Below are 65538 nucleotides of genomic sequence, written 5' to 3' on the forward strand. Positions count from 1 at the left end.
GAATCCGCGTTATGGTTTCTTATTTTGCAGGCATAAAGCAGTTCTCTGGCGCCAGTGAAGTTGAGTTTTTTTTCCAATTGACAAAACATACTTAGCTGATACTTGAATAGTCAGTCTGGGAATAAAATAAGTTTGTAACAAGCAGATCACGTGATTCTTTACAAAATAAAATTGTATCCACTACTACTAGACAAAGAAGGGATAAAATGATAGTCTTTATTTTGCAGCTTCAGACACTTTTTAGATATTAAAAAAAGGATGAGGGATTTTAAAAAAGATGCAATGGAGACAGAATATATTGTAGATGTCAACTTTTGTGAATAGCACAAATAATTCAGAACTTGACTTTTAAGTTAACTAAGGCATACCCAGAGTAAAAAGACAAGCTTCAGAACACGTGTATGATCAATTTCCCAACTGGGGGGTTTGCAATCATTCCTCAGATTTCTGAGTTTGAAGGATGAATACATTATTGTTAATTACATTTTTATGCAATGGTCATTGTAAAAAACTATTGTTATTTGCTCAAATCTATGATAGAACTGATGTTTCAAAGAAATAAAGTTGGGGAGCAGAGAGGAATACCTAGAAATATCCATATATTCAATACAATATATGTTTGCAGATCTTATTTACTGAACGTTAGGCAGGAAGTCAGGCATGAGCTACAGGAGAATGGGCCTTAGATGTCCTGATGGAGATCCCCAAACAAGGATTGCCCAGGGACCACCTTATCCCATCCTGTTGATTTGTGTTTACAACATCCTGGCAGAGGAAGAGTTAAGTTTGTTGTGCTTGTTGCACTTGTGCAGAAAGCAGCCTCTTGTCCTTATTTAACCTATCTCCAGAATAGAAATAGTGTTGCAGTTTCCTACCCTGCCCAGGCATTTCCAATATATTTTGGGAAAGGACATGTGTAGTTGGCTAGTTATTATATAATCCAGGTCTGTCACTCAAATGTCAGGACCCTAAGACCAGCCCAAAAGAAAAAGTTGAGATAAGCCCACACCCTGGCAGGGGAGGTGCATTGTCTCTGTTGATTGGCTTACTCCTCCCTTGGAGTGTACTTACACAACTTTACTTTCATTTCACTGTCCTGCAATCCTTTCTGTGCCGGTGAAAAGGACTGAGGCTTCTTTTACTTTTCCATCTACCTCTCAATAAAAAACGTGTATTCCTTCCGTTACACACGACACTCTCTTATGAAGTACTTAGTGTATGCTAGGGACTATCCCAAGCACTTTCAATTCTGGGATTCTCTTGTCACAACTTTTTTTAGGTAAATATTATTGTTTCCTTCATTTTACAGTTTAGGAGCCAAAGACAGAGGAAGGTTTAAGTAATTTGTCCATGTTGCTCAATTATCAAGCACTAAAGCCAAGTTTCAACATTTGGCATTTGACAATCAAAGCCTGGGATCCCTGGGTGGCGCAGTGGTTTGGCGCCTGTCTTTGGCCCGGGGCGCAGACCCGGGATCGAATCCCACGTCGGGCTCCCGGTGCATGGAGCCTGCTTCTCCCTCTGCCTGTGTCTCTGCCTCTCTCTCTCTCTCTCTTCTCTCTCTGTGAGTGTCATAAATAAATTTAAAAAAAAAAGACAATCAGAGCCTGAGTGCTAAACTACTCACTAGCCACATCTTGTATTATCTACATGAACAGATATTTCATTTCAATCATTTGATGATGCCAGAGAGATACAGCATGTCATGGAAATTCAGTTATTTTCATCTGTATTTCTATCTGGTGCCCTCAAGAGAAGTTCCAAATACTTTAGCATGTCACACAAACAGGAAACTTCCATGTTTTTTCCTCTTCAAATCCACTTTCTATTCATGTCCAGCCATAGCGAATAACTTGGACTTATTAAAAAAGCTTCTTTGTATCTGCTGTTCATTATATCATACCTAGTTGCTCCATTCACTTCCAGGGTATAGTCTTCATCTACAGCTTAAATATTCCTCGCTCCAGTAAGACTTCTTGTGGATTTTTGTCTTGTACACTAATAAAAAGCAATATGTAGTAACAAATACTACAGACTCGGAATCAGGCTGCTTAGGTTAAAATACTACTCCTGCCAATTATTCTGTGAACTCAGTCCCTTTTTTCTTCACTTGTAAAATGGAGATAACAATCAGATTGATATGAGGAACGTATTGATAAATACCTGTAAGGGCACTGGAAACTCTACCTGACTCTGTAAAAAGTAAATATTTTCCTCAGATGATGAGAAACATCAGTGAGGGATGGTTGGTTTAGTAGCCTTGCTTTAAGATCATTAAAATACTACCAACAATTGTACAGCAATTTTTAAATGCTGTGGGGGAAAAAACTGGCAGATTCTACAACCCATTGAAAGTGAGATAAAGGATTACTAAGGTCTCTGTTATTCCCTTTTATCATTTTTTAAATACATTTAAGGAAAAAAATCCATTTAAGGAATTCTGAGTAAAATCCAACTGACCTCCAGGCCCATGTTGCAGGATGTTGGGCAGCTACACTAACCACAAACATTGAGGAACTTCTGGCAAGTCTCTGGCTGGGTGCAGAGCACACTGTAAAGAATGGGACACACCTGCAGCAATGTAGCATGCACCAAAGGGAGAAACAAATCAAAAATTAAGATTTAGGGGCACCTGGGTGATTCAGTGATTGAGCGTCTGCCTTCAACTCAGGTTGTGATCCCGGGGTCCCAGGATAGGGTCCTGCATCGGGCTCCCCACAGGGAGCCTGCTTCTCCCTCTGCCTATGTCTCTGCTTCTCTCTGTGTCTCTCATGAATAATTAAATAAAATTGTTTTTAAAAACACTAAGATCTAGATGACTATACCAAGTCAAACTCCAAGAAACCAAAGGCATAACTATTCCTCTTCAAAGTTCACTATTTCTATATCTCCTAGCTTATGTAACTACCATCCTCCTAGTTGCCAGGAATGAAAACCCTGAATTAACATTTATTCTCCTTTGCTCTCTCTATACAATCAATTTGTTAATGGATTTTGAACTCTAGTGACTTCATGACTGGGACTTGGTTTAAAATACAGCAGCTCGGAGGCAGGGCAAGATGGTGGAAGAGTAGGGTCCCTAAGTCACATGTCCCCACCAAATTACCTAGATAACTTTCAAATCATCCTGAAAACCTACGAATTCGGCTTGAGATTTAAAGATAGAACAGCTGGAATGCTACAGTGAGGAGAGTTTGTGCTTCTATCAAGGTAGGAAGACGGGGGGGGGAAGTACAGCAGCTCTGGGGCGCCAAGGTGGCTCAGTCAGTTAAGCATCCAACTCTTGATCTCAGCTCAGGTCTCGATCTCAAGGTTGTGAGTTCAATCCCTGCACTGGGATCCACGCTGGGCATGGAGCCTACCTAAAAGAAGTATGTCAGCTCTCCTTCCCCCAACTCCCCAAAAGAGTATTTTGTGTGAGAATGAGAATGGATGAAATAAGATAGGAAAAATGTTGGCAAGGGTTTCAGATGACTGATGTGTGTTTGTGTGTGGAGTGGGGTGCATTACGGTGTTTTCCCTGATTGTGTACATTTGGGATTTTACATAATAAAAATTTAAGGAAGAACTACCATGCACAGTACACCACCAATGCATAAATGCATTACAAATGTTAACAGAGGTTATCTCTAAACCCTGAGATTATGGGTATTCCTTTTTTTTTTTTTGATTATGGGTATTCCTATTCTCTCCTTTTTACATAAATTTTTGTATGTCCTAATCTCTCTATAATGGGAATGTATTCGTTCTGTAATTAGAATATAAAGTATAAAGCCCTAAACCATCTTTCAAATTTGATAGAAAAAGACGTCCTCAAACTATATACAGAATTATTTCCTATACTATTTAAAAAAAACATACAACATCAACATTGATATTAAAAGCAAAGATTTAAGTGTCTAACACCACGGGTTCAAATGGCAGGTCTTCCTCTTACTAGCTCTAAGTTTTGGGCAAATAAGGTAAACTTACCAAGAGTAATCAAAAAGAAAAAAATTTTTCCTTATCCAAAAGATGCATTCTTCCTGCCCTTTTTCTTAGAGCATAGGAAACCATGGAGCTTTCCCACAGGAAGCCAAGTGCTTTTTTGGATCTTTTCTCTGACCTTTAGACACACATGTAAATCTTGTTAGAGGTCAAATAACCTTACCAAGTTTAAAATCCAGAAGTGTTTTTCAAAAGTCTGGCTTTAAATTTAAAAATTTAAAAATAAAAGGTTGAGGCTTTGTCCCCTTTAAATGTAAAGATCCGAGAAAATAATGTGGCGTCCCTATCACTGTGGGAGTTGAACCAAGGTGTTTTTCCCTGAACTGAGTATCTGCTAACAGGGGAGATAAGATATATTATTCCCTCAGGTAAAGTCCATTAAGTAAGACATGATTCCCTATTCCCACAAGGCTGTTGAGGCCTTTTCATGAATTAATTCATATAAAATGATAATGGACCACTACCAATGAATGACACTTGAGAGATGAGGATAGCAAGACTAAGAGAAATTATGTAAATCGCACAACGCTGTTCTGCTTGGAAGTGGCAGAGCTGACCGGCAGGTGAGGAAAGCGGCCTGGAGCGCCAGGAGACGGGCCGGCCCAACCCCAAGGAGCACCAGGCGCTCCTCACGAGAGGAAGCGGAGAGGAACGCAACTCTCTACCAACTCCACCCTCGCCCGCCGGCCGCGGTTCTCGCACCTTCTCCGAGAACTAGGGCTCCGCTGACTCCTCGCCCAGGCCATGGGGAGTTCCAGGCTTGAAAGACTCCCCGGGATGGAAAACACATCTACCTGACAGGAAGATGGGAAGCAGCGCAGCCCTACTTCTACTGAGAGAGTCTCCTTCCTACTAGAGGGAGCTCCTGCACCACTTCCCACAATTCCCTCGTCAGGCCATCCAGAAGCGGAAGTGCTCCAGGCTACAAGAGCCCCGGACTACACCTCCCAGAATGCGGAAGAAAAATGACGCCCTCAGTTCCGCCTCCTGAAGCGTAATTACTTCCGGGTACCCTGAAGCTCTGGGTTTTAACTCCTAGAATGCCAGAGGAATCTGTACGGAATTGAAAGAGAAAAGAAAGAGAAAGAAAGAAAGAAAAGAGAAAGAGAGAAAGAGAAGAGGAGAGGAGAGGAGAGGAGAGGAGAGGAGAGGAGAGGAGAGGAGAGGAGAGGAGAGGAGAGGAGAGGAGAGGAGAGGAGAGGAGAGGAGAGGAGAGGAGAGGAGAGGAGAGGAGAGGAGAGGAGAGGAGAGGAGAGGAGAGGAGAGGAGAGGAGAGGAGAGGAGAGGAGAGGAGAGGAGAGGAGAGGAGAGGAGAGGAGAGGATAGGAGAGGAGAGGAGAGGAGAGGAGAGGAGAGGAGAGGAGAGGAGGAGAGGAGAGGAGAGGAGAGGGAGGAGAGGAGAGGAGAGGAGAGGAGAGAGGAGAGGAGAGGAGAGGAGAGGAGAGGAGAGGAGAGGAGAGGAGAGGAGAGGAGAGGAGAGGAGAGGAGAGGAGAGGAGAGGAGAGGAGAGGAGAGGAGGAGAGGAGAGGAGAGGAGAGGAGAGGAGAGGAGAGGAGAAGACTGAGCAGGACTTTAGCCACTCGGCAGGAGGGGGTCGGGAGGAAGTTGGGGTAGGGAGGTGAGCAATCCCAAAGAGCTGCGCTGTAGGAGTAAAAGTTGAGGGGAAATGGATTGTCTTTGGTAGAGACTGAAGAAAAACTCCAAATCACCTCACTACTTGAAATTGGATTAGAGCAAAACTTTTTTGTTACGCTCTTCAAGCACCTAGCAGAAACTAAGGAAAATCTTTTCTAGAGAAAGAGAGCATCGTCCCGGGCTTCAAATATTTCTATAACTGTAAAATGTATTAATACTAGACAAAATAGTCCATGAAGATAAAAGCATTATGAGATGTGTATAAAGAAACAGTTTGAAGTTTCAAGAATAACAGCTTCAACCTAATAAAAAGCAAACTTTAAAAAGCAAAATTAAGAGGTACCTGGGTAGCTCCGTTGGTTAAGCTACCGACCCTTGATTTTTGGCTTAGGTCAGGATCCATGTGGGATCCAGCCCCAAGCAGGACTCCCTGCTGAGTGTGGAGCCTGCTTGATATTCTCTCTCACCCTCTCCCTCTGCCCAAGGAAAAAAAGACAGAAATGATACATTACCAATTTCAGTGATAAAAATTGAAACATCAGTAAAGATCTTAAGAAAACATTATGGAAAACATTACAATGGCAAATTTGAAAATATATGAATATATATAAAATATATGTGAAATGATTATAAACTTAGAAAAATCCACCTTAAAACTAAAATAAATTTACACAATATACACAATAATTACACATAATACTTAGTGATAAAATATTGAAAATTTTATCTTTGAGGACAGGAATCAGAAGAAAATGCTGAATTACCACCCCTTTAATGAAATTGTACTAGGCCCAGTATCCAGGTAACTGGTCAAGCTTATTTGTCAATTCCAATAACTTAGTTGTAAGTTAGATTTCCTAAATACATAATCGTATCATTCGTAAATAATAAGTTGTATTTCTTCTTTTTCTTTTTTAAGATGTTATCTATTCATTCATGAGAGACACAGAGAGAGATAGAGAGAAAGAGAGAGAGGCAGAGATATAGGGAGAGGGATAAGCAGGCTCCCTGCAGGAAGCCCGATATGGGACTCAATCCAGGGACTCCAGGATCACGCCCTGGGTCGGAAGGCAGGTACTAAATCACTGAGCCACCCAGGAATCCCCATATTTCTTCTTTTTCAATATTTATATTTTTTATGTATTTTTCTTTCTTCTGTGCATTGACAAGAACTCTTGTTCTTTTTAGCCCCTTCACACTTTTCAAAACAATTCCTGCTGGAATATTGCAAATATTGCAAGCAAATTGCAGAATTTGTTTTCGGTATGATTAAATTTAAATCCTAGAAAATGTGGTAAAATATGATAAAATAATTTTGTATTTATTCCTTTTCCCCCCCATGGAACACTTTCATTCACTCCTTTACCCATAGGATATTATTTCATTTGATGTACAATTGACTCTTGGACAACACAGGTTTGAATTGTCAGATCCACTTATACTTGGATTCCTTTTTAGTAAATATCATACAGCACTATAAGTGTATTTTCTCTTCCTTATGATTTTCTTTCTTGTAAAGATTTTATTTATTCATGAGAGACACAGAGAGAGAGAGAGAGGCAGAGACACAGGCAGAGGGAGAAGCAGGCTCCATGCAGGGAGCCCGATATAGCACTTGATCCTGGGACCCTGAGATCATGCTCTGAGAAGAAGGCAGACACTCAACCTCTGAGCCACCCAGGCGTCCTGATTTTTTTAATAACATTTTTTTCTAGCTTACCTTATTGTAAAAATAGAATATATAATACTTGTAACATCCAAAATATGTGCTAATTGTTTCAGTAATGCTTTGGTCCATAGTATGCTATTAAGTTTTGGGAGTTAAAAGTTATACACAGATCTTCAATTGGGTGGGTCCAATTAGTGTTCCTAATCCGGTGTTGTTCTAGGGCCAGCTGTATTTCTTTTTGTGTGTATTCTTGTGCAAAATATGTGTGATGCAGTTTTGCATGAATTTTTACACTCCGCATCCAGTAGTATGTCTTTAAAGTTCATGTTTTTTCAGCATACATCTAATCTATATTATAGAACTCATCTACAACATCTTATCTATTTACTCTTCCATGACAGACACCCAGTTTTCCATTGGCAATTGTAAGGTGATAGGCCTCCATACTCCTATACAAATGTATGAGAATTTATTTAGGACATATATCTGAGGAGTGCATTTGTTGGTTTACAGCATATTCATATACTTACAAATAATAGCTACTTTAACCTTTTGGGAAAATGCTGGACTATTTTCAAAAGCCTTTGCATCATTGTACATTCCCATTCACAGTGTATGATGGCTCTGACTTCTCCACTTCCAATTCTTTTATTATCTAGTTGTTTTGTTTTGGGTATAGCCAATCTGATGAATGTGAAGTGCTATCTCATTGTGGTTCTGATTTACATTTTCCTAACAGCTAATAACACTGACCATCTTTTTTTAAATTTTTTTTATTTATTTATGATAGTCACACACAGAGAGAGAGAGAGGCGCAGAGACATAGGCAGAGGTGACCATCTTTTTATGTGTTTATTGGCCATCTGTATATCTTCTTGAAGAAATGTCTATTCAAATCCTTTGGACCATTGTTTAATTGTCTTTTTATTACTGAATTTTAAGTACTTTATATATTCTACTTACAACTTCCTTATCAGATATACAATTTCATATATGATATGAAAACAAATGTTTTTCCATTCTGTGGATGTCTTTCCACTTTATTGATGGCATTTTTGATACACAAAAGTTTATAATTTTGGTGAAGTCCAATAAACCTATTTTTTATTGTTGTACCTTATGCTTTCATGATACGTTCAAGAAACTATTGCCTGGGGTGCCTGGGTGGTACAGTCAGTTGAGAATCTGACTCTTGGTCTCAGTTCAGGTTGTAATCTTGAGGTTATGAGATTGAGCCCCATATGGAGTTCCATGCTAGGCATGGAGTCTGCTTAAGACTCTCTTTCCTTCTGCCCCTTCCCTTGTGCTCTCTCACTCTCTAAAATAAATAAATAAATTTTTATTTTAAAGAAAGAGAAAACCATTGCCTAATCCAAGGTCATGAAGATTTTGCTTGTTTTCACCTAAAAGTTTTATAATTTTTAGTTCTTACATTCAGATCCTTGATCCATCTTGAGTTAGTTTTTGTATATTGTGTGTGGTAGGACATGCAATTTCTTTTGCATGTGCATATCCAGTTGTCTCAGCACCATTTGTTGAAGAGACTGTTCTTTGGCCACAGAATTATCTTGGCACCTGAACTGGATTTTGTAATTCATTTATTGTGTCCTCATTGAATAAACATCCTTAATTATGAAGAAATTGATTTAACAGAATTTGTCTCAATTTCTGTGTTTTTGAAACTCCCAAGTTTCAATAATATTAACTTGCATTTTTTAAATTTTTAATTTTTTGAGCATTAAGACCAGCTTTATTTTTTTAATTTAAATTCAAGTAGCCAACATATAGTACATACTTAGCTTCAGAAGCAGTGTTCAATAATTTATCAGTTGTGTATAACACTCAGTGCTCATCACATCATGTGCCCTCCTTAATGCCCATCACCAAATTACCCCATCTTCCCACCCACCTCCCCTTATCTTGCATTTTAAAAATTAACTTTCTTGGGGTACCTCATTGGCTCAGTCAGTTAAGCATCTGACTCTTGATTTTGGCTCATATAAAAAACTCAGGGTTGTGAGATAGAGCTCTGCATTGGGCTCCCTGCTGAGTATAGAGCCTGCCTAAGATTCTCTTTTGGGGCAGCTGGATGGCTCAGTCAGTTAAGCAACTGACTGGATTTTGGCTCAGGTTCTGATCTCAGGGTCCTGGGATGAGCCCCACTTCTGGCTCTGCACTCAATGAGGAGTCTGCTTATCCCCCTCCCTCTGCTCCTCCTCACTCTCTCTCTCTCTCTCCAACTCTCTCAAATAAATAAATAAAATTTAAAAAAAAAGATTCTCTCTCTCTCCCTTTATCTCTGTCCCCCAATTTTTTAAAGAAATTTTTAAATTTCTAAAATTTAAATTTCTAAAAATTAACTTTCTAATTTATTCTTTATATTTAGATACTTTAATCCTTTTAGAGTCTACCTATGTATATGATATTAGAAGAGCATCCACTTTATTTTTCTACATATACAAAAGAAACTGAATAGAGGTATTTATGGGTAGAAAATTCCATAATTTAAATGTCAACTACCATAGTGATCTACAAAAGCGGTGCAAACTCAATTAGATACTAGCTTTTTTCCCGGAAGTTTTCTGGATGCAATGGTTATGAAAACTTTGTAAAGAAGTAAAGGGCTAAGAATAGTAAAGATAATGTGAAGAAAGCAAAATAGAGGACTTACTTTATCACATATTAAATCATTGTAAAGCAACAATATTTAAGAAAGTGTGATGTTTGCTTAAAGATAGATAAATAAGGAAGAATAGAGTCCAGATCAAAGCAGACAGTCTTATTTGGTTTGTGAAAAGGAGACACTGCAAGAGAGAGAGAGAAAGAGAGGGAGAGGGAGAGGGGGAGAGAGAGAGAGAGAGAGAGAGAGAGAGAGAGAGAGGTATTTTAGATATATAGATATATTTCTCCATCATTTTGATATCCATATAGGGGAAAAAATATATTTACATCTACTTCATAGAATCTACAAACGTAATTTCCATAAGGACTGCAGATCTAATTTTGAGAAGTAAAACAATGAAGTTTTAAGAATAAAACCTAAGACAGCATGTTTGTTACCATAGAATAGAGGGACAAAAGAGCACCCAAAGAGCACCCACTGCTAAAATAAATAAATAAATAAATAAATAAATAAATAAATAAATAAATAACTACATTGGACTATTTTAAAATTAAGAACCTCTCTGCACCGAGGCACCATTAAGATAATGAAAAAGGTAATCCCTAAATTGGCAGAATTTGTACGTCATATATATTACAAAAGACTTAGATACAGAATATACACATTCTGGAATCATTCAGAAAACACCAGCCAAACAAATAGAAAAAATGTATTTAAAAAAACTGAACAGGAGGTTCAGAAGAGAGGATATCAAAATGTCCAATAATCATGTGAAAAGACATTCAGCTTCATTAGCTATTTTATTTTTTATATTTTTATTTTTTATTTATTTATGATACTCACACACACACACACACACACACACAGTGAGGCAGAGACATAGGCAGAGGGAGAAGCAGGCTCCATGCACTGGGAGCCCGACGTGGGATTCGATCCCGGTTCTCCAGGATCACGCCCTGGGCCAAAGGCAGGCGCTAAACCGCCGCGCCACCCAGGGATCTCTATTAGCTATTTTAAAAACACAACTTAAACTATTTTGAAATTATTTTTAAATATTTTATTTATTTATTCATGAGAAACAGATTGAGAGGCAGAGGCAGAGGCAGAGGCAGAGGGAGAAGCAGGCTCCATGCAGGGATCCTGATGCGGGACTAAATCCCAGGACCGCAGGACCGTGCCCTGAGCCAAAGGCAGATACTCAACCACTGAGCCATCCAGGCATCCCTATTTTGAAATTCTATCACATTCCAACCAGAAGGGCAAAATTAAAAAGAAAGAATAAGAGAAAAGTTGACAAAGATGTAAATACTTGTATCCTGCAGATAGTAATGTAGTCTGATATAACCACTTTGGAATAAGGTTTTGCAATAACTACTAAAGGTGAGTAGCTCTAGTACTACTACTAAAGTAGTTATTAAAATTACCCTATAACCTTTTCATTAGAAATATTCCCAAAAGAAATAAATCCATATATTCAGCAACATACATGTCCTTTTATGCTCATACCAGCACTACTTTTAATAGCCAAGGACAGGACCATCTACAACCAAATGGATAAATAACTGTGGTATATTTATACACTAAAATAATACACAGCAATGACAGTGAATCAATTACATTCACCCCCAACAGTATGGATGAATGTCATGGACATAATGTTGAGCGAGTGAAGCCAACACAAAACTATACATATCTTATGAGTATATATCCAGTATAAAAACAACAAAACAAATCTGTGCTATTATAAATCAAAATAGTGGCTACTTTGTGAAGGTGGAGGGCAATGATTTGAGTGAGGCATGGGGTGATAGGCTAGTGCAGGTCTACAAATGTGCAATAATTTTATTAGGGGAAATGACTGTGAGAGAAAATGGAAAGTGAGCAGAAGAGGCTGGAATAACTGCCAGACTAGGATATGTCTAACATTGAATAAAGGACAGGGAAGGAAGATTGGGTGGAATGACTGTAGATGTCTACCTAGCTAATCTTAGAAAAGTTAGTCAAGTTCATTGGAAGTCCTAGAGACAATGTTATCTGCCTGACAGAGGAGTCCCACATTCTAGGAATGGGCCTATATTAGAATCCTTGCTGCACTTAGTTACTGACCAGCAGTAGTACTTGGGACATTTGGCTTCAGTGCAAATACAGCAGTGCTCTTAAAACACAGCAACTGGAACCCTTTGGTCACTTGCATTAGGATATTTGTGAAGTGCATATTCATGGCTATCACAGGTGTTAGTTTGGTTTATTTAGGTTCTGGTTATTTGACTGTTGAAAATTAACCTATGATGTGCATTTTTTACATGCATTTATACTTCCATGATAAATTTAAAAATATGTAGTCCCATTCATATATTAGAAAACTCAATACTGTAAAAATGCTCCCATGAATGAGCTATATATTTAGCAAAAATCCCAACAGATTGTGTGTGTGTGTGTATGTAAAGTAAAAAGCTGATTTTAATATATATTTTTAATTTTAAAGCAATCTCTAGGGATGCCTGGGTGGCTCAGTGGTTGAGTGTTTGCCTTCGGCTCAGAGTGTGACCCTGGGGTTGCAGGATTGAGTCCCACCTCCGGCTCCCTGCATGGAGCCTGCTTCTCCCTCTGCCTGTGTCTCTGCGCCTCTCTCTCTCTCTCTCTCTCATAAATAAGTAAAATCTTTTTTAAAAAAGTCTCTACACCCAACATGGGGCTCGAATTCATAACCCCAAGGTCAAGAGTCACATGCTCTATCAACTGAGCCAGCCAGATGCACATGATTCTATAATTTATAAGGAAAAGTAACAGTCAATAATAACCAAGACCATCTAAAAGAAAATAGAAAGGGGTGGATTTATACTACAAGATATCAAGACCTTTTATGAGTTTACAATAATAAAACGGTATATTACATATGCAACAATATATGAATAGATGAGAAGTAGACAATACAAGGTTCAGAAGCAGATTCAAACATGTCCAGTTCCTTGATATATGACAAAGATGACAAGACTAATGAGGAAAGTACATTCTTTTCAAGAAGTGAGGCTAGGTCCTTTGTATAGTCATATGGAAAAATAATTAATCTTGATCTGTATACAAACACCAATATGAAATGAAATGTGGATCTTAAAAGATTTTTAAAAGAGCTACTAAAATATCTTCATAAATGGGTGACAGGCACTGAGAGGAGCACTTGATGGGATGAGCACTGGGTGTTATTCTGTATGTTGGCAAATTGAACGCCAATAAAAATAAATTTATTATAAAAAATAAAATATCTTCATAAAAAATAAGGGGTGCCTGGGTAGCTTAGTCAGTTAAGTGTCTGCCTTCGGTTCAGGTCATGATCTCAATGTCCTGAGACCGAGCCCCACATTGGGCTCCCCACTCAGTGTGTGTGGGGGGAGTCTGCTTATTCCTTTCCCTCTTCCCCTCCCCTCTACTCATGCTCTTTCTCACTCTCTCCTCTCTCTCAAGTAAATAAAATTTTTTTAATTTTTTAAAATAATAAACACATTAAATATCTTCATGACTTTGTGATAGGCAAATATTTCTAAAAATCACTAAAAAAAACTATTGTAAAACTTAAAGCATGATTGTTCATTGAAAGGTACCATAAGGAAAGATTTTCAGGACAATATTAAGAAATCCTGTAAATCCAAGAATAAGACTGACAGCCCAAGAGAAAAGTCCACAAATCACTTGAACACATAGTGCATAAAGGAGGATACACAGATATACAATAAGCCTTTAAATAGGTCCTCAGTTTGCTCAACTGCATTAGTTATCAGTAATAACGGGAAACCTCAGTGAGATACCACTCTCCACATACCACCATGACCAAAACAATTTTTTAATTTTAAAATTAAAACATATGACACTACAAAGCATTAACAAGGATATGGAGCAACTATAACTTTTATCACTTTGAGTATAAGTTAGTTCAATCACTTGGAGAGTGTTTGGCAGTTTCTGCTAGAATTAAATATTTGTATCCTCCATGACTTAAGAATTCCATTTCCAGGAAGCAGAAAAATAAGCACACTATATACACACATCCCAAAATACATATATTTGGCCCATAGGATGTAGTTTGCCTATCTCTGCTCTGCAGTAACAAAGTAAGTTAATGATTGCTTATAAAAGCAATATGGCTCAATCTTACAAACAGAATACTGAGCAAAATTAGTGGGTCACAAAAGAATACATACAATAGGGACCCCTGGGTGGCTCAGTGATAGAGCGTCTGCCTTCAGCTCAGGGCGTGATCCTGTATTCCCAGGATAAAAATCCACATCCAGCTCCCCACAGGGAGCTTGCATCTCCCTCTACGTATGTCTCTACCTCTCTGTGTGTGTCTCTGATGAATAAATAAATAATTTTTTAAAAGAATATATACAATATAATTCCATTTATGTAAAGACAAAAGGAAAAGCAGTCAATGGTGATAGAAATTAGGAAAGTGCATTTGAGAGAGGGGTAGTCACTGAAAAGCAGGAGCAGAAATGATTTGTTGGGGGCACCTGGGTGGCTCAGTGGTTGAGCATCTGCCTTTGGCTCAGGTTGTGATCCCAGGGTCTTGGGATCGAGTCCTGCATGGGGCTCCCCACAGGAAGCCTGTTTCTCCCTCTATGTCTCTGCCTGTGTGTGTGTGTGTGTGTGTGTGTGTGATTTTATTTATTTATTCATGAGACACACACATACACACAGAGGCAGAGACACAGGCAGAGGAAGATAAAATCTTTATTTAAAAAAATGGTTTGGGGGATCCCTGGGTGGTTCAACGGTTTGGTGCCTGCCTTTGGCCCAGGGCGCGATCCTGGGGTCCTGAGATTGAGTCCCGTAACAGGCTCCCTGCATGGAGCCTGCTTCTCCCTCTGCCTGTGTCTCTGCCTCTCTTTCTCTCTCATGAATAAATAAATCTTTAAAAAAATAAATAAAAAATTTAAAAAATGGTTTGTTGTGTCCGTCCAAGCCTACTGATGGTAATACGCTTGCCTATGGATGCCTGAGACACTGGCCCAGGCTCTGTATTACTTGTGTAGAGCCCCACAGACATTTCCCCCACTGGGGCCAATGTTGTGCCTGGATCAGCCCTTGTTGGTTCTTACTATCATCACAGAACACACTTCAGCAAAACAAAACAAAACAAAAAATCAACCAACCAACCAACCAAACAAAAAAAAACAGGAATAAAATGTGCAACTCACATGTTCTGGAGGGAACATGGCATAGCCAAGGGCCACACGGTGAGGTCAAAGAGACAGAAAGAACAAGCTCACACCTGAGGCTCTACCTTCAAGGGTGGGATGTCTGGGATTTCACATGGGTCCACTCATTGTTAGCTAATTTCAAACCTACAAGTGGAATTAAAGGCTGGGAAAGTGGAGACCAGGTCACCTAAGTAGTCAGCTATTTAGGTCACCAATGGTTTCTGAAAAGGTAAGTTCATGGAAATAGATGGCCTAGTTCCTTACCTGGTTGTTTTGCTAGAAACTGTGTCATATTGCTGGAAATCTGTCTATTCAAAATGAATCTTTTTAAATGAATGCCTCAGTAATCAATAGCTTAATGTCAGGCACTTACACTACAGGGTTCAATACTAGTCAGTGTCCCATCAGGAAATCTGTGTCACAATGACTTTAGAGATGAGGTAATTTTAAAATAGGACCTTACACCAGTGTGGAAGGAGATATCAGAGTTTGTAGTAATTCTGAGAATCCAGGCACATCCAGCTACTGAAACAGAATGGTTAATAGGGAGCATGGTATAAGACCAGTCAATCCTGCAAACATGAACCCAATTGCTACAATCTTTTTTTTTTTTAATAAAAGCACAAGCAATGGTGGATGGATGCCATGAGGGAGAATAAAACATTTTATAAGGTCCACATACAGTGCTTTTGGCAGAAGCACTGCTGCAGGAAAGGCAACTCCTTATCTAGAGCTACTTTTCTCCCATGAAAGCAATGTGTTGTCCCCTCCATGGTAGAAATGGTCTTGTGTAACCAAATTCCTAGCAGGGAGCTGTGTAGTTCTCTATGGAGAAGAGTACCAAATTTTTCCCTTCTCATTCAACTGATCACAGAAAGCTCCTCATGAGGCCACAGGCATGGCTTGAGATGGGAGTCATGGTAGCAGGAACTAGAGTATGGCAATGAGTCACTTATTCATGCAACTTTTTGTGACTTCTGTCCAAACCCAGTCTTATCAGTCACTTCCACTTGATGTTTAAGTGCTACTGGTATACTCAAATTTATGATATCATTGCATGGTAATTTTCTGGCTCATGGTCAAATATTTAGTTTTAATTAGGGATCAAAAAAGCCAGAGGTTGTTTTTCAGGAGTAACACCATCTACAGAGAATGGCATACCTTTGCTCCCAAACCCCAAATATGTTACGTATGCTGTGATATCCAAGCAGTGTCCATACCTGTCAGACACTTCATACATCATCAGATATATCTGGGGTCATAAAATCATTTCTATAAAGAGCCAGCTAGTAAATATTTTAGGCTTTGCACAGATCTGTCACAACTACTCAACTCTGCCATATTAGCCTGAAAGCACCCCATAGACAGTATGTAACGAGTGGTCATGCCTATGTTTCAGTAAAATTTTACAAACACAAGTGGTGGGATGCATAGGTGGCTCAGCGGTTGGGCGTCTGCCTTTAGCTGGGCGTGTGATCCTGAAATGCCAGTATCGAGTCCCACATTGGCCTCCCTGCCTGCTTCTCACTCTGCCTGTGTCTCTGTCTCTCTCTCATGAATAAATAAATAAAATTAAAAACAAAGCAAAACAAAAACAAGTGGCAGACAGATATGGCTGTTGGACCATAGTTTGCCAATTCCTAGACTAGAGTGTGAGTGAAGATTGGGAAGCTGGAGTAGCTCTGACCTGGGGACATAAAAATTTATCAATAATCCTACCAGATGAAACCAAACTTCCTTGGATGATTTTTACGAACAGGTATAGCAAAAAAAAAAAAAAAAAAAAAAAAAAAGCATGTTAGCCCATGGTTGCCTATCAGGTGCCAGCAGATGTGTTAATTTGCTCCAATAAAACCTCATCTGAAGCTGCATGTGATGTCAAGTCCTAATTAAATTTAAAATAATCCCATATCATTCCCCAAGATTCACCTGTCTCCTGCACAAATCAAATGAGTACACTGAAGAGGGATACGATAGAAAACACGACTCCTATGACTTTCAAGATACTACTAATGGCACTAATCACTAGAACTCCTTAAAGAATATGGTATTGCTTTTGGTTTTCTATTCTTTTTTTAAAAGATTTTTATTTATTCATGAGAGACAGAGAGAGGCAGAGGCAGAGGGAGAGCAGAGCAGGAAGCCCATCCAATACAGGACTCAATCCCAGGACCTGAGCCAAAGGCAGATGCTTAACCAATTGAGCCACTCAGGCACACTTTTGGTTTTCTATTTGGGTACATAAAAGGCAGTTAGTGTTTATTTGTCCTTTCTTATCGAAATAGCCCTTGTTTCATGGGTGAAGAAACCAATGTGAGAATTCTGCCAGTAGTTGGGTATTTCTATTGCCACTCTGCTTTTTGGAACTTGGAAAATAACCATACAATGGGTGCAAGCATCCATTCAGACCACCATATAGGGACCTGAGCAAAAGCATCCCATTAATTATTGTTTGTAAGCCCCACTACTAATTGCTGGGCACAATGCATTTGAGGTTCCAGGAATTAATGTCATCTTGTGTCCAGTCATCCCTTATATTCTGGTTATTTCCATTTACCTAATGTAAAACCTCCATAAAATATAGCTGCAATCACCTCGAGGAAGTCTAGAACAATTTGTGGTATAGTTTTGGCAGTATATCAGACTCTTTCAAGAGGACCCAGCCTGACCTTTAAGATACTCTGGAAATGGTAATGGACTCAGTATGGAATTGGCCACACTCTCATGTTAACTCAGATCAGAATAAGAAAAGCCCACCGGAGGATCTAGTTTCCTGCCAGGAAACCATCTTAACCATCTTGGGGGAAATCTTTACAGGTTCTTCAGGCAAAACTCTGATTGAAGCCCTGCCCACACTCCTCACACTTGTAAGGTTTCTCTATGCTGCTATTTGAATCTCCTAATCATAAATTCTTATTCTATCACCTCCAGATCAAAGGGATTCCACATTCTGCATTTTGATATGTAATAATCAACTTCAAAAAGCAATTAACTGGGGCACCTGGGTGGCTCACTTAAGCATCCAACTCTTGATTTCAGCTAGGTCATGATGTCAGGGTCATAAGATCAAGCCCAGTGTCAGCCTCCGCACTGAGTGTGGAGCCTGCTTGGGACTCTACACAAACCAAAAAGCAACTATTCAATCCAATGCTAGGAAAAAGTGTGAAAGTCAGTCATGCTCAGTAATCAATGTGTTTGATAAAATTACCAAATTCCAACAAATAATTGTTTCCCCTTTCCCAGGCTGGGGAGAGGAAGAAATAAGAGGGTAGAGGGAGCCTGACAACAATAATTTACTTCAGTCTCTCTACCTAAGAAATTTTTATGAAAGTAATGCTAAAATCCTTACTTAAAGCAATCACATCAAAATCTGGATGGAGGGATCCCTGGGTGGCGCAGTGGTTTGGCGCCTGCCTTTGGCTCAGGGCACGATCCTGGAGACCCGGGATCAAATCCCACATCGGGTTCCCGGTGCGTGGAGCCTGCTTCTCCCTCTGCCTGTGTCTCTGCCCCCCCCCCCTCTCTGTGTGTGTGTGACTATCATAAATAAATAAATAATTAAAAAAAAAAAACAAAATCTGGATGGAAAGGTGGAGAATGATCAATGATCAACCAATGGTCAATTCACCATTTACTAAGAAATGTTTGTCATTAGTATAACTTTGACACTTAAACTCCTGCCTTGACATTCTTGAGAATAAAGATCAATAGTGTAATGGCTTATTGTAGGATTAGCAATCAATTTTTCAATGTATGCTGTCACAAAAAGATAACTATCTGGTGTTCCACTGATTGTATGCAGTTTAAGTTCAAAGTCCAAGATGATAAGACCCAACTTGATGAGAAGCTGGGGAAGACAGGAGCTCATCACAACAAAGTAATGCCAGATTGCAATACTGAGTAGTTTTCTCACATTTCAAGTGTCTCCCTGAATTAATTTTACTAAGGCCACATTTAGGTTACCAGTTCTGAATACAAATTTTTATGAAATTCCAGAGGTGATCTCAACACTATTTTCAAGTCTACATTTTCCTTATTTATTAACAAATATTGAGCACCTCCCAAGTACCTGGCAATGTTAAGACTATGTAGGTTCAGAACAAGTCTCTGCATTCATGGAGCTTACATTCTAATGGGCATTCTAGTATGTCCATTATATTTTTATATAAGGCCTGATAAAACTCATACTTTCCAAAGCCTCTCCCCTGAGTAGTATTTAATAAAGGTCAAAGTTCAAACTGTACCTTACTATGCCACTTACAAGTGTTCTCTGCTGTGTGGCCTACTATTGGGACATGTTAACCTGTGGCTCAAACACTGACTTTTGTGAAACAAAAGATTTTTCCTTTTGAACTTCATGATTGGAAGAACTCACATGACACTTGAGTTTTCTTTTAAAAAAATCATTTTATAGAACTATTTTCCTGTGTGGACTCTATGATGTTCTTACCACTCCTGTTACTTTTATAGGATTTATCACCAGCATGGATTCTGTGATGAATGGTAAGATTTGATCGCCAGCTGAAGCTCTTACCACATGTCTCACACTTGTAAGGTTTCTCTCCTGTGTGAACTCTCTGATGAGACTGTAGCTGTGAAGAGCGACTGAAGACCTTCCCACACACGTCACACTTGTATGGTTTCTCTCCAGTGTGGACGCTCTGATGAAGCTGAAGACTCGAGGCCTGACTGAAGTGCTTACCACACTCCCCACACTTGTAGGGTTTCTCTCCTGTGTGGACCCTCTGATGCATGTCAAGATTCAAGCTCCACTTGAAGCCCTTCCCGCACTCCTCACATTTGTATGGCTTTTCTCCCGTGTGGACTTTTTGATGGGCTTGAAGGTGTGAACTGCGACCAAAGCTCTTCCCACACTCTTCACATTTGAATGGTTTCTCTCCACTGTGGACTCTCTGATGGGCCAGAAGATTTGAGGCCTGCCTGAATACTTTCCCACACTCCTCACAATTATATGGTTTCTCTCCTGTATGGATTCTGCAATGAATTTTGAGATCTGCTCGACGACTGAATCCCTTTCCACACTCTTCACATTTGTATGGCTTCTCACCAGTGTGGATCAGCTGGTGAATCTGAAGTCGGGAACTCTGATTGAAGCCCTGCCCACACTCCTCACACTTGTAAGGTTTCTCTATGCTGTGCGCCTTCAGATGGATTTGAAGATATGAACTCTGACTGAAGCCCTTCCCACATACCTCACATTTATAGGGTTTCTCCCCTGTGTGGACTACTAGATGAACTTGATAATGGGAGTTCCTCCTGAAGCTCTTCCCACACTCATCGCATTTGTATGGTTTCTCTCCTGTGTGGACTCTCTGATGGGCCTGAAGATTTGAACTCAGAGTAAAGCCTTTACCACACACATTACATATGTAGGATTTCTCTCCAGTATGAACACCCTGATGGGCCTGAAGACTTGAAGGTCGACTAAAGCCTTTACCACACTCCTCACATTTGTACGGTTTTTCTCCTGTGTGCACCCTCTGGTGAATGTATAGATTTGAGCTACAAATGAAGCCCTTCCCACATTCCTCACATTTATATGGTTTCTCTCCTGTATGGACTCTCTGGTGGGACTGAAGATGTGAATTCCGACTGAAGCTTTTACCACATGCATCACATCTGAATGGTTTCTCCCCAGTGTGGACCCTCTGATGGTCCTGAAGATGAGAGGCTTGACTGAAGGCCCTCCCACATTCCTCACAATTATAAGGTTTCTCTCCTGTGTGGACTTTGCAATGAACAGTAAGTGCTGATCTACGACCAAAGCCTTTCCCACACTCCTCACATTTGAAAGGCTTCTCTACAGTGTGGAGTTTCTGATGGGTTTGTAGAAGTGAGCTCTGACTGAATTCCTCACCACACTCACCACACTTATGGCCTTTCTCTCCCATGTGAACTCTCTGATGAATACGAAGAACTGAGCTATAACGGAAGCCTTTTCCACACTCACTACACATATGGGACTTTGCTTTTGAGTGTAACTGCTGATGAAGATCAAAGGTGGAGAGATCACTGAAGGTTTTTTCACATTCATTACACTGGTAAGGTTTTTGTCTCATGTGGATCATACTCTCCTGGTCTAATGTTGAAACGTTCATGCTGCCTTTCTCACAATCATCATGGCTGTAAGATTTGTCACTTCTGTGTATCCCATGATCAAGGTGATGTGAAATCCAACTGACAACATCAATATTCTGTTTACACCGACACAGCTTATTTTTCATGGAAATCTGCTGATATCTATTCCGGTAACTCTGTGATTCAGTCAAAGTTTTCCTCCATGAGTCCTGGACTCTCAAAATTGCAAAGTCTGAGTTTTCAGTATGATTAGGACCATCCACTTTACAATTTAGCAGACAGTTCTCCTCCTCAGAAATCTGAATAGAGAGTTCTGCCCCAAGCTGGCAGGGGGAATCACCTTGTTTGTGAAACTCAGAACTATTTATCATGGAGTTTTGACATCTGGTTAGGTCATTTGCAATGTGTTGCCAGATTTGCCAGCAGGACAGCTCTTCATGTGGTCCTTTGTCTTGAAAATTCCTCAGCTCATCCTGATTGTTTCCTCCTATAGGGACAGAATTCAGAGATGTGGACAACCAAAAACTTTGTTCAAAGAGTCAAGATTTCACACTTAGGACACAGTATGAGAATTTAATGAACCTCAGGATGATTCAGCTTCTTTTCCACCACATGTGAAATACTCTGGCTTAAATACTGATAGAAACCAAGAGGTAGTCCATTAAACTCCCAACCACAGAGCATTAATGAAATCCATCTGAAACAAAATTAGTGCCATCTGACATACCATTTAAGTCATTTTTCAAAAATCATGTCTTTCCTACCACAGTACAAAATTGGTAAGGACAAGAATTTTGCCGTGTTGACAGCTTTTAACAGTGCCTAGCAGTTAGTAGGTGCTCAAAAAGTGCATGCATAGATGAAACCCAGTGTGATGTCTGAGAATATCTAGAATTCTAAATCCCAGTTTAAGTGTAAACAAATCAGAGTAGCAAAAGTGTTTGCAAGGAAGGTATCTGAACTAGGACAAGGATGGGAGAATACAGTTTGCTAAAGAAGCCAAAAGGTTGCATCAGAGGCAGCAGTACACCAAGGGGGTATTGATGAGAAAATTAAGGGTGCTAAAGAAATAAAAGCATGAAGACCTGTGTACTAGATCCTTCTGAGGGTTTTGTAAGGTCTAAATATCCTCAACCCCCCAATAGGAGTCAAATTTAGAGGCCAGGGAAGAATGCTGTCCCTTTGAAAATAGTGTGGAAAATTTTGGGATATAGATATACAGGCCTTCGACAAGAATGACTTTCAAAGTGAAGAATGCAGTTTATTAGTGAGCTGGGAAATAAATTCCATAACTTATAATATTTAGAAGAAACAGACTAGAAACTAATGATTAGTGAATCATTACAAGCAGTAAAGCTGTCATTATATGAAATGCCTTCAAAAGTCATATATTTGAATCTATACACAAACACAATGCCTGAAGTAACAATGTAAATTATACATGTGGATTTTGTAAGAAGCAAATGGGATGCAGGTGGGCAAATCTTTTAAGGGAAAGGCTAACTCACAAGCTGGCTATTTTCTGAGACCTTTTCATTCCCTGACAGAGGTATGGAAACTGAATTTCTTCCCTTCTCTGAGGGAGCTGCCTAATAAAAGGGGACAGAAGAATCCTCAAACAAAAAAAAATTTCCTCCCCAAATGAATATGCTCTGCTACTAATGGAAAGCCACAGGGGAAGACTGGTGTTCAGTTTGGTTATAAAAACAATGCCAGGGGATCCCTGGGTGGCTCAGCGGTTTGGCGCCTGCCTTTGGCCCAGGGCGCAATCCTGGAGTCCCTGGATTGAGTCCCACGTCGGGCTCCCAGCATGGAGCCTGCTTCTCCTTCTGCCTGTGTCTCTGCCTCTCTCTCTCTCTCTATCATGAATAAATAATAAAAATAAAATCTTTAAAAAAAAAACAAAACAACGCCAGAGGTTCTATACTGGTCTCTGGATGAGCTGGTATAGACCAACTTGTACAGAAAGGCGAACACACACACACACACACACACACACACACACACCCCACAGGCATCTGAGAAACTAGAATTAGGTTAGAAATTCATTTAAAGACAAAAAATATTTTGCAATATCCTTTATTCACATGGATCTGTTCACTACCTATCAGTTATTTCTGTGGAGGGTAGGTTTTCCTATACATAAACTCATTCATGTTTACTCAACAAATATTTACAGAGCCCCTGCCATGAATGTACCAGGACTATTCTAAGCACTGAGGACAGTGAACAAGAAACAAAACAGACAAAACTCCCCCATTCATGAAGATTACACTCCAGTGAGGGGAGTAAGATAATAAACAAATGAACAAAAATATGTTTGAGGTGAAGATCAGTGCTTTGACACAAAATAAGGAAGGGCACAGAAAGGAAAGAGAACAGCATTTTCAACAGGGTGGTCAGATCCCTCATTAGAGTAGAACTGAGTGACCTGAAAGAAGTAAAGAAGGGGCCTGGAAGGTTAAAGGCAAGAGTATTCCAGGCAGAGAGAACAGGTGAAAGGCTCTGAGGCAGAAGCTTCCTTTAAGGTCTGAGAAATGGCAGGAAGGACAATGCAGGCAGAAAAGACGTAGCAAGAGGGAGGACAGATGTACTGACAGGCAGTGGGGGATGAACAGCAGACCACAGAGGACTATCTAGTAGCTGCTTTAAGTGGTTTTTACTGTAAGTAAAAGAAGTCATAAGAAACTTTTGAACAGAAGATTAACATAATGTTACATAAGGAAGAGCCTGTAGGAGAAGGGTGGGAGCAGTAAAGACTGTTGCAACAATCCAGGAGAGAGGTCTGGCAACCTGGGACATAAATGACAGCACACAGGTGGCAAGAAACTGAACAAATGGGACAGGTAACTGTGACAACTCACAGTTGCTTGGTTCTTACCCACATTTCTCTCTATTTGGGTTGTTGTCTTCATCAGCCAAAGCTTCTCTTCTCTTTCTATTTGCCATTTATCTCGTTTAAAGGGCTGATGTCCTGAGAACATGGAAAGTCAGGAGTTAAAATGAACATGCTAGAACTAAAATTTACCGGAGACTGGAGTTCCAACTGCACATTCAAGCTATCAGAAGAATGTTTTTCAAACTTTTTTTTAATCACGACCCACTGAAGAAATAGCATTTACTTCATCACCCAACTACATACAGAGAGATATGTATTATCAAAACAAAGTCTGAATGACCTATTTCTAGCCCACGTCTGTTTTCCCTAAATCTCCTCCCACTGGCCCTCACACACTTGTGCAATCAGCCAGTTTTTGCTACAATGTGTCTTAAGAAGCTCTGATATTCTTTACCCTTATTTCATTCAAAATTGCTCAGAAAACTCAATACATAAGTTTTATAATTCACTAATGCAATAGTAATGAAATCTAAAATCGAATAGACAAGGTATAGCAGTATACTATCCATTTATATAGTCTTTTACAGAACCCAAATGAAAAGACCTGAAAAAGCCTGTTAAGAAAGACCAGAAATATCCTGTGTCTTATAGGACTGCAAAGGCCAATCCCCAAACTCAGGGATCCATTTCAGGAGCCCCAAAGCCTTAAACCCCAAGCTCACAAAGATCCTCCAGAGGAAGGCTGTCCTCACCCACAGAGACCAGGTTCCTGAAGTTTTCTAACATGACATCCTGGTACAGCTTTCTCTGTGCAGAGTCCAGCAGTCCCAGCTCCTCCTCTGTGAAGGCCACAGCCACATCGTTGAACGTCACCGCCTCCTACCACAAACACATATAATCGCAATCTTATGCACCAATGTCTACTGTGAGAGGTGGGAAAGATGGGTGGGAAGGTGCTCTGGCCCCTGAGCGATCTGTAGATTTCCCAGGCCTTCTCTCCTGCCGATGCCACACCCCGATGTTCCTCAGCCTCATCAAAAGTGCTGATATGGAGGGGCACCTGGCTGGCTCAGTGGTTGAGCATTTGCCTTTGGCTTAGGTCCTGATCCTGGAGTCCTGGGATTGAGTTCCACATCAGGTTCCCCAGGGGGAGCCTGCTTCTCCCTCTGCCTCTGTCTCTGCCTCTCTATGTCACTCATGAATAAATAAATAACATCTTAAAAAAAAAGTGCTGCTATGGAAAAGAAAGCTCTATTTACCTCGCCCTCTCAGTAAGCACAGTAATAAGTAAACTCCCTAGAATTCTAATAGCTGCATCCTAAACTAAAAAGGTTTTACTTGTAATAACATTGCCAATTACCCCAGAAACATTTAACAGTTTAGTCCCAGCATTGTTTGACAGCATCTGCCTTCCCACTAAGGTGGAAACCAGGTGAGGAGGAGCGTTCTGTGTGGAAACAAACCAAAAGGGCATGCCAGGTCCCTGAATGAAGAATTATCCCTCTTCCTGTATCTGTCTTCACTTGAATACCATACTCTGTCTCCCGATCTCTGGTGTTCTGTGTCAATTTAAGCAGATGTCTTTTTCACAACCCCTTGTCTTTATATTTCAAATGAAGATAAAACCAAGCACCTCTTCATAAAATTCCTCTGAAGCATCAATGCAGTGAGTGACAAGTCCTTTAGTACCACTGGATTTTTTTAAACTAAGGTTACATATTACTTAAAAAAAAAAAAAAAAAACACTAAGAAAAAAGAACCAGTAAATAAAATACACATAGGGTTTGTGACTCAGACATGGGAGAGACAATCTAGCTCATATAATTAGGAAACTCCTAACAATACCGTTCTTGTGAAGCTGAAGTCTGATCTTGACGGACTGTGCCATATTTAAATATCCTACTAAAAAACATCCAATGCACCAGATATACAACCTGCCTCTTCAATTGTGAATACCTGGTACATTAAGAACAATAAAGGGCAGTAATTTTCAGAACTATTTTTTAAGAAATAGGTTAAATCAGGAAAACTATCACTGTAGTGTTCCTAACACAGTAAAAATCCTAAACTAAATGTCTATGAGAATAGTTTAAAAAAATAGGTATATAAATTTGAAAAGAATATGGCACAGTGATGAAAACTGTTATATCAGAATGGGGTGACTGGCCTGCTCAGTGAGTTAATAAACATGTGACTCTTGATCTTGGGAGTAGTAAGTTTGAGCACATGCTGGGTATAGAGATTACCTAATAAAAAACAAATAAAATCTTTTTAAAAAGTGCTGCATAGTATTAAATGGAAAAAAAAATTTAAGTTGTATGTTATGGGGTCGGGGGATTGACAAAGTAGGTGAAAGGGAAAAAAAGTACAAACTCCCAGTTATAAAATGAGTCACAGGGATGAAAATAAGTCACAGGGATGAAAAGTACAGCACAGAAATATAATCAATAATATTATAATAACTTCATGCTGTGACAGACTGTAAGACACTTATCATGGTGAGCATTCTGCAATGCATCTGACAAATCACTATGCAGTACACCTGAAACTAAATCAACTACGTTTCCATTAAAAAAATTAAAACAAAATAAAGGTATGGAAAATTTTTAAAAGAGAAACTTTAAGAAAAATAAAGCTGTATTTATGTTATGAATACAACACATAACTATGAATAAATGTGATGAAGGGATTATGAAAATATCAAAGCATCTAATTTGGAAGCGGGCAAAGTATAAAGTGCATGATGTTTTCATTTCTATTAACTTTTCTACTTTCACTTGTGAGATTAAAAAATGATGACATAAAAACTAAAACCAAAGCCAATTAAACTTAAAAGGCATAAAGAATAAAAGCACCTGGCATGTCCTCAGATGCCCTCTCTGTGAAAGAGAAGAACTTGTGTACAGTCTCTGAGGACTAAAATGACATTTTTAATAATAGCATGAAAGGCAAACCCTACTCACCTTGAACATGCTCATATTCTTTCCTTCCAGGGAAACAGAATCCTAGAGACAGACTGGGAAAAGGAGAAAGAAGTCAATGGAAACTGGTCAAGGACATCATTAACCTATAGGATGGCTCCTTGTGAATTAGGAAAGGTACCCATTCCTTGGGATGGTACAGATGAATGTGGCCCCATGAGCAGAATGTAGCAGGTATACCAGATATCCCCTGATCCCTTTTAGTAGTAGCTCAAGAAACAACGTGCCTGACCACATAAACAGCCCTATCCCATTGCACCTGTAGCTTCTGCGGTAGTAATTTTTATTTTGGGTAGGGTATAAACTGAGACAACATCCCTAAGAGTGGGCTTTGGAATCAACACATGTGGGGTGAAATCCTGACTAGGCTATTCACTAGCAGTGTCATCTTGGGCAGATGACTAACACCGCTCTGCCTCAGTTCTGTCATTTACAAGTGGGGGAGAATAACTGTATCAATCTCATGGGACCACTGTAAGGTAGAAAGTTCTCAGAGCACTACCTATCACAGTTTCTTATTTCTTTGCAACTGCAGTAATATACTCCGCAGAATCACATTCTATAAGTTTGAAATTACCTCTATAAAATCTTAAAAAAAAAAACACTAATAAAACCCAAGATTCTGCAACAGCAAAAAAATAGGTTGACAATCCATACCTAATTTAAATAAAAAAGACAGGCATCTGAGCTGTAAACTATTATAGCTATGTATACTATTATAAATAAAGGAATGTATAGGAAATAAACAGATGAGACAAGAAAGCAAACCAAAAAACATTTCTAAAGGGTTAGAAAATCATCAATGGTGCTAAAAATACCGTGAAAGTTTGGGAAGAAATAAGATAGTTACAAAGTCTCAAAATATTAACTGCAAAAGGTAAATAGGGACCTTACCCAAGAAAACAAAGTTGAAACCAGCAATTGGGACAATCCCACAAACTGACACATGCTTCCCCTGCAATGAGAAGATCGCCCTTACCCTTACTTCTGTGTCATCCCTGCTTCTAATGCACAGCCTAAACCTATCATGAACAAATGTCAGATAAACCAAAAAAAGAGAGGCATTCTACAAAATAATTTGCCAATATTCTTCATGAATACCATAAGCTAAATAAATAAAGTCTGAGGAATCATTCTATTCTTTTGTTTGGTTTGAAGTAATCTTTACATCCAATGGGAGCTCAAACTCAAGATCTGAAGATCAAGAGTCGCATGCTCTACCAACTAAGCCAGCAAAGGGCCCCTGGATGATTCTAGATTAAAGGAGAATAATGAAATAAAAACTAAATTTGATGCCTATCACAGGACTGAACCCTGAACTAGAAAGAGAAAACTGCTCTCAATGGGGGAAACTGGAAAAACTGAATACGAACTGTGTATTAGGTAAGAGCGTGTTGTCAATGTCATTAATTCCATTTGGATCAGTCTCTAGCTTGCCCTCAAATGGTTCAGCACAAAAATAAAAACAAATGATAAGGCTGTGAAAGAGACCCAAAAAATGGCTCTGGAAGCTAGTAGCAGCAACCGCTAGAAATTAGTGTTTCCCACTGATCAGTGAGAATATGACAGGGCCACTCAGTGATTGTGATGAACAAGAAAAGGACAAGACACTCCATAACAAAGGGACAAAGACATTTATGATAATAATTAAAAAAAAAAAACAAGAATTAGTCCCCCCCAACATGAGTGACTATTAATAACTTACAACTGAAGTCTCATTTTGTTTCTCCCACCTGCTAGATAAAAATTATTACAATATTCAGAAATCAACTTGCTTCTGCTTCTCGACAGCATGCAAACCAGCATAAACCCTCACTGCTGGGATGCCAGGGTGGCTCAGTCAGTTAAGCATCAGACTCTTGGTTTCCATTTGGGTCATGGGATCCAGACCTGACTAAGGCTCTGCACTCAGCGGGGAGTCTGCTTGAGATTCTTCCTCTGTTCCTGCCCCTCCCCGGCTCCTGCTCTCTCTTTAAAATAAATAAAATAAACCTTAAAAAACAAAAATAAAAAAACCAGCAGTACCACTTAACAGAGTCACTGTGACAGAAATGTGTTCATTTGTGTAAAGTGTTTAGAACGGAACTCAGCACCCCAGGCTCAGTTATAATCATTACTCAAGTGTGTGTCCCACACATTCTCCCATTTATGCGACTATCTCAGCAGAAGAATGCCAATTCCTACTCACATGGGGCTCTGCTGCCTCCCCCGCTGTGTGGGGCTTCTTGAGAAGTCAGGGCTGGGGAAGGAAAGGAGGTTGTGAAAAATCAGGATTGTGTTTCCATTCTCGGTAAATCACGTTCCCCAGTACTACCAGCTAGAAGCAACCTCCCCTTATCCGAAAACAAAACAACAAAAAAAAAAAAAAGGAAAAGGGGTCACCTGGGTGGCTCAGTGGCTGAGCGTCTGCCTTTGGCTCAGGTCGTGATCCTGGGGTCCTGGGATTGAGACCTGCATCCGGCTCCCCGCTAAGAGCCTGCTCCCCTGTCTGTCTGTATCTCTGCCTCTGTGTGTGTGTGTTTCTTTCTTTTTTTAAAAAAGATTTTATTCATTTATTTATTTATTCATGAGTGACACAGAGAGAGAGGCAGAGACACAGGCAGAGGGAGAAGCAGGCTCCATGCAGGGAGCCTGACGTGGGACTCGATCCCACGTCTCTAGGATCAGGCCCTGGGCCGAAGGCGGCGCTAAACCGCCGAGCCACCCAGGGATCCCTCTGTGGGGGTTTCTAATGAATAAATAAAATCTTAAAAAAAAAAAAAAAAAGTCAGGTGTCCAGGACAATCCAGCTTCCTGGGCTCACAGAACCTGAGAAACGGGCGCTTCTTGGATAACTGCAGTAGTATTAGTAGCGACAAGCCTCCTGCCAGGCAGTTTTAAGCGTTTTGCTCGTACTATCTCGCTTCTTTCCTCACAACACTCTACTAGAACGGTACTACTTTCACTTGCCTTTTACACAAAACAAACCAAGACACAGAGGGACCAAGAAACTCAACCAACACGATGCCATACGAAGACCGCTAGCTCGCAGGCGGGAGGCCAGGGCAGGGGTACAGAGAGCCCAGGAGATCCCCAAACCCGGGGACGACGACGGGAGCCCGCCCCATCCCGGGCTTGTCCCCAACGCTAAGAAGCTCCGCCCAGGGGAACGCAAATCGCCTCCCTCGGCCAACAAACCTCTGTTTTTAGCCGCTCCTCCTCTTTCTCCCCAAATGAACGTCTCGTGGCTGCGGGCCCCAGGTGCGTTTCAGGCGAAGTTTGAATGGCAGGCCTGAGACACCATAATCAGGGAAAAAATGGCTGCTACGGCGTCCTCCTGGGGCGGAAGTGCCTGCGATCAGCCGGCACTCCTGGACTACACTTCCCAGAATTCCTGAGCACTGCCGTCTTGAATGGAAGTACCTGCTACTACTTGGGGTCTCAGGACTACACTTCCCAGAATCCCGCGGGGGCGGGTGAACTTTTACCGCCCAGCCTCCCGGAAGCCGAGGGGAGTGAGACTACAAGGACGTCTGGATGCTCAAGTTGCAGACTGTCTTGGGGGCGGGGGATAGGTAACGGCACCAGCCTCCCTACTGTATCCTTCGGCAACTGAAGTCGTGCCCCTTTTGCGGAAATGCCTGACTACTCTAAGCTCCTGGGTTTCACCTCCTGGAATCCCGAGAAAGTCTGGCCAGATGTCTTGCCATTCTAGCACGTCGGCCTTAGAAGAGTGTAGATTCTGTTCATCGAAAGGCTGAGAAGCTGAGTAGCACTTTAAATATGCTCGCGGAGCTAAAAAAAAATCTCCTACCACAGAGACTTCCTGGTAAACCCCAAAGACCTTCACCAAAGGAAGAAGAGCAAAATGAGACTGGGCCTTCTCGACAGGAACAAAACACAAACGTTAAAGCGCCTCAATCCCTGAAATCGCGTGAAAGTGAATTGCTGGCATCTTCCCATCCTTGCAGAAGCAAGTGAAAATCCTTTGCAAAGAAAGATGTCAGTCCTCATCCAGGGCCTCAAGTTATTTCTATAATTGTAGAATTTGTGATGTCAGTATTAGGCCAAGAGAACTTTAAAGAGAGAAGAAAAAAAACAAAAACAAGTGTTACGTGGCATTATAGAGGGCTATTTCATAATGATAAAAGTTTCAAGGTACCAGAAAATTAGTAACTACAGTTCGTACTTTATAAAGCGAAAATTGACAGAACCATGAAGAGAAAGATTCAAACTCAGTTGGAATTGAAGATTTAAAAAAAATTTTTTTTAATTTATTTTAGAATGTGCATGAGCGGGGGTGGGACAGAGGGAGAGGAAAAGAATCTCCAGCCGACTCCCTGCTGAGCCGAAGTCCCTGACAGAGCTCTGTCTCACCACCCTGAGATCGTGACCTAAACCCAAATCAAGAGTCAGAGGCTTAACGGACTGAATCACCCAAGTGCCCTGGAAATGGAGATTTTAACAGAGGTAAGTGTTGAGCCTTAAATGCATATATTGAAATGGGTGTTAAAAATCCATCCAGAAAACATCAATCTCAGAAACTTTTAATAAAAAAAACTGAAGAAAGCAGAAAGAAGAAAATAAGAGCAGATTAGTAAAATATAAACACAATTAAGTGGATCCTCCCCTTGCACAAAAGGCCAAAAGAATGCCCTATGGATAAAGCAATAAAATTGATAAAAGTATGGTGAAAATGACTAAGAAAAAAACCATATAAGAAAAATACCCAGTATCAGAAATAAAAGGGAACATCACTAAATATTATGACAGTATTGTGAGCAACTTTATAAAAATATACTTGGAAATTTAAATGAAATCAATATGGTTCTAGAAAAAACAAAAATATAATAAACTTACATAAGAAACTTAATACTTGATGAAATGATGGAAACCTCCCTTTTGAGATTGGGAATGAGAAGACAATGTTGATTATAACTACTTCAAACTGTAGTGAATCTTGTATCCACCGAACTTGTTGAACTTATCTATAAATTTCAACATTAATGCCACCTTCATCTGGACCTTCTATACACTTAAACATGTTAATTGTAAGTAAGGACAATTTTATTTCTTCTTTTCTAATTTGTATACCTTGTCTTTATTTTTCATTTCTTCTTGAACTGGTTGAACTGGTCAGGATCACATATTTCCTCCGACACATTCTCAATTTTTATGTTTGCCTTGAACATTTTAAAAATTTTTTTAATTTTTTTTATTTATTTATGATAGTCACAGAGAGAGAGGGAGAGAGGCAGAGACACAGGCAGAAAGAGAAGCAGGCTCCATGCACCGGGAGCCCGACGTGGGATTCGATCCCGGGTCTCCAGGATCGCGCCCTGGGCCAAAGGCAGGCGCCAAACCGCTGCGCCACCCAGGGATCCCTGCCTTGAATATTTTAAAGCAAATTCCAGGGATGCTGGGGTGGCTCAGCAGTTGTGTGTCTGCCTTCGGCTCATGCCATAATCCCAGAGTCCCGGGATCAAGTCCCACATTAGGCTCTTTGTGTGGCACCTGCTTCTCCCTCTGCATGTGTCTCTGCCTATTTCTTGGGCTGTCATGAATAAATAAATAAAATCTTAAAAAAAAAGCAAATTCCAGAGATGTACTTTCACAATACATTGGTATCTATCTCTTACTGATAAGAACATTTTTTTGAAGAAGACTCCACTCCCAAAGTGGGGCTTGAACTCATAACTGGGAGATCAAGAGTCACATGCTCCACTGCCTGAACCAGCCAGGTGCCCCTAATAAGAACATTTTTAAAGCCTAAAGATATCATACAATTACACATTTGAGAAAAGTAAAAATATTTGTTTAATAATTTATACCCAAGTCCTGATAAAAAAATTTTACAATTGTGTTAAATAGGTCTACTTAGACTAATCTTTTTTGAATCCAGATATTTAAAAAGGCCCATACATTTATTTTATTGGTTATCACTATTAAATAGTTCTACAATAATGCACTTTTTTTTTCTTTCTTTTTTTAATATGAGACAGAATTCATGGAAAATCACATTATTTTCCCTACATTTGGAATACTTTGGCTTTGACTAATTGCTCCAGCAACATTGAAACCTATAAATCAATGGAATAATAATTACAGGATTCTTGTGTCTTTTTTATATTTTTGTGTTCCAAATTCTTCTGGGAAATCATCCTCCAAGAATCATGCCTGGCTTAATACAACATGGCACACACAGCAGATGCAGAAGTTCTTCCCACCAGAAGTAAACTGAAATCTTGAATGTAGTATCATAAAATATAACAACATAATTTAACATTTTATTTATTCATTCACATTTTCCCCATGATATCCTCCAATCCCTTCTCTACCCCATAAGAAATCATTCTAATTTTTTACCTTTTGGGTGTGTTTTTGTGTAAAATGTGTGCAGTTTGTGCACATGTGTTTTTAATTTACATAAGTGATACTGTCATAAAATTCATTCTGGTGTTTTTCTCCATTTGGTGTATGCTTTGAAGATTTATCCACCCATCTAATTTATTTTATAGAACTCCATTTTCTGCATCCACATTTTTTTAAGTTTATTTTTTAAAGATATTATTTATTTATTTATTCCTGAGAGACATAGAGAGGCAAAGACATAGGCAGAGGGAGAAGCAGGCTCCGTGCGGAGAGCCCAATGGGGGACTTGATCCCAGGACCCTGGGATCACACCCTGAGCCAAAGGTGGACACAACCACTGAGCTACTCAGCTGCCCCTCTTTTTTAAGTTTTTGTTTAAATTCCAGTTAGTAACATACAGTGTAATAATATTAGTTTTAGGTGTACAATTTAGTGATTCAGCACTTAACATAGAACACCCAGTGCACATAACTACACTCCTTAATCCCCATCACTTATTTACTTATTTATGTATTTTAGATTTCATTTATTTTTTTAAGGTGGCTCCACACCCAATGTGGGGATCAAACTCAAAACCCTGAGATCAAGAGTCACATTGTTCTACTGACTGAGCCAGCCAGGCACCCACCTCCATTACCTACTTAACCCATCCCTCCACACACATCCCCTCTGGTAACCATCAGTTTGTTCTTTATAGATAAGAGTATGTTTCTTGGTTTGTCTCGATCTACTCTTCCCAATCCTATTGCCAGAAACAATGATATGAACACACATATTTGCCTATGGACCTATATGAGAATTTCCTTGAAATACCTATTCAAGAGTGAATTATTTCATGTATATGTGTATACTTAAATTTAGTATCACTAGATGAATGGCTATACCAGTCCACATTAACAAAAGGTGCATGTGATTCTTTTTGTGTAACTACCTCTTCACCTTCATATGGATGACTCATAACCCTAAATTAAGCTGATGTATTAAATGTATATTAGTATCAGATTGTTTTAAATTTCTCTGATTTCTAATAAGTTTGATAATTTTTTCAGATGCTAAGTAGCCTCATCTGTAAATGGCTCCTTATACCCTTTGCCCCATTGTCTACTGTAGAGGCTACCTTCTTCTTTCCTTGTTTGTGTTATATATTCTGATTATTGATACCTTATCAGTTTCAGAAATTACAAATATCCTTTCCTAACTGGACACATGTTTTTAAATCTTGGCTATTGTGTTCTTCATTGAATAGAAATCATTAGTCGTAAGATAACTACTAAATTTTTTCTTAATCTATGTCCTTTGAAACTCCTAAGTGAAGAAATTTCTATTTCTGCTTGTTTAAAATTAAATTTCTAGAATTCTCTTTGATATGTAGGCTTGTATGTTTTGGAGGCTATGTATATACATGTTATATGAGGATTCACTTTTATTTTCTCAAGAAAAGTTATTAAAAAATAGTGATATTCATGGGTTTAAGATTCAATATTACAAAGATCTCAACATTCCCCAAAATGATCTGTAGTACCAATCAAACCCCAATAACAGTATCACCATTTTCCCCTGGAAATTGCTAAGATTATTATAAACATCACATGGAAAATAAAAAGCTAAGAAGAATTAGAATAATCTGAAATAAGAATGAAAAGGAAAGCTTATATTAGTAGACACTAATCTTATTAAAAATCTACAATATGGGATCCCTGGGTGGCGCAGCGATTTAGCGCCTGCCTTTGGCCCAGGGTGCGATCCTGGAGACCCAGGATCGAATCCCACGTCGGGCTCCCGGTGCATGGAGCCTGTTTCTCCCTCTGCCTATGTCTCTGCCTCTCTCTCTCTCTCTCTCTCTCTCTCTATCATAAATAAATAAAAATTAAAAAAAGAAAAAAAATCTACAATATAAGACAGTCTGGCATTTGCTCAGGTATGGACAAATAAGAGAGTAGAGATCAAAATCTATATTGAAACAAACATTATACTTTGATTTGTATACAGAAAACACCACAACAGAGAGGGTGAAGAGATCTTGTTATATGCAATCTCTATATATGGTTCTCAGTCAGTTGGATAAAAAACACTGGCCATTATCTCATAAGATATAAAAATGGAAATACCAGGTCTGCAGATTTAAATTTGAAGAGTAAACAATGATATTTTAGGGAAAAAACACAACAGCTTTCTTACCTTGAAGTAGGAAGAATTTTTTTTAAACTAGGAAGAATTTCTTAAACAATACCAAAAAAATTCATACAATATGAAAGAAAAAATTGAAAAAAAAATCATACTATCTTAAAGTTAAGAAACACTGTTAATTAAAACACTAATAGAATGAAACAGCAAGGGGTGCTTGCATGGCTCATTTGGTTAAGCATCTGCCTTCAGCTCAGATCATGATCCCAGAGTCCTGGGATCAAGCCCCACATTGGGCTCTCCGCTCTGTGGGAAGCCTGCATCTCCCTCTCCCTCTGCTTGCTGCTCTGCCTACTTGTGCTCTCTATCAAATAAATAAATAAAATATTTTTTAAAAAATGAAACGGCAAAAAGTGAGAGATATTTTTCAAAACGCGTATGGAACAAAAGACTATTGTGTAAAATATAAGTCTTTCAAATCCATAAGAAAGGCACCCCAACATAAAACATGGGCAAAACACTTAAGTAAACAACTCTGAAAAGTGGATGTAAAAGTAGCCAATAATCATGAAAAGGCACTAAACTCCGTATCATAAGGGAAATTAAAATTAAATTGTTATGAGATACCAGCATATTCTGATCAGAAAGGCTAAAATTTAAAACACTGAAAAAAAAACACATGGTAAAGATGACAATGCTTGCATATCACTAGTGAGAATATAAATTGGTATAACCACTTTGGAATACTGTTTGGAAATATCTACTAAAGATAAACATACACCCTATAATGCTTTAATCACACCCATATAAATATTCCTCAAATAAATATATACATAAGTACAAGACATGTTTTAGACTGTTCACATCAGTACTAAGCTTGATATCAAAAAATTGGAAATTACCCAATATCCATCAACAATGGAATGAATAGATTATGGTATGTTTACACACTGCAATAATATCCATCAGTGAAAGTAAAACAAAGTTCTCCGCTCCCAACAACATGTTGATGAACATCATGACATGATGTTGAATGAAGCCAGACATAAAATACATAATGTATTTTGTACATGGTGTATGATTCCATTTATGTACAAAACAGGCTAAATGGGATCCCTGGGTGGCGCAGCGGTTTGGCGCCTGCCTTTGGCCCGGGGCGCGATCCTGGAGACCCGGGATCGAATCCCATGTCGGGCTCCCGGTGCATGGAGCCTGCTTCTCCCTCTGCCTGTGTCTCTGCCTCTCTCTCTCTCTGTAACTATCATGAATAAATAAATAAAATCTTTAAAAAAAAAACAAAACAGGCTAAATGAATCTATACCACTGTGAGTTAGTAGCTACCACAGGGAAAAGAAAATAACTGGAATGAGCCAAGAGGGGACGTTTCTAAGATTTTGGGTTTGTCCTAGTCCTCCAAGAAGTAGACGCCAAGATGCTAAGCAAGACTTTTAATGAATATTTTATTAGGGTGAACAATCTGTGAGAGAAAATGATGGAGTGTGGGGAGGGGGCTGTCAGAACCATCAGATCACGGTACAGGTGTGACCCTGAGTGAAGGAATTTTAGAAGAAAGATTTGGTGATCATCCTAGACTGCCTTGTAATCTAAGTAAAGTTCTTCAAAGCTGTCAGGGAGTCCCTGAATAAGGTCATTGGATGGAGGAGTGCCAGGGCTCCAAGAATGGGCCCATTTTAGGATTTGTATTGTGTTGACTGGGAGCAATCATGGTAAGACTGGCTTCCATGCAAATGTGGTGGTGGGTTTTTGAACACAGCAGCTGGAGCCTTTAGTCAATTATGATCCCAGCAGTTGGTGATTGTGAAGCAGGAAACTGTCAGTTTGGGTTTATCTGATATTCCTTCGTGTTTAGTTTTGATTGTGTAGTTTTGGTAGTAATAATAGTGGAGCAACACCACATCAGGAGACCTAAAATGTTGGTTTGTTCTATTATCAATAATATGAACATCTTGGCTAAGAGACTATTCACCAGATTTCTCCATGATATACCTACTATATCTCCTTTTATAATTAATAATACTTTATAGAGAGATATTTTCAGGTGCATAGCATCTGTGTCTCAGTAACTGTAAACCAATAAGCCATACCTGCAGTCTTAGGAGTTGTGAGGACAAGAAATTTTTTTTTCATCTATTGAGTTTTCTGTTATAAATATCCTGACAACCTATTATGGTATCTTATGACAGCAAAAACAGAACAAAACAAAACCCAAACCAAACCAAAGTAAAGGCACTGGGTTTCCAACATCATGTGCAGAGAAAAGTTTAACATAAAGTTGAGACTGCTATCCTTAGTGAGACCTGCTTGCCAGGCTGGCTCCTGATTGGTATCTGGGTGCTTGAATTGTCCTGGAGGATTCCTAACATTCCCTAAGAGTAGGTCACAGTGCCTAAACTCTTTGTGCAATGTGGTTTATGCGGAGTATCTATTTTCCTTCTGAGAGTCTCTAATTTTGGTACATTCCAGGCAGAGAATGCATACGTGACCAGCCCCCAATAACAAAATCTAGGGCATTCAGTCTCTGATGCATCTCTCTGGTGTCAATTATGTGTGTTATCACAATTTAGTGCTGAAGGAACTTGGTACATTGTGATTCCATAAGGAGAGGACTCTTAGAAGCTTACACCTGATTTCCTTCAGATTTCATCCTACTTATCTTTGCTTATTTTCATCCTTTCAGTGTAACAAATCAGGTGTGAGTATTCCCGTCTTGTGAATACTCAAAGGGAATGAAAGAAAATGGAAATAGCCTTAGGAACCCCCACACAAATTGAGACAGCACAGGCCTTACTAAATACCTAGCATCCCATAAATGTGTGGTCCAGAAAATCAACAGTGAGGACCGGTCTCAACTAGATACAATTTGCTGAGTAAACCCCTTTAATCAACTACAAATTGATCACCAGTTCACCACTACAAATTGATCACCAAATCACCACTGGGTCTGACTATGGAACAGCATCCAAACCTGCTCTTCATCTTTATTGGTTCCATGTCTTGAGGGTCAACTGCTATTATTTTATGTTCTTTCTTCATGCACACTTTTTAAAAAATTATTTATTAATGAGAGACACACAAAGAGAGACAGAGACATAGGCAGAGGGAGAAGCAAGCTCCCTGCGGGGAGAGCCTGATGTGGGACTCAATCCTGGAACTCTGGGATCACACCCTGAGCCAAAGACAGATGCTCAACCACTGAGCCACCCAGGCATCCTCATGCACACCTTAAAAAAAAAAAAATTTTTTTTTTTAATGCCTCCACAATGTATTTATTTATACTCATTTTGTTTCTAGCTCCAGGATTTGCCCTCTCGTCGTTACGGATTTATACTTAAAGCCCAGCAAGAGTTAATCACAAAAATACTATTGTTAAAACTCGACAAGCTATTTGTGTATGTATAACAACCATAGGTTTTGCTTTTGAAATTGGATTCCAAAGCTCATTCCTTGATTTTGATCTTACCTGCCATATGACAATATAGAACACTCCTAATGGCTTAACTGCAAGGGATAATTATTTAGTACTTTCCTAAATTCTGTAACAGTAATTTCCATATTTAATGAAAAACTGGAACATAATTTAAATGGAAAAGTATCAGGGGTGGGGGAGAGAGGAATAAAAACTGGGAAAAGACCACAAAATGCTCCTTTCCAAGGAAAACCATTATGGAAGAACATCCCTTTATACATTATCTTATGCATGTACACATATACACATGCATGCACACACATATACTCACAAAGATTTATGTTTGATTATGCTATGAAGGCTATAATCTATTTTTCAAAGCCTATATTAAGTATTTCTCATGTCATTACAGATATCTATCATAATCTTAATGACTTCCAAGTTAATATAGGAATATACCAGAATTCAAATTCCTACGTATGGACAAGTACTTAATCCCATGTATAAAAACTCAGTGATATCAATATGGTGATTTTTTTGGTATTTTAATCTCAGAATCTTAACTTTCAATTATATGATTTCCAAATCAAAGAGATGTACAACCTATATTGACATACACTCCTTTCCCAGAACCATGCTTCAGTGCTGCCAATAGGGAAAAGCATAAAAATATCAATCTCACCTTAGAAATACATTTGATAAAATTATCAAATTCCCACAAATTTGGGGTTATTCCTTTCATGGGTGTGGGGAATAGGGTATAGAGCCTATGTGAGAAGTTCTGATAAAAGAAATACTACTGTAATTAGAAGGCAAACATTTGAGTTGGGATGGAAATGCAGTTAGATATCACCAACTGTAACTACTTGTGACATTTTCAAAGTGTTACAGTAAATTCTGCCTTAATAGTGAGAGATTAAAAAAAAATCAATTGTATGAAATGAAGTCCTTGCAAGGTTTAAAAAAAAAAACCACAACTTTCTCAGTCTGTACTGTCAAAAAAATTACAAAAGACAGTTCAATAGAAACTGTATACAATCCTTGGAAAACCAGTCAGGGCCCCAGATAAGAACCGACTTGAGAACAAAGGCTGTGAGAGGAGAGGAGGCAATTGTAGTAGAGTAATAACATTAATGTTGTGGACTGTAATATCAGGTGGTTTTCTACATTTCAACAAATGTTCACTTCCCTGAATTAATTTTATTTTGCAGGTTTCCACCTCTGGATACAATTTTCATGTTTATTTAACATAAAGGTAGTGAGCACACTTACAAGTCAATGTTAAGGCTGTGTAGATTTTTTAAGCTTTTATTTGAATTCCAGTTAGATAACATACAGTTTATTAGTTTCAGGTGTACAAGAGTGATTCAGCACTTCCATACATCACCCAGTGCTCATCACAAAGTGCACTCCTTCTTAATCCCTATCACCTATGTAACCCATCCCCACCCCCACCTCCCCTCTGATAACAATCAGTTTGTTCACTATATTTATACGAGTCTGTTTCTTGGTTTGCCTTTTTCTCCCTTTGCTCATTTGTTTTTTCTTAAATTCCACATGAGTAGAAGAATCATACAGTTTTTGTCTTTGACTAATTTTCCTCAGCATAATAATCTCTAGTTCCACCCATGTTGTTGCATATGGCAATATTTTGTTCTTCTTTATGCCTGAATAATATTCCATTGTATATATATACATCCTTATCCATTTGTCAGTCGATAGACACTTGGGCTCTTTCCATAAGTTGGCTATTGTAAGTAATGCTGCTATAAACATTGGGGTGCATGTATCCCTTTGAATTAGTATTTTTGTACTCTTTGGGTAAATAACTAGTAGTACAATTGTTAGATTGTAGGGTAATTCTATTTTTAACTTTTTGAGGAACCTGCATACGGTTTTCCACAGTGGCTGCACCAGTTTGCATTCCCATAAACAGTGCAGGAGGTTCCCCATTCTTCAGATCCTTGCCAAAACCTTTTTCTTGTGTTGTTGATTTTAGCCTTTCTTACAGGTTTGAGGTGCTATCTCGTTGTAATTTTGATTTGCATTCCCCTGACAATAAGTGATTTTGAGCATCTTTTCATGTCTGTTTGCCATCTGGATTTCTTCTTGGAAAAACGTTTATTCATGTCTTATGTTCATTTTTAAATTAGATTTGTTTTTTAAGTGCTGAGTTTCATACGTTCTTTATATACTTTGGATATTAACTCCTTATCAAATACATCATAGGCAAATATCTTTTCCCATTCAGTAGGATGCCTTTTAGTTTTGTTTCCTTTGCTGTGCAGCAGCTTTTTATTTTGATATAGTCCCAATGGTTTTTGCTTTTGTTTCCCTTGCCTCAGGAAACCTATCTAGAAAAAAGTTGCTATAGCTGATGTCAGAGAAATTAGTGCCTGTGCTTTCTTCAAGGACTTTTATGGTTTCAGGTCCCATCACACTTAGGTCTTTAATCAATTTTGGATTTATTTATATGTATGATGTAAGAAAATGGTTCAGGGGATCCCTGGGTGGCGCAGCGGTTTGGCGCCTGCCTTTGGCCCAGGGCGCGATCCTGGAGACCCGGGATCGAGTCCCACATCGGGCTCCCGGTGCGTGGAGCCTGCTTCTCCCTCTGCCCGTGTCTCTGCCCCCCCCCCTCTCTGTGACTATCATAAATAAATAAAAAAGGAAAAGAAAATGGTTCAATTTCATTCTTTTGCATGTTGCTCTCTAGTTTTCCCAATAACAGTTGAAAAAAAAAACTGCTTTTTTTTTTCCCATTGGTTATTCTTTCCTGCTTTGTCATAAATTAACTGAACATATACTTTGGGTTCATTTCTGAGTTTTCTATTCTGTTTAATGACCTATGTGTCTATTTTTGTGCCAGTACCATATTGTTTTGTTTACACAGCTTTGCAATATTACTAGAGGTCTAGAATTATGCCTCCAGCTTTGAGGGCTGTGTAGATTTAGCAGCAAAGTCCCTGCCCTCATGAAGCTGACATTCTACTGGGTATCAATTCTGGTACGCCCATCATTATACTTGTGTTAAGTGCCAGATCAAACTCTTTTCCTAAGTACTACCTCCTACGTGATTCTGAACAAAGACTTATCACATCACTTACAAGGTTCCTCCACTATGTGATCTGGTGAAAACAGATAAATTTGATTATTGCTTAAATACCAACAAAATTAACACAAGTATTTTCTTTCTTATGAGACTAAATGATAATAAGAATCCAGGGTTTTATAAAACATCATTCTGGAGAAGTTCTTCCTGACGATTCTTTGATGTTCTTACCATTCTTGTTACTTTCATAAATTGTACTGCCACCATGAGTTTTGCGATGATGGGAAAGTTTTGATCGCCAACGGAAGCTCTGGCCACATGTCTCACACTTGTAAGGTGTCTCCCCTGTGTGAACCCGCTGATGAGATTGTAGCTGTGAAGAGTGACGGAAGACCTTGCCACATACGTCACATTTGTATGGTTTCTCTTCACTGTGGACACTCTGATGAACCTTAAGACTCGAGGCCTGACTGAAGTGCTTACCACACTCCCCACACTTGTAGGGTTTCTCTCCTGTGTGGACCCTCTGATGCATGTCAAGATTCAAGCTCCACTTGAAGCCCTTCCCGCACTCCTCACATTTGTACGGCTTTTCTCCCGTGTGGACTTTTTGATGGGCTTGAAGGTGTGAACTGCGACCAAAGCTCTTCCCACACTCTTCACATTTGAATGGTTTCTCTCCACTGTGGATTCTCTGATGGGCCAGAAGATTTGCAGCCTGCCTGAATACTTTCCCACACTCCTCACAATTAAATGGTTTCTCTCCTGTGTGGATTCTGCAGTGAATTTTGAGATCTGCTCGACGATTGAATCCCTTTCCACACTCTTCACATTTGTGTGGTTTCTCACCAGTGTGGATCAGCTGGTGAATCTGAAGTCGGGAACTCTGATTGAAGCCCTGCCCACACTCCTCACACTTGTAGGGTTTCTCTACACTGTGGGTCTTCAGATGGGATTGAAGATATGCTCTCTGACTGAAATCCTTCCCACATACCTCACATTTATAGGGTCTCTCTCCTGTGTGGACTACCAGATGAACTTGATAACGGGTTTTTGTCCCAAAGTTCTTCCCACACTCATCGCATTTGTATGGTTTCTCTCCTGTGTGGACTCTCTGATGGGCCTGAAGATTTGAACTCATAGTAAAGCCTTTACCACACACTTTGCATACATATGGCTTCTCTCCAGTATGGATTCTCTGATGGGCCCGAAAATGTGAAGGTTGAATGAAGCCCTTCCCACACTCCTCACATTTATAAGGTTTCTCTCGTGTGTGGCCCTTCTGATGGATATGAAGATTTGAGCTACAAAAGAAACATTTCCCGCACTCTTCACATTTGTACAGTTTTTCTCCCGTGTGGACCATACAGTGACTATTAAGTGATGACCTACGTCGGAAATTCTTACCACATTTATCACATTTGAAGGGTTTCTCCCCAGTGTGGATTCTCTGATGCTCCTGAAGATGTGAAGCATGAATGAATGCCCTTCCACATTGGTCACAATTATAAGGTTTCTCTTCCATGTGCAATTTATAATGAACATTAAGTGCTGATCTGCGACAGAAGCCATTCCCACACTTCTCACATTTGAATGGCTTCTCTACAGTGTGGACTTTCTGATGGGTTTGCAGACATGAGCTCTGACTGAATTCCTTACCACACTCATCACACTTATAGCGTTTCTCTCCCAAATGAACTCTCTGATGAATATGAAGTGCTGAGCTGTAACAGAAGCTTTTTCCACACTCACGACATGTATGAGACTTTACTCCTGAGTGGATTTGTTGATGAAGATCAAAGTTGGAGACATCACTGAAATATTTTTTAAATTCACTGCACTGATCAGGTTTCTGGCCTGTGTGAGTTGTAGACTGCCCTGCCCCAACATGTCCAGGTAAATCACCTTGTTTGGGGAGCTGAGAACTCTTTATCATGGAGCCTTGACACCTACTTAAGTCACTTGCAATCTGTTGCCAGATCCTCCAGCAAGAATGCTCTTCAGGTGGCTCTGCTTCTAAAACAGTCTTCATCTTACTTTGGATCTTTCCTCCTGTAAAGACAGAATGCAGAGATGTGGACAACTGAAGGCTTTGTTCAATATTTTCAAGATTTCATATTTAGAAGAAAGCATGAGATTTTAATTAATCCAGAGCATGTTCACGTCTTTTTCCTTGCGTATCTTATTCTCTGGTTTACATGTACATAGAACCCAAGAGGGGTCCAGTGGGCTCCTATCCACTAAGCAAGTTACACCACATCTCCTAAGAGAAGTACAAGTTAGATGTCAAAGACTTAATTCAAAAATTGATAATATGATTCAAACTATTAACTTATGGCCACTTCTATTGAATTTGAAAGTCAGTGTAGTAAATTGAATAGTAAATTAGGTAGTTAATAAATTATGGAGACAGAAATGTTATATAGATAATAAAGAATGAATCAACCAGAACTTCAGGAAAAGCACAACAATCAAATTTTGGGTTCATTTTATATATCGTAATATCAAATACCTTGAAATATTTACATTTATATATTCAAAGTATTCCTGGAAACTCTGCACATGTTCAGCTAATCTTATCTTTATTTTGACAGACATTAAATGAGTTGGCTACTATTATAAACTTCTGACCACTTGTAACAATTTAAGTTCAGAAATTTGTCTTTGGTGTCCATCGAAAGATGAATGGATAAAGAAGATGTGGTTTATGTATACAATGGAATATTACTCAGCCATTAGAAACAACAAATACCCACCATTTGCTTCGACGTGGATGGAACTGGATGGTATTATGCTGAGTGAAATAAGACAATCGGAGAAGGACGAACATTATATGGTCTCATTCATTTGGGGAATATAAATAATAGTGAAAGGGAATAAAGGGGAAGGAAGAAAAAAATAAGTGGGAAATATCAGAAAGGGAGACAGAACATGGAAGACTCCTAACTCTGGAAAACAAACTAGGGGTGGTGGAAGGGGAGGAGGGCGGGGGCTGGGGGTGACTGGGTGGCAGGCACTGAGGTGGGCACTTGACGGGATGAGCACTGGGTGTTATTCTGTATGTTGTCAAATTTTACACCAATAAAAAATAAATTTATTAAAAAAAAAGGAAAAATAAATTTGTCTTCCAAAATGTTTATCCCTCTTAAAAATTGGTATTCCCAAGTCTATTTTTATACAAAGGTTATCTAAACATTTGGAGATTATTTTTTCAATAAGCTTTTCAATTAGTTTAAGAAGTACTTTTCTTAAAACTCAACAATAAGGGAAAAAAGAACCGGGTTAAAAAATGAACCAAAGGGACACCTGGGTGGCTCAGTGGTTGAGCTTCTGTCTTTGGCTCAGGGCATGATCCCAGAGTTCCAGGATCAAGTCCCACATCGGGCTCCCTGTAGGGAGCCTGCTTTTCCCTCTCCCTATGTCTCTGTCTCTCTCTGCTTGTGTCTCTCATGAATAAGTAAATAAATAATCTTTAAGAAGAAAAAAAAAAGAACCAAAACCCCTAACATATACTTTAGCGAAGAAAATATACAGATGGGCCAATAAGCATATGAAAAGATGCTCCACATCTTATGTAATCAGGGAAAGGCAAATCCAAACACCGAGATACCCTACACACTTACTAGAATGGTCAAAATCAGGACACCAACACCATCAAATGCTGCCAAGATATAGAGCAACAGGAACTCTCATTCACTGCTGGTAGGAATGCAAAATGGTACAGCCATTTTGGAAGAGTTTGGTGGTTTCTTACAAAACTAAACATACTCTTAGCATACTCTCCTGATACTGCCCAATTTGGTATTAACCAAAAGGATTTGAAATTTTAAGGCCACACAGAAAACTATACACAGATGTTTATGACAGGTTTATTCGGGATCCCTGGGTGGCGCAGCAGTTTGGCGCCTGCCTTTGGCCCAGGGCGCGATCCTGGAGACCTGGGATCAAATCCCACATCGGGCTCCCGGTGCATGGAGCCTGCTTCTCCCTGTGCCTGTGTCTCTGCCTCTCTCTCTCTCTCTCTCTCTGTGTGACTATCATAAATAAATAAAAATTTATTAAAAAAATAACAGGTTTATTCATAAGGACAAAACTTGGAAGAAACCAAAATGCTCTCCAGTGGGTGAACAGATAAATATTACCTGTGGTACACTGATATAATGGAATATTATTTGGTGCTAAAAAGAAATGAGCTATTAGCTATGAAAAGACACAGAGAAAATGTAAATGCACACTATTAAGTGAAAGAAGCCAAACTGAAAAGTATGATTCCAACTCTACAACATTCTTAAAAAGATAAAAGTATGGACACAGTAAAATGATCAGTGGTTGCCAAGGGTTAGAGGGGAGGGGATGAATAGATGGAGGACAGGATTTTTAGGGCAAGTGTAACCATTCTTTACAATACAATAATGGTGGCTACATGGCTTTATCCATTTGTCCAAGTCCATAAATGTGGTACCACCAAGAGTGAACCCTAATGTAAAGTACAGACTCAGTGATAATGATGTGTGAATATAAATTCATCAATTTTAGCGGGCGGGGGATATTGATAATATAAGAAGCTCTGGGTACATGGGAACAAGGGATATATGGGATATCTCTGTCCATTCCCTCTCAATTTTGCTATGAACCTAAAACTGCTCTAAAAAAAAGTCTTTGAAAGCACTACTGAAAAATCTTTATGAAAGAGAAATTTACTCCCCTACCTGTATGAATAGTCAATTGAAAGCTGCCCCCTCAGGACGCCTTGGTGGTTCAGTGGTTGAGCATCTGCCTTTGGCTCGGGGCGTGATCCCGGAGTTCAGGGACTGAGTCCCACATCAGGCTTCCTGCATGGAGCCTGCTTCTCTCTCTGCCTGTGTCTCTGCCTCTCTCTCCCTGTGTCTCTCATGAATAAATAAATAAAATCTTAAAAAACAAACAAAAAAACCTGCCCCCTCTTTCGATCCAGTAGACAAGTGGTAAACAGCCTCTATCTAACTCTGCCTTGGGTCCCTTTATTGGAAAGGTACTTCAGTGTCGAGACAACTGGAATGTCTAGAATGAACTGCAAGTTTGGGAGTGAATACTTAAATGGCACACTGATTAAAACACAGCATAAAGCAGAGAGTGGAACTTTAGCTCCTACAGGCAAGTTTCTTCATGAGGACAAAAGGGCAATAAAGTTGAGCAGAAAATATACATGGTTTTAAACCCAACAGTAATTCAGATCTTTAGGGGGGAAAAAGACAATAGAAATGAGCCCAGGAAAAGGAAAAAATGAGGTCACAGTGTAAACTCTGGAAGCCAACCCTAGAGTGGGAGTTTGATCCTGCTAGGAACTCTTCCCAGACAGACACATGGATCGCTCCTCATGATTTTTAAGTCTCTGCTCAGCCCAACAATGAGCCCCTTTACTGCCCATTATAAAGTAATTAATCCCGTCCTCACCCAGTGCACCTCCTGTGACTCCAATCCCTCCTTGTTTATGTACCATACAGCACCTGGCACCATGAGACATGCTAAGTCTTCTGTTGTTCACCATGTCTGTCCCACCATGATGAGGCATCATGGAGGGAAGTATGTTACACTGTGTAGGCTGAACACATTTGACACCTTCCTACTTTATAATGAATGCCCAGAACTGTGCCCAGAACATGGTAATAGTTAACAAATGTGTGTTGAATAAATAAATGAATCCCAGTTTGACTATTTTGGTGAGAGTTTATAAGCCAAGTCCTAGAAGGAAAACATATTTTAGAAAGTAAGTTATTTGAAAGAGGAAAGGGACAAAACACTGTGGCTTTGCTGGAAAGCTGCAAAGCTATATACAAGGGACACCAAGAGCCAGGGGTACATGATGCAGAATGCTAATAAGAAAATCAAAGATGGCAAGAATCCTTAGGGTGAAAAGGAAGGAGGGCCTCTGCTGGTTCCTTTTGAAGATTTAGGACTGTTTCTTTGTTCCCACTCTTGTGGGAAAATTGTGGATGTACAGATGTGTGGACAAAATAGCCCAAAACAACAGTTTTTCAAGTTGAAAAACTCCAATACTCTAGCGAGGTGGGAAGATTTAAAAGCTTCAGGACAGAAACTCAGAGAATCACTGCCAACAGGACAGGAGTCATTACACAAAATGCCTATGAAAGTCACAGATATAAACTAACACATGAAATGTTTATTCTGATTACAAATGAAAGATGCATTTCCTAGTATGGTTCATACTCAAAAAAAAAAAAAGAAAGAAAAACTTGAAAACTTTGACTCTAGAAGTTACATAGTTCTTAACAAATTATTCAGATGGAAAGATAAGCTTCAATAGAATCTTGGAAAATATATCCTTAAGTAAGTATGTACTTTTTGGTAGGTAATATAGTTCATAGTTATATTTAACAAATTGACCTCTAAAAAACTACTCTTAAAAGAGTAGTTGTGGGATGCTGGGTGGCTCAGTGGTTGAGCATCTGCCTTTGGCTTAGGTCATGATCCCCGGGGTCCTGGGACCAAGTCCCACATTGGGCTCCTTGTGGGGAGCCAGCTTTTCCCTATGCCTATGTCTCTGCCTCTCTTTGTGTGTCTCTCATGAATAAATAAAATCTTCAACAAGAAGAAAAATAAAAAGAGCAGTTGTGTGGGGTGCCTGGGTGGCTCAGCCAGTGAAGTGGTTGGCTCTTGGTTTCAGTTCAGGTCATGATCTCAGGGTTGTGAAATCAACCCCTGTGTCGGGCTCTGTGCTTGGCAGGGAGTTTGCTTGAGGATTCTCTCTCTCTCCCTCTGCCCCTACCACCACTTACAAACATGTGCTCTCATAAATAAGTAAGTAAATAAATGTTAAAAAAAAAAAAAAAAGAATAGTAGTGTAAGGGGTACAGGAAGTGTCTCTGAGGATGTGACAGTAAACTTCCTGATTCTCTCTAGGTTGGAATGTTTGTTCACTAGTTGAAAAACACCAAATCTTCATTTAAAAAAAATCAAGGAAAAACTATGAAATCTATATTCTTTAACATTTGTTTAATAATTACATTTGTAGAAAATAAAAAGCACAGTATATTTTTGAACCAGAGATACAGGCAGCATCCATGTATGCATCTCCTATTAGTTTTACCTTAAATCTTCCCCCTCAAGGACAGGGAAGGAAAAACCCGGGAGTGGTAACATGGGTGGGCTCTGAAAGAGGCAAATGGGCTGCAGATGATAAATCTTCAAGAGGAAGGCAGCCTACAACCTGGTCAACACTGTGTGACACTGTAGGAAACAGATCTTTCTCCTTCTCTTGGGGGAAATCTGAGAATCAGACACCAGAATTCTTGTTCCAAAAGTATTCTTCCCAGAAATGAGAATGCCTCTCTCAAAGGAAGGTTCTACGAAAGCCACAAACAAAGCATGTTACTCAGTATGGTCACAACCACCATGCTTACAAGCTTCCTTGGGATGGGTCAAGTGCATACACCCAAACACACATTTATGCCAAGGGTACCCAAGAAAGTAAGTGAAATAGAAAGTAACTGGACAGGCATTCGTCAAAAGACAAAAAAATGTTCTGCAATATCCTTCATTCATTCTGGTTTGCACATGACCTACAGTTATCACCATGACCCATGGAGACACAGAGGTCTCCCATCCATTAACACGTTCACCACGTCAACACACATTTCCAGATACCTGCCACATACCCAATGATTTTAGGCACTGAGGATATAGCAATGGAAAAAAAAACCAGACACAGTTCCCCACTCGTGGGGATCACACTCCAGGGGGGACAGAGAGGAGATGAGCAAGCAAACAAAAACACATGAGGCACAATATAAGGTAAAACAAGGAGAGTAAAGAGACAGTCATGGTTTACTAAGTTGGTCAGAAAAGGCCTTTCTTGTGACGTTGAAACTGAGCAGAGACAGGAAGCAAGGAAGAGAGGGAGGGAGGGGAGGGAGAGGAAGGGGACATAAGGATTTCAGGTAAAAAGGTATGTCAGCCAGAGAGTAAGGGCTCTGAGAGACAAGTATGTGTGGTAGGCAGTTTAAATGGCTCCCAAAGATTCCACATCCTGTTTTTTGGAATGTAGAATATGTTATGTTACATGGCAAAGGGGAATTAAGGTTGCAGATGGAATTAAGGCTGCTAATCAGCTGACCTTAAAATGAAGACTCACCTCTATTATCCAAATGGGCTCAATGCAACCAAAAGGACCCTTCAAGATGGAAGAAGAGCATAGGCAGGCAATGTGACAGCAGAAGAATGGGCAGGGAGAAGCAATGTTGCTGGCAGTGAAGATGGTGGAAAGGAACCACAAGCTTAAAAACATGGGGTAACTGCTAGAAGTTGAAAAAGCAAAGACCCAGATTCTCCCGTAGACTTCCAAAAAGGAAATGCATCTGTGCTGACACCTTGAGCCCAGGAAGAACCATGTCACACCTCTGACCCAGAGAGCTACACGGCAGTCACCCTGTGTCGCCCTAAGCTGTGCAGTGTGTGGCAATTTGTTAGGACAGCAGCAGGCACTTCGGCATCCCTGGCAGGTCTGAGAAACATGAGGAGGCGGAGCAAGAGGAAGGGGACAAGTGATGTGTTCAGAGAGGAAGTGGGAGATGAGCATACCATGGAGGACTTTAGGAGCTACTTGAATCGGCTTTAGCTCAAAGAAAAATAAGCCATAGAGTTCTAGCGCAGAGAGGCATGGCGCTCTGACTCGTACTTCCTAAGGATCAGCTTAGGCTGCTACATGGAGAACAGACAACACAAGGGGTGGTATGGAAACAGGCACACAATATAAACGCAGCTGGAATGATTCAAGACAGAGTCTGGCAATCTGAACTGGGTGAAGGCAAAGGAGGCAGAAAGAATTCAGACAGATGGAAGAACACTTGCTAGGACTCCCACCTGCTTGGTTCTTGCCTGATTTTTCTTCTCTCTGGGTTGCTAGCATCATCCAGAGGGTTTTTTTTTTCTTTCTCAAAGCAGAATACATCACAGAAGCAGGGGTAGTGAGTTGTGAACACACTAAGCCACATACTTAAAATGAACACACGAAAGCTACAACTGCCTGAGTATCTGGATTCCTACACCTATTGATCAATTAATCAAAACCAGCATTTTTCGAGCACTTAAAAAAAAGCACGACCTATTTCAAGACCCAGACATATATCCACAAATATCTACCACACAATCAGCGGGACATTCTGCTGTAACGTATTCCGTTCTTTCTAACAAGCTGAGCTTTTCTACTTTATTTCATTAAAATGTGTTTGTGCACCACCAATGCAGGTGCTCATTTATTTCAAGACTCCTGAAGCCTCGAACACTTAAGGACAGAGAGCCAATCCAGGAAGCTGACGTTAAGGCACAGAGTGCCTGTCCTCACCCACAGAAATCAGGTTCCTGAAGTTCTCCAGCATCACGTCTCCATACAGTTTCCTCTGGGCGGGGTCCAGCAGCCCCAGCTCCTCCTCCGTGAAGACCACTGCCACATCCTTGAACGTCACTGTCTCCTACAACACCAAGCACATGCAGCGTCAGACCTGTACCCACTGGGAGCCAGGCAGCACTGAGGAGGTGGAGAGGATGGTGGGAAGCAGTTTCAGGGTTTGAGAGATTCAAGTCCATCCATAGGCTTGTAGGCCATTCTCCATCTACCTGGCCAATGCCACATACGGATTTTCCTTGGCCTCACCAGAAAGTGTGGCAATGACAACGTCCTTATGTTTTTATCTTGTGTCTGGAGTCAACTTACAAATAACCACCAAGAACTCTAAATGCACATCCTAGATGACCTACGTGTTAATTTTTGGTACACACTGCCGACTGTCCCAGAAGCATCTACAATTCAGCCAAACATATCTGATTGTACCCACCGTCTTCCTTTCTCACACATGAACCCTATCACTTCACTTTAATGTGTGCTAAACTCACAAGCTTTAGGTACCCTTGTGGGACAGCTGTGTGGTTCACCCCAGGTAACACTGGGCATCAGGTTCTGTAGCCAACAGGCCTCAGTGCCATTCCCAAGGGTCTGTACCTTACAAGTTGTGAGACTTTGGATGAGACTGCCTGTAGTTACCTAAGTTTCTTCTCTGTATGTGGTCCTTCCATGATGGAGCTCTTTCAAGGATTAAATCAGGGAACATCTACAGCATTTGGAACAGTGTTGGCACAGAGGAAATGCCTAACCAACAGTTGCTATCATTCATGTTATTTCTTCATGTTGCCAGTATCAGTATCTTTTTCACCTACATTTTGGGGCTATGTGTTATCCCAGAGAACAGATCATCTATCCCTTCCTGTTCTGAATAAACATCATTTAATTTTACATATTCTTCTCATTAGAATACATCCTGTAAGAACACTATTTTACATAGATCTTGTTTCCCTGTCTGATAACTTGAAAATAATTGCAAAGGATGATTACAAGGCTGAGAAATGAGCACATTTAAAATTATGATCATATGATGGCAGATTTTCTTCCCAATCTTTTTCTCACTCTCCTAAACTTGCGAGAGAATGGGACAACCCAGGTTCTCTGTATGATGGCCCAGAGCAGGCTATATATTTTTCCATGGCTTTGGTAATCTGATTTGGAAGAACAATTTGTATTAGTATTCCCACTTATTTGACTGTAAATTAGTAGAACTCCCTTTTCAGATGTTTACTCATATTTCTCATTTGTGACACGCCTATGCATGTCCTGCTTTGTATTCCACTGGGTTTTTTTTTTTCCCTTTAACCATATGCCTAAGTTTCTTATTATGGGCTTTGTCTTTTTTTTCTGGAATCCCTGTGGTAAATATTTTTGCCTCAGGTTATTGTTCCTGGTAATTTCACCTAAGGTGTCTTTTGCCGTAGAGAAATTTAAAGATTTTTTTTTAAATTTTTATTTATTTATTTGAGAGACAGTGAGTGAGAGAGAGCATGAGTAGGGGGAGGGGCAGAGGGAGAGGGAGAAGCAGGCTCCCCGCTGAGCAGGGAGCACCACATGGGGCTTGATCCCAGGACCCTGAGATCATGACCTAAGCAGAAGGTAGACACTTAACCAACTAAACCAACCCAGCACCCTGGAATTTAAAGATTTTATACAACGAGTGTGCTAACTGCCATCTTTGTGTCTGTAGTGCTGAGCAGGTCAGTGAAGGGGAGTGACCACAGGAAGAGAATCACCCTGAGAAGGGAATCAGGAAGCAGCAGCACCTGTGAAAATCATCTCTCAAAAAATACTCCAGGTGCATTACAGGTCCCAGGGCCCGAAATGAATTCTTTCTGTTTCCCTATCTCTTTCACTTGAGCAGAATGCCTCACATTTCTGGCTTGGTTTCTTGTATGAATCTGACCAAGTCTGTCATATTCACATGTTTTAAGATGAAGATAAGATCAACATCTCCTCCCTTGGCTGCTCCAAAGAGTAAATGTACAGAATGCGCCAATACTCTAAGGCACAGGGAAGATAGAGTCCAGCTCTCCCTGTGGAAACCTCCAGCAATATCTTTGTGGAGCAGTGCTTACAGACTGCTGTGCTGTGCTTGCAGTTGGATAATCCACCTAAACAACAGCTTACACCTGCACATATCGAATGTGAGGACAAAAAACTGGCAGATTCTTTTCAGACTTGGTTTGGGTGGGGGGAAAGGTTTGATGTAGGCAAGTGGTCACTACAGTGTTGGTTAGTATAATAAAATCCCTAAACCATGTATGTGTCTATAAATGGGAAGGAGTTAAAGACAGAAAGGTACAGGGGCACTTGGGTGGCTCAGTGGCTGAGTGTCTGCCTTTGGCTCAGGGCGTGATCCCAGGGTCCCAGAATCACTCCTACATCAGGCTCCCCAGATGGAGCCTGCTTCTCCCTCTGCCTGTGTCTCTGCCTCTCTCTGTGTCTCACAGGAATAGATAAAGTCTTTGAAAAAAAAAAAAAAAAGAAAGAAAGAAAGGTACATCAATTCAATGGGAGCAGAATGCAACTGTAAAAAAAGAACATTACATAACGCTAACGGGAAAAAAAATCAGAATTTAAAATTAGGTGTATTTTGTGAATATAAATTCAGTTATGAATGCCCATAAGAATAAGAGTAGGAGAAAATTACAATAGTTCATTTGTCAGCAGGGAAGTAATGAAGTGGGAGAACTGCTCATTTCTAGTAATTTTTCTACTGCATAAAATAAATAATCATGAAACAAAAGCTAACTACATGCAATGTAAATTCAAAAGGGACAAAAGTAAGACACTGGTGCAAAACAGGTCCTCAAATGCCTGTTGTTCTGCCCAGAAAAACATGATGATCTGAGTAATTAGATGGAATTTGGAAAGTGAAAAAAGGCAAGCCCTACTCACCTTGAACATAGTCATGTGTCCTCCTCCTTCTGGGGGTAGGTAGGCCAAGTCCTGAGTTGCACAGATCCCACAAAGCAGAACTGCACCTGGTGGGGTGCCTAGGAAGGCAGAAAAAAGGCATTAAAGGTAGCCCGGGATGCTGCTCCCCTACAGGGATGATTACCGTGAATCTGTAAACGAATGTTCACAGCACCGTTATTCAGGAACTGGAAACCACCGAAACATCAATCTATAATCTTTTTTTTTTTTCATCAATCTATAATCTATGCATGAACGAACAAATTGTGGCAAAATCCACACAATGGAATATTATTCACCAATTAAGAGGAAGGGGTACTGATTATGCTACAACAAGGATGAACCTTGTAAACACTACTGAAAATGAAAGAGGACGGTCACTTTCCAAAGGCCGGATATTGTGGGATTCCATTTATACAAAATGTCCAGAGGCAAATCTATGGAGACAGAAAGCAGGTTACTGGTTGCTGGGGTCGTTAACTGGGGGGTGGATCACGAGGGTTAACTGAAAATGGGCACGAAGAATCCAACTGGGGAAACAAAAATATTCTAAACTGAATTATAGTGATGGCTGCACCACTCAGCAAAGTTACTAAAAATCATTGATTTGTGCAACTAAAATGGGGTGAATTCTAGGATATGTACAATATACCACAAGTTGGTAAAAGTAAATGTTTCTTCATCTACACGTCATTTAAATTAGCAAGACGATTCTGAGTTCCTATTGCCACAATATTATATTTGAACGAATGAGTAAATAAGTAGGGGAGAAGCTGGTCCTCGTGGCAGAGTGCTAATACGTGTCTCTTCCCATAAGATTTTATTAATTTTAAGAGAAAAAAATAGTAACTTTACAATGAGAAACCTAATAGAAACCACCTCTAGAACTAGTCAACAAGGTTGAGTTCACCAATACATGGACAAACCAACCTACCTTGGCTCTTGTTATGTTGCAATGGCAAGGATGCCTCAGTGCTTCTGTGGAATCACTCCCTACAACGCATAGCAAAACCTAAACATGGATACATCAGATAAATCCCAAATGAAGAACTTTCTCCCAAAAAGCTTCCCTCTACACTCTTTAAAAGCATCAGGAGGGATGCCTGGGTGGCTCATCAGTTGAGCATCTGCCTTCGGCTCAGGGAGTGATCCCAGAGTTCCAGGATCGAGTCCCACATCGGGCTCCCTGCATGGAGCCTGCTTCTCCCTCTGCCTGTGTCTCTGCCTCTCTCTCCCTGCATCTCTCATGAAGAAATAAATGAAAAATATTTTTAAAAATAAAATAAAATTATAAAAGCATCAAGAACTGGCACCTGGGTGGTTCAGTCAGTTGGGCATCTGACTCTTGATTTCAGCTCAGGTCTTGATCTCAGGGTGAGCCCCTTGTCGGACTCCATACTGAACATGGAGTCTGCTTGAGATTCTCTCTCTCCCTATCCCTCTGCCCCTTCCCCCATTTCTATTCTCCCTCTCTCTAAACAAAGAAATAAAGTCTAAAAAAATAATGATAATAAATAATAAGTAAAAATAAAAGCATCGAAACCAGGGGCACCGGGCTCCATCAGTAGACCATGTGACTCTTGATATTGGGGTCATGAGTTCAAGGCCCCACACTGGGCATAGAGCTTATCTGGAAAAAAAAAAAAAGCATCAATGAAAAAGATAAAGGTTGTGGAATACATTCCACATTAAGGAACATCAAGTATGACAAAAATTTTGTAAAATGTGTAAACAAATATATAGCTTAAGGCAATCCATAAAATTGGACTTTGAACTGGGATGGAGTAGAGGAGACTGGTTATAATGCCTTTAAATGAAAACAGAACAAAATTAACTGAAAGACTATGGATTACATAACAGGATGTTATATAATGTTATCCAGCACTATCTAATAGGTAACATTACATTTAACATCTAATAGGTAACACTATTGTATAATATAATATCTAATATTGCCAACTGAGTGATGTTAAAATTCTATAATCAAAAAAAAAAAAATTCTATAATCAGCCTCTCCTAAATCCTTCTTCCTAACACATCTCCTAATACCCATATATGGGGCTTTCTTCCTTCAGAAAGCTAAAATAAGCCGTCACTGAATTACAAGTATAATTCCTGATGTTATGCTGACAGAGCCACAAAACAGATAGGCGAGATGTAAATAATTGGGGAATTTGGGTAAAGAGTAAGTAAGAATTTCTTATACTATTTTTACAACTTTTCGAAGGAAAAATTTTAAATTATATAAAAATAAAGTCTTAAAATATCAGAAAACAGTCATAGCAATAACAGTAATAATGAGAATAATAAATATCATGAAATTATATGGAAGTTCATTAATTTATTTTTTCTTGCCAGTGTTTAAAAATTTCCATAGTTATGGGGTACCTGGCTGGCTCAGTTGGTGGAGCATGCAACTCTTCATCTTGGGGTTCTAAGTTCAAGCCCCACATTGGGTAGAAGATTACTTAAAAATAAAATCTTAAGGGGTTCCTGGGGGGCTCAGTCAGTTAAGCAAGAGTGTGTACTCTTCATTTTGGCTCGGGTCATGATCTCAGGATCCTGGAATCAAGCCCCGCATCAGGCTCTGCGCTCAGCAGTCAGCTTGAGAGTCTCTCCTTCTCCCTCTGCCCTGCCCCTGCACAAGCATGCGCACGTGCTCTCTAATACATAAATAAATCTTTTTTTATAAAATAAAGAATAAAATAAAATCTTTAAAAAATTTCCATAGTTAAAACAAACCAGGAGAAAAACACAGAGAAATATATGATAGTTTTGTGAAATGTTTATAAACAAATATATAAATATACACAAAGAACCACCAAACAGAAATGCATTAAAAGCTTCACAGCTGGGCAGCCCGGGTGGGTGGCTCAGTGGTTTAGCGCCGCCTTCAGCCTGGGGTGTGATCCTGGAGACCTGGGATCAAGTCCTGCATTAGGCTCCCTGAATGGAGCCTGCTTCTCTCTCTGCCTGTGTCTGTGCCCCTCTCTCTCTGTATTTCTCATGAATAAATAAATAAAATCTTAAAAAAAAAAAAAAAAGCTTCACAGCTGCTACCTTGGATTAATGGGTAATTTAAAATTTTTTTCCAAAAAAAAAAAAATAAATAAAATAAAATAAAATAAAATAAAATTTTTCTCCCTCATATTCTGTATTTTCTGAATGTTCCATAATTATATGGTTCTATAATAATTAAGCATATTATAAGTAATAAGTGAAACAGAATAGTTGACAGTGTTTGGAAAAACTCAAAAAAGTCACAAACCACTAGCTTTGCTTTTCAGGTCCTCCAGAATCAAGGGCTAACTACCTGGGGTCTGATTTCTGTGGGTTCCTACAGCTTAAGAAGAACATACCCAAGAGATTAGGAACTCGAGCTCTGGACTCAGACTGCATTCATCCCAATCCTAGCTTGGCCTCTTACTACATAGGGACTTTGGGAAAAGAATTTATGCTCCATGGGTCTCAATCTCATTTTACAGAATAGAAAAAGAAAGCAGGATTTCTTCACAGAGCTATGGTATGGCACAATGTATTTGTATAAAACCGTCACTGGTGAGGTCGGCAGTTAAGGGTCAGTTATTACTAATGCCCATGCCCGATTACACGTGTATCATCTGATTGATGTGAACATTGTTGCGAAAGAAAAATGCCAAATCCCACTCACGTGGAACCTTGCTGTAGTAGTCAAGGAGTCATTCCTTGGGTCTCTGCGCAGCTCTTTTTGAGAAGTTAGGCTGGGGAAAGAAAAGAATGTTATGAAATGCCATGATCGTGTGGCTCTCCTCAACAAAAGTTAAAGCCTCCCCTTCCTCCATGCAATCTGGAAGCAACCCTTATCACCAACTACACCCCAAGACCTGATGTTTGCTTCCCACCTGCTTGTACTCATTAACCTCTCTTACATTTTTCCTTAAGCTCTTCCTCGTGCACCTCTTAACTCAGGCATGAAACCCAAAACCATACCTTGGGTGATGACCGCTGCCCTGACAAGACCTGCCACAGGCCCAGACCACTGAGAGCTTTTGAGGCCAACTCATACCTGCACAAAAGGACCATGGAGTGACTTCTGGGATGATCTATTCCCTTTACCTCATTAGAATACTAAAATCCCTGCCCAAGGAAGGGGGAGGGCTCAGCCTCACATACATAACACACAGTGTAGGTATTGGCATGTTTCACTAAGGCACATGCTCCACCTTAGGCCCATCTTTACATATGATGATGACAAGACTTCCCTATCTAGGGTGTCTGGGTGGCTGAATAGTTGAACATCTGTCTGGCTGAGGTCATGATCCCAGGATTCTGGGATCAAGTCCCACATTGGGCTCCCCGCAGGAAGCCTGCTTCTCCCTCTACCTATGTCTCTGTCCCTCTCTGTGTCTCTCATGAATAAGTAAATAAAATCTTAACAAAAAAGACTTCCTATCTAAATATCTATCCTAACTCTCAACAAAGGGAACCCATTCACCATCTTTTGGGGAGTCACGGCTTTGGAAGCCATTCCTCATGATCTCCTTAGTTGCTGTAAATAAGCTTTCTTTGTGCAACAACTCAACCTGGTACGGTTTCTGAATCAAGGAGAGAACTCACGTTGGATCTGCTGCACCCTCACCTTCCTAAAAGAGAGATTATAAGGGGCAGAATCATGCAGGAATCAGAGAAGAGGAAAGGTTCTGCAGTGGGGTATCTACCCTACCCTAAGGATTTCAGGCTCTTCGGGAAATTAATACTAAGAAACGTCACCATCCACCTTGTGCCAGAAACTGTTTTGAGATGTTTATTTCTACCACTACAGCTGGCACGCAGGGGTGCAAGCGCAGCTGCCTGTGGGAATCCCAAACAGACCAGATTTGGCCTCTTGCCCCTGACAAAATCCACAGGCAGAGACATTAGTGGCGGTGAAATAAGAAAGGAATTTATTTCAGCGACGCCAACGGCTGCAGACCAGCTCAAAGACTCTTCAAAGTATTGGAAACGCTTCCAGGTTTATACACAAAAAATGTGGGGCAATGGCAGGTGGGCAGTGAAGGTCAAATGATCACCGTCTCAATCACGGGTGGGGCCTTGCTGGCTCACAGCAGGGCTTACTGCTGGAGGGGGCAGTTTGGTTCCACCAGGGGATGCTTTGCCCTCAGGGTCTTCCACCCGAGACAAGAGACAAGCTGGACAGAAGCCAACTAGAAAGTTTGAGGTCAAAATGGAGGCAGCTCTCCCCACCTCTTCGATTCCCCAACAGCAGGAAGCAGAAGCACCCGTGGGTGTAGGGAGGCAGACGCTGGGCGAGCGAAGACACGCAGAAACTCTCAAACCAGGCGACAGGCGACCCCACCCCACCCCACCCCAGGACTGGCAAACCACCCTGAACGCGGAGACTCCCCCAGGGATGCACTCCACTGCCCTCCCGCTGCATACCTGCGTACTCTGTCCAGGCTTCTTTCCCCCTAAATCGCCCACTCGCTGCTGGTTCCAAGCACAGATCCAGGAAGTTTGGAAGCGTCCGAAGAGGCGGAACTGACGCACTGCTCCCAAAGAAAATTCAGTAACAACCTCACACTCCCCCCCAGCGGAAGTGCCAGCGAAACCATGGAGCTTCTGGACTACACTTCCCAGAAGGCACCGGATCCGCCTTCCTGAGCGGAAGTGCATGCCGCCACACGGAGCGTCTGGACTACATCTCCCAGAATGCCGAGGGCGAAACGTTTTTAGTCTCACCCTCCGAAAGTGTTGCAGTTGCTGGGAGCTCCTTGTTTACGCTTCCTCAAAATGCCAGAATGGAAGGAATCACGTAGTCTCGACTTCTTGGGTGGTTATGAGGGTTTCTACACTAAGAGTCTGCGTTGCCTCTGCCTGAGTGCTCAGAGAAATTATTCCATGGACACAACTTCCTGAATTCGGAATGCCTCCAATTGTGACAGGAGTATTGTTGGGAAGGGAACCGGTGAGGAGAAAACAATCTTCAAGAAATTAACGGGGGCGGGGGGGGGGCAGAAAATAACGGGGAATGATTGCTTAGGCGACGCAAGATAATTGAAAGGTAGATGAAAGGACGGTATGAGGCTAAAACAGGGTTTAAAGAATGGGTGGGATGGAATGACTTGGGAGAAGCGGTGACCCCTATGCCAGACCCTGATGTACCACAAGTTTAGTAGAAAAAACAACTTAACTCCTAACTCTGGGAAACGAACTAGGGGTGGTGGAAGGGGAGGAGGGCGGGGGGTGGGGGTGACTGGGTGGCGGGCACTGAGGGGGGCACTTGACGGGATGAGCACTGGGTGTTATTCTGTATGTTGGCAAATTGAACACCAATAAAAAACAAATTTATTATTAAAAAATAAAAATTAAAAAATAAAAAAAAAGAAAAAACAACTTAAGACGGCCGAAGTGGAAGCTTGTCCTTATGAAAAGTCGCTCTTGCCTCACTTAAACTTTTTATTAGAATTATTATTCCTACTTCGGAGGTGAAAAGGTCAAGTTTCAGTGAAGCTACAAAATTGTCCACTATCTTAAAACAAGCAGAAGAGCTGCAGAGCTTGACACTGGACTTATGCTGATTCCCAAAGCCTCTGATTTAACGCCAAAACACTGAGGAGGATTCTGTAGGTGAGGGAGCATGTTCCAGTATTAGGGGTTTTTTTCCTTTATATTTCTGGTTAAAATATCTTTATTATAGTTAGCAATTTTAAAACACATAAAAACTAAAAATAGTATGAACCAAAATAAGAAGAAATGCACCTAGAATCCTTCCCCCTGGAAAAAAAAAAAAGGTTTGTCTCCTAAACCTGTCTCCATAAACTTACATATACCTATCAACATACTTATTTGATTTTTAAAATGAACTCTCATGTTCTCTATTCATTTTTCTAGACTGTGTAAACTAAACATTTTCTAGTATCAGTCACTGAAAATCTAACTCCTTTCAAATAATGGCTGTATGATATTGCATTGAGCAGATTGAGAATGAAAACCACAACAGCCCCTGACATCTGGAAGCTGGTGTGGCACTCACAAATAGGTCATGTTGTTCTCCTTTGGGATAGTAAATGAATCACTACCCTCAAATGAGTGTTCTCTGAGACCATGGTGAAGTGAGACAAAACAAGGCTCCTTCTTAATTCTGTTGAGACAGACAAAAAACAAGATGACTGTGCCAGCCACACAATGCCAACATCCCCCTTTTGCTGGTTAAGTGACTGCTACTACCTTATCCCTTAGATCTTTATCTTTGTTCCAGTCTGCCTTCACAAAAGATGAAATTTGTTGAAATACTCAATCTTAGAATTGCTCCTGCTTTCTGAAAGTATTTAATCTAGAGTGAACCCTGCTTCCTTAGGTCCTCCCCAAAACACCAAACAAGCCTCAAATGTTGTAATAGATTCTTTCTTTTACCCTCTTTTTCTTTGGATGCCTCATAGTTTTCCCTAGTGGGTGTACTCTCTTACTGCAATAAATAATAAACCCAACTTGTCTAACTATTGGTGTGTTTCTGGATGAATTAAGTAAGTATTTTGGCACATTCCCAGATAAATAGTAGGTTTGCTATGACATATGAAGCGGCAATGAATATCATTTTATGTTCTTCTGGGACAGACAGAAATTTTTGGCTAGTGAACTATCAATCACGAATCACTCCTTTCTTAATCTCTTCCATTTCAGAGAATAGAAAAAGCTGAATGCTCACTTGTCCACCTTCCTTGCAGCCACACAAGTCCATGCATACAACTGGCTAATGAAATACTGTCAGAGAAGATTACAAGGTACAGGGGAGTAGGGACCTGTGCAACCATAATCTGTCCAACAGTTTGGTGTAGTGCACAGGGTCACCAAGGAATCACACCATGGCATGGTGGAAATGCAAGAGCTTAACAGCCTTGTTGCCCCAGGGTGGTGCTGGCTCCCCAAAGAGTAAGGTGGCCAAGGTGTTGGCCACCTTCTGGTCACATGAGGACAAACACGATGTAGATAATGTTCCTTCCTTGTTAACAAGGATGAATTACTGCAATGCGTAAGGGTTGGAAGTATAAGGGGTGGGTCCTTAGAAGGGCAGAGAAAATATATCTAGATGTTTGGTCACCCTTGCACTCCCACGTCATCCACTAACTCCCATGGTGTCTCTGAGGTTGCAGACAATGTCTGGGAGGAACAGAAGGCCCTGTGTGGGAAGCTCTACCCAGTTTGGGTCACTTGCCAGCCTCAAGTAAGACCTATTTTCATGCAGCATTGAACAACTGATGATGACATTGTTGAAAACAGGACAGTTGAAATGAGGTCTTCTCTGAGGGAGGAATTAAAAATTGAAGTACAGGGGCACCTGGGTGGCTCAGTGGTTGAGCATCTGCCTTTGGCCAGGGCGTGATCCCAGATTCCTGGGATCGAGTCCCACATCAGGCTCCTTGCATACAGCCTGCTTCTCCCCTCTGCCTGTGTCTATGCTTCTATTCCTGTGTAAAATGGCATACACATTTTTTCCAGGCCCTTGTAGGGCTAAAGATTGAACTGGTGACATTGGGGGTTTTCAGGGTGAACATGGTTACACGTGGTGCTTATCTGCTGTGTGGTTTATGTACCTAATATGCTTGTGGGTGGGGTCCTTTGGGATGTTTCAGGTACTGGTTATTCTGGTTCCCATAAGTGAATGCAGAATGGGCACTCATTTTGGCTGCTTTTGGCATAAAATGTCACCACCTTCTGAGGGGGCATGCACCCTCATGGCAAAGAATATGACCCATAACAACAAAGACTCCTGCCTGCCACATAAGTTAACCAGGATGCAATGGATTTTTGACAATACTGCATATCAGATAGGGAAAAAAAATAGGGCACCTGGGTGGCTCAGCAGTTTAGCATCTGCCTTGGGCTCAGGTCGTGATCCTGGGGTCCTGGGATTGAATCCCACATTGGACTCACTGCAGGAAGCCTGCTTCTCCCTCTGCCTGTGTCTCTGCCTCTCTGTGTGTGTTTCTCATGAATAAATAAATAAAAACTTAAAAAAAAAACACACAAAAAAACCTATATCTTTTTCCAGAAGAGAATGCAAAGGTTGAGTGATGTTCATTCTTTCCCTTTGCTATCTTGTACCTTAGATACTTTAATGTAAATTAATATTATTACATATTATATTTGATGATTTAAGAAATAAGAGATGGAAGAAAAAATACTTGGGTAATGCATACACAAATATATTAATAAAAAACAAGAAATACTTATATTTACAGTCCTCATTTCTGCATCTAGTCACATTGTCCTAACTGGTATTTATAACAGCTCTTCTACTACTTATACACATTCCCTTTGTGCTCAACAAGCACTTCATTTGGTTGTGGTTCTTTTTAAAACATTTTTTTAAAGATTTTATTTATTTATTCAAGAGAGAGAGACGGGAGGAGAGAGGGGCAGAGAGAGAGGCAGAGGGAGAAGCAGGGTCCATGCAGGGAGCCCGATGTGGGACTCGATTCCAGGTCTCCAGGACGACACCCTGGGCTGAAGGCAGGCACTAAACCGCTGAGCCACCCAAGGATTCCCTGGTTGTGGTTCTTTACCTGTAAATGAACCAAATGTTCATTCTTGAAGGGTCTGGGGCATTAGTTGACCTGCCTATATTGGGTTGTTTTACTTTTTAATATTTTATTTTTAGGTAATCTCTACACCTAATGTGGGGCTTGAACTCACAACCCTGACATCAAGAGTTGCAAGCTCTACCGACAGCCATCCAGGTGCTTCTGGGTTGTTATACTCTTTCACTAACTTTAGTTACAAGGTATGGTAGTTGTGACATCCTAAGGGTTTCCTGTATTCCAGGAATACTCTATCTCCGTGGAATAGCAGCAGCCTAATTTTCCCTTGGTTAGGTTAATCACCACAGTGAGTGGCCTGTTGTTTCTGAGGCATGAGGATCCCAAAGTGGTTGGCAATGCTTCAACTTCCTATTCAGTAGAACTGTTGTTTTAATTCCTGATGGAAGCATTCTTCTCTTTGTAAATACCTCCACACCAACAGAGTCTAAGGGCTTATGGACAAAATGTACAAATTTTGCTGGGATAATAGTGAGGGATACTAGGGATAATAGTGAGTAGAGCCATTCCCATTTGAACCCCTTTATTCCCGCACCCCTATCTTCCACCTATGGATAAAACAGTACAGTATAATATACTGGACACTGATTTATTTTTTTTAAAGATTTATTTACTTATTTTAGAAAGAGAGAGAGCATAAGCTGGAGGGGCAGAGGGAGAGAGAGAGATAATTCTGAGCAGACTCTGCACCAAGCACAGAGCCTGATGTGGGGCTCAAACCCACAACCCTGAGATCATGACCTGAGCCGAAACAAAGAGCCAGTTGCTTGGCTGCACCATCCAAGTGCCCGTGGACACTGATTTGGACAATATACAGCAGCTGGGAGGACAGTATGAAGCCCCACAAGTTATTGCCACCTAATTGGCGGTGTAACTGAGGCTTTGAATGGCATTTCACCATACCATGAAGCCAAATGCTTCAGGATGATAAGGAAAATGGAAAGTGGCAGAGCAGCTTACATGGCAACCAAGACCTAGTACAGAAACTTCTCTTGTTCTGGGCCCAGTCAAAAAGTTTTCAGGTCACTTATAAAAGGCAGAGTGACACACCCCAATTAGAAATATATTACCTTGAGACAACTGGGTGACTCAATGGTTAAGCATCTGCCTTTGGCTCAGGGCATGATCCCAGGATCCGGGATTGAGTCCCACATTGGGCTTCTTGCAGGGAGCCTGCCTCTCCCTCTGTCTATGCTTCTGCCTCTCCCTGTGTCTCTCATGAATAAATAAAAAATATTTTAAAAAGGGAATATATTACCTCTAAAATCCAAAGAGACCCACTAGATAATGTAACTCATTTTCATGGGAAGGCTCAGATGCAACGTGTTCTTCACCTAGAAGGGATAGTTCAACATACCAACACCACTGAATGCCTGGAAATTTTACTTGAGATGCAAGGTCCCTGAATATTTCTAGGATTTATTCCCACCATCTGACAGGTAAGTTGCTGTATCTAAGGTAGTTCCTACTGCTTGTTCACCCTATCTAATCAACACAATATCATCAATGTGCCAATTGACATCAAGGATTCAGTCACTGAAAAAAAGAAAGTTTGATTTCCTCTCTCAGTGGACACTCACACTGGTACATAGACATAGGTCCCTTAGGGGAACCATGGGGAAAAGATTAACAGCCGACATTTTGCAGTACAGAAGATCCCATCCT

General features: G+C 40.3%; 1 protein-coding gene across 6 annotated transcripts; it reads right to left on the minus strand.

Moving 5' to 3' along the window:
• Positions 1-19403: 19403 nt before the first annotated feature.
• Positions 19404-59849, minus strand: LOC129500708 (zinc finger protein 226-like). Of its 6 annotated transcripts, none has more exons than XM_055311394.1 (7): positions 59717-59849; positions 57969-58038; positions 55233-55928; positions 54281-54378; positions 51326-51452; positions 42244-44037; positions 19420-21101 (listed from the first exon to the last, which is right to left on the minus strand). In XM_055311394.1, exons 4-7 carry the CDS (start codon positions 54293-54295, stop codon positions 19516-19518), a joined length of 3522 nt encoding a protein of 1173 aa, XP_055167369.1. In that variant the 5' UTR covers positions 54296-54378; positions 55233-55928; positions 57969-58038; positions 59717-59849; the 3' UTR covers positions 19420-19515. The 6 variants fall into 6 exon arrangements, with proteins under 6 accessions (XP_055167363.1, XP_055167369.1, XP_055167366.1 ...); XM_055311391.1 differs by lacking the exon at positions 19420-21101 and having other exon boundaries at positions 40226-44037; positions 55233-55291; positions 55842-55928; XM_055311389.1 differs by lacking the exon at positions 19420-21101 and having other exon boundaries at positions 40226-44037; positions 55233-55310; positions 55842-55928.
• Between the last annotated feature and the right edge of the window lie 5689 nt (positions 59850-65538).

The sequence above is a fragment of the Nyctereutes procyonoides genome, unplaced genomic scaffold, assembly GCF_905146905.1.
Source record: "Nyctereutes procyonoides isolate TBG_1078 unplaced genomic scaffold, NYPRO_anot_genome, whole genome shotgun sequence".
Taxonomy (NCBI): Eukaryota; Metazoa; Chordata; class Mammalia; order Carnivora; family Canidae; genus Nyctereutes; species Nyctereutes procyonoides.

What these genes read in the sequence shown, in the direction of transcription:
- LOC129500708 (XM_055311394.1), bottom strand. An exon ending in CAGGAACCTGATTTCTGTGG is followed by an intron (nt 44,038 to 51,325) that starts GTGAGGACAGGC and finishes CTGTCTTTACAG; the next exon opens with GAGGAAAGATCCAAAGTAAG. An exon ending in TCGCAAAACTCATGGTGGCA is followed by an intron (nt 21,102 to 42,243) that starts GTACAATTTATG and finishes TACACTCAAAAG; the next exon opens with CAAAGTCCCATATGTGTAGT.